This window comes from Mustela lutreola, chromosome 3 (assembly GCF_030435805.1).
Source record: "Mustela lutreola isolate mMusLut2 chromosome 3, mMusLut2.pri, whole genome shotgun sequence".
Taxonomy (NCBI): Eukaryota; Metazoa; Chordata; class Mammalia; order Carnivora; family Mustelidae; genus Mustela; species Mustela lutreola.
In genome coordinates this window covers 1,592,290-1,657,020 of record NC_081292.1, presented here as the reverse complement: position 1 = coordinate 1,657,020, position 64,731 = coordinate 1,592,290, and the positions used below count along the sequence as shown (strand labels likewise).

The 64,731-nt window shown below is 65.3% G+C and overlaps 7 protein-coding genes across 12 annotated transcripts; 3 read left to right on the top strand and 4 right to left on the bottom strand.

Annotated features, from left to right (window-relative positions):
* Positions 1-21,394: 21,394 nt before the first annotated feature.
* JRK (Jrk helix-turn-helix protein) lies at positions 21,395-27,073 on the bottom strand. Of its 3 annotated transcripts, XM_059168762.1 has the most exons (3): positions 25,559-26,518; positions 24,711-25,025; positions 21,395-24,616 (listed from the first exon to the last, which is right to left on the bottom strand). In XM_059168762.1, exon 3 carries the CDS (start codon positions 24,589-24,591, stop codon positions 22,966-22,968), a length of 1,626 nt encoding a protein of 541 aa, XP_059024745.1. In that variant the 5' UTR covers positions 24,592-24,616; positions 24,711-25,025; positions 25,559-26,518; the 3' UTR covers positions 21,395-22,965. The 3 variants fall into 3 exon arrangements, with proteins under 3 accessions (XP_059024745.1, XP_059024744.1, XP_059024742.1); XM_059168761.1 differs by lacking the exon at positions 25,559-26,518 and adding an exon at positions 26,964-27,073 and having other exon boundaries at positions 21,395-25,025; XM_059168759.1 differs by having other exon boundaries at positions 21,395-25,025.
* On the top strand, positions 26,788-29,824 carry LOC131827796 (uncharacterized). 3 transcript variants are annotated; one of them, XM_059168827.1, is made up of 4 exons: positions 27,300-27,569; positions 28,021-28,148; positions 28,534-28,719; positions 29,010-29,824. In XM_059168827.1, the coding sequence occupies exons 1-4, from the start codon at positions 27,497-27,499 to the stop codon at positions 29,400-29,402; spliced, it is 780 nt and encodes a 259-aa protein (XP_059024810.1). In that variant the 5' UTR covers positions 27,300-27,496; the 3' UTR covers positions 29,403-29,824. The 3 variants fall into 3 exon arrangements, 1 of the variants encoding a protein (XP_059024810.1); XR_009352142.1 differs by lacking the exon at positions 28,534-28,719 and having other exon boundaries at positions 26,788-27,569; XR_009352141.1 differs by lacking the exon at positions 28,534-28,719 and having other exon boundaries at positions 26,802-27,569; positions 28,720-29,824.
* A 2,817-nt stretch (positions 29,825-32,641) lies between these two features.
* Positions 32,642-35,585, top strand: PSCA (prostate stem cell antigen). The gene is made up of 3 exons (XM_059168794.1): positions 32,642-32,966; positions 34,170-34,277; positions 34,817-35,585. The coding sequence occupies exons 1-3, from the start codon at positions 32,657-32,659 to the stop codon at positions 35,029-35,031; spliced, it is 633 nt and encodes a 210-aa protein (XP_059024777.1). The 5' UTR covers positions 32,642-32,656; the 3' UTR covers positions 35,032-35,585.
* Positions 35,586-40,828: 5,243 nt separating this feature from the next.
* On the top strand, positions 40,829-45,271 carry THEM6 (thioesterase superfamily member 6). The gene is made up of 2 exons (XM_059168797.1): positions 40,829-41,446; positions 43,800-45,271. Exons 1-2 carry the CDS (start codon positions 40,934-40,936, stop codon positions 43,911-43,913), a joined length of 627 nt encoding a protein of 208 aa, XP_059024780.1. The 5' UTR covers positions 40,829-40,933; the 3' UTR covers positions 43,914-45,271.
* A 2,604-nt stretch (positions 45,272-47,875) lies between these two features.
* Positions 47,876-49,672, bottom strand: SLURP1 (secreted LY6/PLAUR domain containing 1). Its single transcript, XM_059168815.1, has 3 exons — positions 49,034-49,672; positions 48,530-48,649; positions 47,876-48,215 (listed from the first exon to the last, which is right to left on the bottom strand). Exons 1-3 carry the CDS (start codon positions 49,092-49,094, stop codon positions 47,959-47,961), a joined length of 438 nt encoding a protein of 145 aa, XP_059024798.1. The 5' UTR covers positions 49,095-49,672; the 3' UTR covers positions 47,876-47,958.
* A 2,801-nt stretch (positions 49,673-52,473) lies between these two features.
* On the bottom strand, positions 52,474-54,852 carry LYPD2 (LY6/PLAUR domain containing 2). The gene is made up of 3 exons (XM_059168823.1): positions 54,650-54,852; positions 53,492-53,611; positions 52,474-52,763 (listed from the first exon to the last, which is right to left on the bottom strand). Exons 1-3 carry the CDS (start codon positions 54,708-54,710, stop codon positions 52,558-52,560), a joined length of 387 nt encoding a protein of 128 aa, XP_059024806.1. The 5' UTR covers positions 54,711-54,852; the 3' UTR covers positions 52,474-52,557.
* A 5,176-nt stretch (positions 54,853-60,028) lies between these two features.
* On the bottom strand, positions 60,029-64,062 carry SLURP2 (secreted LY6/PLAUR domain containing 2). 2 transcript variants are annotated; one of them, XM_059168826.1, is made up of 3 exons: positions 63,876-64,062; positions 60,592-60,684; positions 60,029-60,316 (listed from the first exon to the last, which is right to left on the bottom strand). In XM_059168826.1, exons 1-3 carry the CDS (start codon positions 63,937-63,939, stop codon positions 60,180-60,182), a joined length of 294 nt encoding a protein of 97 aa, XP_059024809.1. In that variant the 5' UTR covers positions 63,940-64,062; the 3' UTR covers positions 60,029-60,179. The 2 variants fall into 2 exon arrangements, with proteins under 2 accessions (XP_059024809.1, XP_059024808.1); XM_059168825.1 differs by lacking the exon at positions 63,876-64,062 and having other exon boundaries at positions 60,592-60,984.
* Positions 64,063-64,731: the final 669 nt, after the last annotated feature.

Below are 64,731 nucleotides of genomic sequence, written 5' to 3'. Positions count from 1 at the left end.
GCGCCCACATGGGGTCTGGGTCTCAAATGTCCCCTTGGCGTGGCAGGTGCCTCGGGCTGGGTCTGAGCATTCCCAGAGCACTGGACGGGTTCTGGGGCCCTGCTTCCGGGCCCCGCTTCTCCTCGAGGTGCTGTGACCCCCTGCACATGCCACAGGCCCTCTGGCCCCAGCGCCCTCCTTGTCACACCACGGGCTGCACTGCGTGGAGCCTGATGGCAGTGGCACGTGGTGACGACGACTGGGCCGGACCTCTGGCTGCTCTGTTCACCCCACCACGAACGCCCTATATGACCCGTGCCACATCACCCCTGATTCCAATGACAAAGGCCTCTCTGGTCTTAAAATTGAAGCCCAAAAACTCAGCATGATTTTACATGTCGTCTAAATCTGAGCCCACTGACACCGCCTCCAGGAAGCCTTCCCGGCCTCTTAGCGATTTGTTAACTGGATCGTTTGTGGCCTTGCCCCTCGTACGTGCTGCCTCAGAGCCCCTGAGCACGATGTTTTCCTCTCTGTGTTGGTTTATGAGCGTGAACGTGTGTGTGTGTGCACACACGCATTTGTGGGGGGGGTGTGTGCGCGCGCATGCGCACGCGTCAGTGCCTTCCTGATCTTCTGTCCCAGCCAGGCATGCTCTCGCCCACTGGGCCTGTGCTGGGCCCGTGGGGTGGACGATACCCAGCGCTCAGCTTTCCCGGCACCCCAGGTGTTCCGGAGCCAGCGGCCAGAGGAGCCCTGACGGTGGGGAGAGCTGGTGGCCGAGCACAGGTGGGCTGGCTGCAGGGGGCCGCGCAGGGCAGGGAGGACAGGATTTCTGGGTTCTGCCCCTCACCAGGGGCAGAGCCAGGAGGGGAGGGTTACTAGAGAGGGGACAGGTCCTAAGGTGGGGACTGAGGCCACCCACCTGGGTCTTTGGCCTGGCACAGGGACAGTGGCCTGGGCGGGGACAGAGGCCGCTGGAGAGCCAAGCGGTGGGTGGGAGAAGGCCCTGTCTCTGAGAGCCTGGGGGGGTCGGGAATGAGGGGAGAGGCGGGCAGTCAGGGGTAGGAGCGCTGTGAGGAACGGCTGTGAGGACGCGGCAGGCACGGCGGGGAGCCCGCCTGTGGGGGTGGGAGCCCGTGGCCACCCCCACCTCTCTGTCCCACTGGGCCCCCGGCCAGGGTGCTCCCGCCGCCTCCCCGGACACTCAGAGCAGATGGTGCAGCAGGACCCCCCGAGCGTGGCCGCCCCTCCACCCGGATGGGGGGTGTGCTGCCAGCTGGCCCTGGCCGGACTCCCCCGGAGCTGGGGCTTCAGGACGTCCACGGAGGGGGTGGCGGCCAACTTTCCTGCTGTTCTGGGCCTCTCCATTTAGCTCGCTCCCCAGCATAGAGCGCCAGCTCCCAGGCACACTTCCGGAGCCATACAAGGAGCGGGGCTGAGAATAGCTCCCTGTGACGCAGCCAGGAGCTCCCCCACGCACACAGGCTCTGCGTTCTGCCTGCTGGTGGGGGGGCGCCCTGGAGGGACCCCTGCCCGGCCCTGCCCCCCCGCCGGAAATGGCACAGGGTCCCTTCTGCCCCTCCCACCCCTCCCCTGGGGCCAGGGCCGGGGTGGGGGGGGCCTGCCCTTCACAGCTGTCACCCCTGCCCTGGTCATCTTGTCTGGTGAGACCTCTCTCCTGGGGTCTTGACCTGGGACGGATGTCCCAGGTGTGGGACATCCTGGCCCCACCGCTGCCCCACACGGACGTTGGGCGTCTTCCCCCGCTCCTGCTTCTTGGACGTGGGGCCTCCCTGTCTGCCACAGGTCTCGGGTGCCAGACGGGAGCCGTGATAGTTCTTGGCCCTCACGGCCGCCCGGTCTCAGATGTGAGCTCGTTCTCCCCCCAGCTGCGAGGCCCACGGGGTGCCTTGATGGCATCTGTCCCTCGTCACCTGTCTCTGGGCCCAGGCCACGGTCTGCCGCAGCTGTCCTGCAGTTCATGCTAACTGTGAATGAAAGGCCCCCCGTTTCCATTTTGCCGTGGGCCCCGCCACTCACACAGCCTGTCCCGCCCACCAGGGTTCCTTCCCGTCCTGGGCGTGGGGATCTGCTGCTCTGTGACCTGTCTGAAAAGAGGGTGGACACAGAACACGTGGGAGGGGGGCCCTGCTGTGTACTGGGCATCTCCCTGAACCTCGGACTCGCTGGGCTGGGGGTTGGGGTGCCGGGACGCCGATCAGGGGGCCAGTGGTCCTGGCACTTCCATGTGCTGTTATGTGCCGTGTGCAGCGCGGGACGGACAGCTTCTGGGCCTTGGCCTCTGGAGCCGGCAGAGGTCCCTCTGTGGAGGCTCATCCAGATGGTGGGTTCACAACCCCCGTCGCTCATTCTGCGTTCTTGGTCTTATGGTCTGGGTCTGGGGCAGGTGGCTGACTGGGGCGTTTGGGAGGGACGGCAGCCAGCCCTGGTGCAGGGGGCACAGGGCAGAGGGGCCGGGGGTGCTCTGAGGTGGGAGAGGACCTCTCGGCCATCCAGCTGGCCTACTCTATGCCTCCTGCGGGTGTGGGGACACCTGTCTGTTCCCCTGCAAGCCACTGCGGATGGCGGAGCTGGGCTGGAGGTCCAGGGTGGGGCGCCTGGACTTCTCCCACCATCCCTGGACAGGACCCGGCTGCTGTCCCTTCCTCTGTCTCCCCGGCCAGGCTCCAGGCTGGTCTCCAGCACCCCGAGAGTCGGGAATGGTCCAAGGCTGGACTCCAGGGCTCTTCCCACCGCAGCCCAGCCCCCCAGACCCATGGCCGCCCTGCCCTCTGCTCTGTCTTCGGCCTCACCAGCCACTGACATCCTAGGCCTGTCCAGGGCCCCGGGCGCCACCTGCCGGCTGCGTGCCCACCCAGCACGCTCTCTGGCCTCCCCCGACCCCTGCCTCCCTTCCTGCCCCCCCCTCCCCCGCCCCTCCTCCCCCGCCGCCCTCTCTCCCTCTCTCCCTCTGCTGCACTTCAGTCCCTCTGTCTCCAGGCCTGATGCCCACTGGTCTGACCCCTCAGCCAGCCCTGCGGTGTCACCGCTGCCACCTCCAAACCTGGAGTTCTGGGGAGAGCCCAGGGCCCCCGGGGGGTGGTGTCAGCTCACCACATCCAGACACACACACACACACACACACACACGCCCCTCCAAGTGGAGAAAAGAGCCCTTTCTTCCCAGCAGGCCCCAGACCCTGCCCCCCATCAGGCTTCTGCAGGGCCCACTCCTGTAAGGGACCAGCCTACACCCCCTTCACTTCCAAAACTTCAGCTAAAGCCACAGCTTCCACAACCTGCCTCTTTGGCCTCCTCCTGCCAGGGCCAATGGGAGCCGGCACCGGACCCCACTTCTCCCTCCCAGGACCGGTGGGAGCCGGCACCGGACCCCACTTCTCCCTGCACTTGAGTGGGGGCTCACCCACCTATCCCAGAACCCTCAGGCTCCCCCCAGGGCCCCATGTGTCCCCCACAGGTGGGGCTCAGGGTCTTGGCTCCTTCAGACCTGGGTCTGGGCAGGGCCTGGGAATGCAGGAGCCTCAGGGAGGGCGTCAGACACCCCCAGCCTCAGCGGTAAAGAGCCCAAGGCAGCCACCCTGACCCGGAACAAGGCAGTCAGGGGGCTCCCTCCCTAGGCACTGCTCCCCCCAGAGCCACCCAGGCCAGAGACGGATGACTGAGGTGGCACCATCACCGGGGCAGAGGCGTCGACTGAGTGACTTACGAGGTTCTGCCCCATTTCCGCGGCAGGAGCAGCCTGCGGAGCCCCCAGCCCCCTGCATGCCCCTGCTGGAAATGAGCCCCTCACTTTGGTCTGACCACCGCACGATGAGCCCACATTCCCTGAACTGAGTGGACCCTGCTTTTTTCTACATAAAAATAAAACACCTTGACAGAAGCCCACAAGGACCTCAGTGTCAAGTTGCCAGTGAACCCGGACAGCCGTCCAGGCCCGCAGGCTCAGCTGCCTGTGGTAGGAGCAGATGTGGCCATTAACCAAGGCCAGCCTCGGTAAGGAGGCAGTCCCCTAAAGCCCACTGCCACCGGGGAGGGGCCCAGGGCCAGGCCATAGCCTCCCTGGGGACAAACTGAAGACAGTGAAAGTAACCCCCTGCCAGCCCACATCTGGGGCAGGAGGTTGGGGGGCAGGGCAAGCCTTAAATCTGTAGATAGTCGTTCGAGCCAATCGTGGAAAAAGTTTTCAGTCCTCTCAGCTTTGGAGCCTGATCTCACCATTATCATCCTTGTCACCATCCATGGCATTCGCCTGGCCAACATCCTCATCAACTCCACCACAACCAAATGCCAGTTGTCACCAGGACTAGCACGGACACCAACACCTTCAGCGTCTCCTTCACCATATCACATTGCGATCACAGTGATTATCACCATCATCAGCACCACCACCATCCCCGTCACCACCACCATCATCCTCATCACCCTCGACACCATCACCACCACCATCACCATCATCACCACCACCATCACCATCAACATCACCACCACCATCACCACCACCATCATCAACATCACCACCACCATCACCATCAACATTACCACCGCCATCACTATCATCAACATCACCACCGCCATCACCATTATCAACATCACCACCACCATCACCATCAACATCACCATCGCCATCACTATCATCAGCATCACCACTGCCATCACCATCATCAACATCACCACCACCATCACTATCACCATCAACATCACCGCCGCCATCACTATCATCAACATCACCACCACCATGACCATCAACATCACCATCGCCATCACTATCATCAACATCACCACTGCCATCACCATCATCAACATCATCACCACCATCACCATCAACATCACCACCACCATCACTATCATCAACATCACCACCGCCATCACTATCATCAACATCACCACCACCATCATCAACATCACCACCACCATCACCATCAACATCACCACCGCCATCACTATCATCAACATCACCACCGCCATCACCATCAACATCACCACCACCATCACTATCATCAACATCACCATCAACATCACCACCGCCATCACCATCATCAACATCACCACCACCATCAGCACCACCATCATCAACATCACCACCACCATCACCATCAACATCACCACTGCCATCACTATCATCAACATCACCACCGCCATCACCATCATCAACATCACCACCACCATCACCATCATCAACATCATCAACATCACCACCACCATCACCATCATCAACATCATCACTGTTGTTACTATAATAATAACATCATCATGATCACTAATAACTCCTCCACGTTATGGCCACATCCTTCTTATCATGATGATGTCATTGTCATCAGAGTTACAGTCGCCTCTCCCAAGACCGCTACTGTCAGGAACAGCATCGTCATTGTCATCACCCCCTTCCTGGCACCGTCACCACTGTGACCGTCCTCACCATCGTCGTCACCATGACCATGGTCATCACCAGCGCTCCTGAGAACCTAGTAGCGCATCTGCATTTTGGCGATCCTTGTCCTCTGTGTCACTAGGATCACCACGCACAGTTAACCCTTCTTCCATCCAGCAGGACCTTCTCCACCCAGTTTCTGCCCAGTCATCCAAGCTTCGAGGTGCAAGAGGGTGAAGACCAAACCACAGTCCCCACAGAGTCTGATATGTGCAGACCTCTGGGGCACAGCCCACGGGGGGCTCTAACACTATGCATCGGGGCTCTAGGGACCAGAGGAGGAACCACTGCTCTTCTGGGGTCCTGGGGACAGAGCCCGGAGCAGCCACTGAGGAGTGGGTGGATGGTAAATGTGGCTGAGCTGGAGCGACTGTGTGAGCCTGGGGGCCTCTGTCCCTTCACCTCCATCCAGACAAGGGTCAGGAGGCTCGGCAGGGAGCCCCAGACCTTGGAGGTCAGGTTCACAGGAACAAAAGCTCATCTGCCCTGCCCTCAGTCACAGGCTGACTCTCCACTGACTCTCCTTCATGGGTCCCATCCATCTACTCATCTGTTGCATTCAGCACCTCCGGAGTGGTGACTCGCTTTGGCCCTACAGGGTGTTGGGGTGGCACACCAGTGACTCACCACACCTGCTCTGGGGGCATCTGGCTTGTTCGCAGGTGGCTCTCACCCGTGGTGGGGATGCTGAGGGTTCAGATGGCTCAGCCCTGGGGAGGGCAGGCATGCAAGGATGGGGAGCGCAGGAAGGCTGGTCAGGAACCACCCCGGCCGCCTCACAGGGGGAAGGACTGAGGCCCAGCAGGTGCCTCCAGGTGGGCAGAGCCCCATCAGCCCAAGCATCCTTCTGCCTGGCGTGAAGCCACTCCCACAGTGCTTCCCTGCTCCCCCATACCAGCTCCAGCACCCCGAATGGTAGGCTCAGCCTGCTGGCATCTGCGTTCCCTGTGCAGGGAGGCTGCTGGCACAGGGCCGCTGGGGGTGGTTATTTGCTGAATCACCGCAGAGATGTCACTGAGCCCTGGCACCCAGCGGCAATCCAGGTTGGGAGACAGCGCTCCCGCCTCCAGCTCCCCAGGCTCGCTCTCTGGCTCTCTCTGAGCCCCCCCCCCCCAGAAAGGCCTGGCCTGACCAGCAGGAAAAGGAGGCCGAACCAGGGTCTTCGAGCATGTTGGCCAAGTTTCCTGCGTTCAGGGCCCGTCTGGATGCCCCCGGCCCCCTACTCCCCTGCGAGAGGGTGTTCTGCCAAGCTCTGGGTAGAACAGCGTGCACGGCAGGGATCGGGGCAGGAAGAGCTGTCCCTCAACTGCTGTCCCTCAACTGCACTCCAGAGGCGGGGCCCCTTTTGTCACCCCGGGCCTGGACACGAAGGGCCAACCTCTTGGAATGACTGCGGGTGGCCGTGGCCTCCAGCCAGCTTCCTAGAACCAGGACCTAATGTGGGGACATCTGTCCCACAGTTCACTGAGGGGGGTGCTCTCTGCAGAGGCAGAACGGTGGGGGCAGGGAGAGGTCAGAGCTCAGAGCGGGCTTGCACACAGCCCACCCCACCCACGGAGTTCCGAAGGGTGCGTGTGGCTCCCTGGAGCCCAGCGGTCCACCGTCCATCCCACACGGGGTCAGTGGCCTCCCCTCTGAGAGGGGGCCCCTCCCCAAGGGCAGTTCTCCAAAGGAAGGGGCCTTGTGAATTGTTCCCAGCCAGCACTTGCAGCAGCTGGGCGAGGGGGCCCCCCAAAAGAAGGGGTCCGGGTGGGCCCAGGGGATGGGGAGCACTACGTTGTCGCTGCACCGCGAGCTGCCCTGAGCTCAGCGGCTTCAAGCAGCCCTCGTTGTCATCTCTGTTGGCGTCCACGGGGCAGGACCTCGGGGGGGCCTGGGCTCCCGTAGGGCTCTGCTGAGCCCCTGCGAGGCCGGCTGCCAGCCTCATCACAGGGACGGGCCTGGGAGTATCTGCTCCTGAGTTCACCTGCGCGGCTGCGGCAGGAGACTCCGCCGCCCACTAGTTGTCGGTCAGGCTGTGCAGCTGCTGTGATGGGGAGGCAGAGAGAGACCACGTCAAAATGGATCTGGGCTTCTCCCTGATGTGGCCCCACCGCCTCCTGGACGCCGGCCCCACCCCCTCCTGGACGCCGGCCTTTCGCTGTCACAGGGCTCTTTCGCCCTCCCAGTGTCCCCTCTGGGAAGTTTTCTCAGGCTCTTTTCCGCATCCCCTCAGCCCCCAGGCTCAGCCAGCGCCCGCCTCCAGGCCTCTTCAGGTGGGAGCCGCGTCCCAGGGAGCAGGGGGCCAGGCCAGACACGTGCTGAGAGAAAGGAGTTCCCTGCCCCTGCAGGGGCCCCCCGGCTGGCTCTCTAGGCTCACCCCCACTGTGGGACCTCCCTGCCTTCTGACTTCGGCAGCAAGAGGCCACTGACTACAGCTAGTGACAGGGAAGGGCCAGAGTCCAAGGTGGGGGGAAGGGCAGGGCAGGTGTCCAGTAGGCTCCAAGTACCCAGAGACACCGAGTGTGGAAGCCAGCACAGAGGGCTCTCTGCTCTGGCGCTGGCAGGCCCCTGCTCACTGTGTGACCTGGACGTGCTCTGTTCTGCAGGAAAGCACCCCCCTGCTCACTCCCCCAGCCGCCACCTGGATAGCTGCGGTCCGAGAGCTGCGTGGGGAGCCGGGGAGCCGGCTCTGACACGGACGCCTCCCCCGGCTCTTCAGTGAGTCAGCTCCATGACCGCTCGTCTGCCCCCACACCCGGAACCGCTGCTGTCACCCAGAGGACCTGGAACCACACTCAGCTGGAGCTGTGACAGAGGAGGAGCCGGGGAGTATTGCGGCCAGGGAGAGCACTGAGTCACACGTGGGGAGGAAGCAGGAGGTCAGCACAGGCTCTTGGCTTCTAGGGGTTAACACATACACAGGGGCTCCGGGCTCCCTAGTCTTGTCCTCTTTAGGAGCTGAGAAAATGCGTGGGCCGGGGTGCGAGCTCAGCCTGTGACCACAGTCAGGGCTCAGAGTGTGACCAGGGTCAGGCCTCGTGGTGTGATCAGTATCAAAGCTCAGAGTGTGACCAGGGTCAGGGCTCAGAGTGTGACTGGGATCAGGGCTCAGTGTGACCAGGATCAGGGATCAGTATGAGATCATGTTTGGGACTCAGCCTGCGGTTGGGATCAGGACTGTGTTGCACCTGGGTTTGCGCATAATCTGGGCTCCAATCTGGGGGTGATCCACCATCCCTGCTGTTGGGAGGAAGCGTTATTGGGCACCAGGTCGCCCTGATTGGTCCCTACCTGTCCGTATGCTGGGGCACCCCCAGGTGTGCCTTCCTCGGCTCCGTGTGTTTTTTCTGGCATTTACGGAGCACACTCCTGACCCAGGCATGCAGGGTTGCCCAGAGGAATCAGCCCGGCCTCAGCCCTGAGAAGCTCTGGGACCTCATGGGGCCCAGGGCCTGGATGCCGGGGTCGCCCTGGGGTCAGAGGAGCTGGGACGTGGTGGGAGGCTGTGAGGCCGCAGTGCTCTGCGCAATGAAAAGGCCCCGGGCGGCCCCTGGGAGGAAGACAGCGGAGGAGGAAGGAAGGGGAGGTCATGGAAGGGGCGGGGGAGGGGTGGGAATGGCTTGTGGAGGAGGGTCCCCAGGGGCTGGGAGGCCTGGTTTTCAGCCCATCTCTCAGCCACCCAGACATGCACCTGCCCGCCCAGGCCGGCTCCGCGGATCCCTGACTCCCCGCTGAGTGGAACCTTCCGGCTCCTCCGGCGGCGGGAGTTACGTGTACTCCCTCTCGCGTCCAGCAGAGGGCAATGTGCTGTCCGGAGAGAGCAAAGCGAGCCCCTGGAGGGTGCGGGTCTAGGGGTGCTGAAGGTGCCAGTGTCCACACTCACACGCCTCTTGTGTCCAGGCTGGAGACTGTCCCCGGGGAGGGGATGACAATCGCACCTAAACAGCCTCGTCTCTATCTGGGGGTGCTGGGAGGAGCCTAGCAAACCCAGATGCGGGCAGCCCCACGGGCCCTCCCCGGCTGCGTCTCCGGCTTGGACCCTGGCCCAGTTCCAGGGCGTGAGCTGACCCTGCCAGGGGGCTGTGGTGACTGCCCTGCTGGCCCCAGGGGCTCCAGCCTGTCCTTAGCTGTGCCCAACAATCCCTCCCAGCCCCCGGTCCAGGGAGGCAGACACACGGGCTGGGTGTCCCACGGTGGGAGGTCGGAGGCTGGGGGCGCCTAGGGACCCCCGGGGGTGGGGCAGCGGTGGGCACAGTCCACAATCCACCTTCCTGGCCTGGCCTTCTCCACCTCCAAAGGCCCATGCACCGAGAAGTTCTGGTTGGGACCAGAGAGGGGACAGGACCCAGCCACAGTTCAGGAGGGCACAGGAGCCCGGTGACATGAACCCCAGCCAGAGGCAGGCCCAGGCCACTGTCCCCACAGCCAGCCTCGGCGCCCCCCGCACGGGCACCGAGTGGGCAGAATGGACTCTCCATGCTCCCTGGTCTCGGGCAGGCAATGTGGAGACATCTGGCTTTCTCTCAGGCTGAGAGGGCTCCTGACCCGGAGTCCTGGGCCAGAGCTGGCCGCTAGACCTGTGCACCCTCAGGCAAGGTTCTGTCCTCCTGAGGGCTGTGGAGGGAGCCGCTGTCAGGGAGGTGGCACAGGGCTGGGTCCATGCGCAGGAGGGACATGTCCGCAGGCAGCTGGGGGAGGACAGGCTGCCACGCGCATCGCACGGCCCCTCCAGGCTCTGCCTGTCCAGAGCTGGGGGCCCAGCCTCCCTCCCTCCATCCCCCTTCGGGGAGGGGACCACCCCCACCATCCCCGTGCCGGTCCCCATGCTGTCCAGAGGGACAGATGTGACCCACAAGCAGTGACCACCAGCAGTGGCTGTTGCACCCCCGGGGGCCTCCTGGGACCTCGTCTTCAGGGACAGAGACGTTCGAGCCTCCAAGGAAGGTGCGTCCAGCAGCCACATGGTAGAGCCCCTGCCGGGGTGCCAGCAGGGCACCAGGTATGAGCCGTGGACCCCTCCGTCCCAGGTGCCAGGCCTGGGTCTCTGCGGAGCAAAGGCAGGAGGCCCTGCCTGGAGGCTCTGGGCAGCGGCACAGCCCCTCCCCGGGCCCCCGGGAAAGCATCTCCCTGAGCGAACGGTGCACAGGCAGAACGGGTGAGGCCCGTGCACCCTCGTCGTCCTGTCCCTCCCAACATCCCCAGGTCCCCCTTCATTCTCCCGCTTCTCCTGGAGAATCTGGGCAAACCCCACATCCCATGTCTTTTTGCCGGTAAAGCCTTTGGTGTGGATCTGTGAACAGAAGCAGACGTCGTGTGTGACTCTGGTAACCCTCGCACCATCCCGCTCGGATGGAAGCCCGACCACGCTCAGGGCTCCCCACGGCTACAGGATGTTTGCCATTGGTCTTCCGGGTCAAGAGTGAACGCAGCCCTGCATGGCGCGGCCAAAGCCTTGCCATGGGGCCTTGAGGGTCGGCCAGGAGACAGAGCCTTCTGTGTTGATCTGGTGAAACGGGCCCCCGGGACTCACCATAGTGGGGTGGCCAGGGAGGCCTCCGCAGAGTGACTGTAATGGACTCGGGCTGAGAGGCAAGCACATGCAAAGGCCCTGGGCCCGGAGCAAGCTTGCCACGTGTGAAAGACAGAGCTCCCCGGAGCGGGAGAGGAGAGGAGGCGTGAAATGCTGGAAGGAGGCTGGGGGTCAGCAGCAAGGTCCAGCCGAGAAGGCCCAAGGGCTGGGGGTGGAGGGGACTTACTCTGGGGAGAGGGCATGTGCTCTAGCCTTTGTGGGAGAAGGGGGAGGCAGACGGAGAGCAGGCGGCCACGGGGAGGCAGGCCGGAGTCCCCCGAGCCACTCCTGGGTACCAGGCCCTGCTTCAGACCCTGCAGCCAAGACCACAGGAACATCCCGTCTCTGCGTATTTTCTGCCCGTTATCCTTCTGCTCCTGGTCCTGCTCCCTCGGGGACGCCCAGAGGCCCCTCCCCAGGGCACAGTCCCCTCCTCTCTGGTGGGCTGCTCCGGGTGGAGTGCCGAGGGGGGGCCCAGGCTGCAGGGAGGAGAAAGGGAGCTTGTGAGGCCCAGGGTCCTGCCTGCTCACTGTCTCAGGCTCCAGGTCCCATGACTAGGTGGCCTGGACCTCCAATAAGGCAGAGAAAATTGTGGCTGGCGACTGCCTGGCCTGCTGAGGAGCCCATGCCCAGGCTGAGGGCAGGAGGGGCCGTGTCCTGCTGTGTCCCCCGCCCAGGGAGCATGAGATGGCTGTCAGGCTCAGGGTGGGCAGAGGGAGACCTACACACCTGCACACACTGTTCCCGGGAATGGGTGAGTTCCCTAGAAGTGGGCGAGGTCCCTGGGAGTGGGCAGGTCCCCGGGAGTGGGCGAGGTCCCCGGGAGTGGGTGAGGTCCCTGGGAGTGGGTGAGGTCCCCGAGAGTGGGCAGGTCCCCGGGAGTGGGCGAGGTCCCCGGGAGTGGGTGAGGTCCCCGAGAGTGGGCAGGTCCCCGGGAGTGGGCGAGGTCCCCGGGAGTGGGTGAGGTCCCCGGGAGTGGGCAGGTCCCTGGGAGTGGGCAGGTCCCCGGGAGTGGGGCAGGTCCCCAGGAGTGGGCAGGTCCCCGGGAGTGGGTGAGGTCCCCGAGAGTGGGCAGGTCCCCGGGAGTGGGCAGGTCCCCGGGAGTGGGCAGGTCCCTGGGAGTGGGTGAGGTCCCCGAGAGTGGGCGAGGTCCCCGGGAGTGGGCAGGTCCCCGGGAGTGGGCAGGTCCCTGGGAGTGGGTGAGGTCCCTGAGAGTGGGCAGGTCCCCGGGAGTGGGCGAGGTCCCTGGGAGAGGACAGGTCCCCGGGAGTGGGCGAGAATGGAGACAAAAGCCTGCTGGGGCACCTGGATGGCTCAGTCAGTCAAGCGTCTGACTCAGTTTCGGCTCGGGCCATGATCTCAGGGGCCGAGAGACTGAGCCCGTCAGGCTCTGCGCTTCAGCGGGGAGCCTGCTTCTCTCTCCCCCCTGGCTCTGCCCTTCCTCCTTCTCTCTCTAATTAACAGATCTTAAAACAAAAACGGAAGTACCTGGAGCACCAGTGTCCCCAGTGTCAGGAGGTCCAACAGCCCAGCACACGGGGCAGGAGGGTGAGGCTTTAGAAGCTGTTCCAGACCGTCAACACGGGGTGGCGTTCCCCTGCTTGTGTCCCTCACACACGTGACCCTTGTCTGGGACCCCGTGTCCTCTGTTGCCTAGCCTTGAGCTGCCCACTGCCTCTGCCACTGCTGCACCGCGACCCGGACTGCGCAGCCCTCCTCGCCGCTGGCTGTGGCCCCTTTCGGAGAGCCCTCCACGCATCCCCGCACATCGCACGTGTTGGGTCCTAAAGCTGTTAAATGTTCTGGAATTGGCTGGTGACGTGTTTGTCACCCCTTCAGGTCAGGGCCCCTCAAGTGTCCCCAGTGCCCAGGAACATGGGGGTCCAGAGAGGGGCTGGGGGGACCAGAGAACCAGGCCAAGTGGGCAGTGGAGACCCCAAGAGAAGCCCCAGGGCTCACTGCGGCCCAGATTTATGTGGCGACTCTGGGCAGTAGAAGGGGGGCCCTCCCAGGGCGGCACCAGGAGCCCCATCCAGCAGCACTTCTGTGCTGCCTGCGAGGAAGCGGGCACGGGGCCACAGAGGCCAGCACCATTGGACAAGGCTGGAGCGTGGGCATCTCCGGTTGGAAGGGGGCACACTCTGCTCGCCCGCACTCGTCCCATCATGCCCCTTCTGCCCACGTGGCCATGGCCATCGGAGGCCGTGAGCTATTGACGGATGTTTTTATTTCCCATCTGGGCCCAGGGGACAAGGACCCCTAATTCAGTGAGTGAAGCCAAGTCAAGCCCCTCACTGAGGCTCAGCATGCAATCACCAGAACTTGGGCTCTGGAAATTTCTGGGCTGTCTGAGGAAGTGAACTGCTCCGTGGAAGGCAGGACTGGCTGTGTGGTGCGGGCACGAGTGGCTTCCTTACTCCAGGTCCCGCACGCACCCCAAGGCTCCCAAGCCTGCTCTCCATCCCTGAGATTTTCTGGGGCCTGGTCTCTTGGTGGCTCAGGTAACTTCCAAGGGCAGGGGGCCAGCCATGGACATGACCTAGGAGGCCGAAGGACTGTCCCTGCTCCCAGTGGATGCCTGGCTGAGTGGACGCAGGGAACCCAGCTCCTCTGGCCTCAGGCTTCCCCTGGTAAAGGGGTGAGAATACTCACTCTCATCCACGGGTGTAGCAAGACGAGGCCCAGCGCAGCCTGGTGCCCCCCGGGAGCAATGTAGCAGTCCCGGCGGAGGGCACACAGAAGGCTGAGCGCACGTTGCGAAGAAGCTCGGTGTCTCAGCTGGTCCCATCTGTAGCCCGCCAGCAACTCGCCCTTCCTCTGGGCACCTCTGCTCCCATCTCTAAGAGGAGGACACCTACACGAGGACGGTGAGCCTCGGACGTGACTGATGAGGACACGGTGTGAACTCTTGTTCTGGGTGGAGGGAAGGCGTGGCCCCAGCTGTCCCCAGGGGTACGGGAGACCACGTGCAGTAAGCTCCGGGAGGGGACAAAGTCACAGCAGGCTGCTCAGTGAGAGCGAGAGGGTGGACGGACGGACGGACGGGTGGGTGGATGGATGGACGGACGGCTGGACTGACAGACGGACAGCGGTGTGGGTAAATGGGGGGTGGGCGGGTGGAGACAGAAATCCGAGAAATCCCCTCCCTTGCTCCCCACCCCCGTTATGTGACCAGGGGATCACCCAGGGCCGCCCTGATGGCGCTCAGAGTGGGGACGGGAACCGTGACGACTAGTGGGAGAGGCCCGTGGCGCCTTCAGAGCCTGCAGACAAGCTGGAGAACACAGCCCGTGTGAGGGACACGAAGTTCAGTAAACACAAGGTGCCGTTTCATTGACCCGTCTCAGCGGCAGTGGAGTTGAGCGCACATTTAATCCTCTGTCCTTGGGAAGTGGGGGACGTGGGTCTCCGTGCCAGGCAGCGTCCCGCGTGATCGATGCGGGCAGGGGCTGTGGGCGTGCTGGGGGGGCTCTCCCGTGTCCGGACTGGGGGGATGAGGCCGGCAGCAGGGGGTGAGAGAGGGCGCAGCCGCAGTCGGAGGCAGGCCCCGCCCGGGGAGGCCCCCCCCACCCCCGCCGGGCCCCTCTCTGCTATTTTACTATCTTATCTGTTATCAACTGTGAGGCCCAGTGAGAGCCCATGACCTCCCTTTTCAAGCCACAAGCAAGAGGAGATTATGGGTGCCCTCAGAGCTGCTGGCAACGGGCACGTCCCTGAGCTCGGTGAAAGTCTTACACTCTGGGCTCACGGAAAAAAGCACTTTATTAAAATGACGGCCACATGGAAAGGGGCAAAATGCCTTATTCAGGCGGGAAGAGGAAGTGGGCTCTGATGGCCCCAGGGACCCACCACCTCCCACACCTGCCTGCGGCCAGGGCCTCCCCTACCAGCTGCACGCCTCTGCGTGTCCCCCCCGCCCCCGGTTCCGGCCAGGACCCCCCACCCTCGCCCTCTGCAGCAGCAGGGCCGCTGGGACCCGCAGGGGAAGGAGGACGTGGCTGGCAGAGAAGTGGGGGCAAGGGACAGCGCCAGCTGGTGGGGCCCCAACACCCAGGCCACAGACAGTCGCTCAGTGGAGCTCCCCCTCCTCAGGGTCCAGGCTGGCCCCGGCCCCAGGGCCCAGTGCCTTCCCTCCATGGCGTCCCGCCGCCCATCCGAGAGCGTGGACCGGCCGAGGACACACCTGTCAGTGGGCAGATGTGCAGACTGTCAGGGGTCCGGACAGCCCACTGCAGCCCGTCCTCCAGGGTCCCACTGACTGGAGTAGTAAGCCCGTCACGCCCAGGGTGTGGGTAGTGCGGAGGTCCACAGCGCAGCCTAGAGCCCCGGGAGCCATGTGCTAGCTTCTGCAGGCCCCTGGTCCACACTCGCCTCCACTCCTACTCCGCCCCTACAGGGCAGGTGCGCGCCTCCACTCCTACTCCGACCCTACAGGGCAGGTGCCCACAGCTCTCCTTCCTGTTCCTTGCTTCCCGTGGGGGAGGAGTCACCACCTTGTGTGCTTCCAAGACCCCTGGCCCAGCAAGGTCATGGCCCACATTTTAAGGTGGACCTTGGGACAAGGTCCCCGACACACGGGTCAGGCTAAGACTAGCTCCCATGGCGTCAGATGGCCCGTCCGCTTGACCAGGGCTGGGGGTATGCTGTGAAGAGTGGGCCTCAGTCGGGTGTCCCCACAAGATGCCCTGAGCAAACCCAGACCCAGAGGCAACGTTATCAAGGGCTGTACCCAGACACCAGGTACCCACCAGGGCCAGCCCAGGCCAACCAGGACATGGGGTCCCCGTTGGGTCCCCCAGCCCAGCAGGGCCCAGACAGTGTAAAGCTACAAGCCCTCGAGACTGAGAGGAGCGCCTCCAGCTGCCGGGGCTGGCCAAGGAGGCACTTACCCAGGAAAGCAGGGGTGGACACAGCCAGGCCTGCGTCAGGGCCAAGCCCATCCGGCAGCCGCCTGAAGGAACATCGCGGGTCCCTCAGCTTCTGTGGCACAGCAGGTGCTGAGGCCGCTGACCGGGCCCAGGCCATTGGCCCTACTGGGGGGCTTCTCTAGGGGTGGGTAGCCTGGTGACCTCTGTGCTCTGTGTCTGATACAGTGGGTCACAGCCACACGGGGCCCCTGCATCTGCTGGCGTGGGAACACCAGAGCCAGCCCTACGGTCATTATCCCAAGGCCCTAGCTCTCCTGCTCAGGCTCCCTCTTGTCCTTCCGAGGCTCCTCCAGTCCCTAAGACCCAGTCAACTCAGGTCCCCCCAGGCCCAGGCCATCTCCCAGATTCCACCTCCCCGAGTCCCTGCTGTAGACTGAAGGGTCTCCGTCCTGGGGTCACCAGCTAACCAGATGGAGGTGTCCCTCGTTCCCTGGACGTGGAGCTGCCGCACCCCAGGGGGTCTCCCTGACGGGGACAGGCACAGAAGGTGCCCAGGTAGATGCCAGAGCAGTGAGGGGAAGGGCTGGGTGGGAGGCAGCCCAGAGACCACCCTCTCAGGTCACCATGACCCCACCTGCTGCGTCTCAAGTGTCCTGTCTGTCCTGCTGGGCCGCCACCCTACCTGGGGGCTGCTCCTGCTGGGGCACAACCTCCCCAAGTCGTGGTCTGCCTACAAGGTCCCATTCCCAATTGCGGCCAGAGAACTCCTACGCACCCTCCCAGGCCCACTTCCAAGCTCACCACCTCCATGAAGCCTGCTCAGGTCCCCCAGGCCTTTCCCGCAACCCCAACCTTCTTCTCACTGTCTCGAGGGCCCCCCTTTCGGGCTACGTTCATGCTGGTCACCTCTGTCCCACCAGCCAGGCAGCCCCTGGGACACAACGGTTGGATAAATGAGTCAAGGCCCTGAACAGCGCTGGGAGAGCCAGCTTTCCGCACACAAGACCGTCCCGGGCTCCTGCTGGCTCCCAAGTCCACGTGGGCTCAGGCGAAAGGACACGGCCCCTGCTTCCCGGACAAGCATTCAGCTGGAGCCCTAACTTGGCTTGGCTGCTCTCCCTCCTGCCTCCCCGGGGGTCTCTGGGACTGAAGGGTCGATGCACGCATGGCCCCGAGGACGGGACGGCCAGAGCTGCACTTCCCGTGCCGTGGTCCCAGCCGCGTAAGCCAGCCCTGGGCTCTCCACCAGATCTGTCAGCTGAACTTCCCTCTGTGCCAGCCCAGTGCAGGGTCTGGAAAGGAAAAGCCTGTCCCGGCCTCCGGGAGCTCGCCAGTGTAGACGGATGGCCGCGGATGTGGACGCCAAGGGTCCTGGGAGCACACCCAGCATCAGGCTGGAGAGCGAGCACTGGGGTGGGGAGGAGGCAGCCAGCACCGCGGGGGTCTACGGCGCAGGACCAGCCCACCTGCCTGTCCCTGCTTAGATGGGGCCCCTCCCCTCGGAAGCCCCCTTCCTGGGTCCCCCCTGGGGCCTGGCAGTCTGGAGGCCGGGCCTCCCATCTTGCTCCCGCTGCCTGCCCGCCCAGGACGAGGCCCGCGCTGAGGGTGGTGCGGGGCTGGTGTCCGCAGACACCGAGGTGAAGACGGGGCGTGGGGGGCCCCGTGGGAAGAGAGCCCGGGAAGCGCGCGCCGTCCTCTGTGGGTGCTCACAAAACACGCTTCTGCGCCGCAGACAGACCAAGCTCTCCAAGGCAAGATCACTGAGGAAGGTCCATGTGAAACGAGTCCGTGAGCCTGGAAGTGCCATGCGGCCTGACAAGGCCCTGGGTGAGGGCAGGGTCCTTCCCCGCTCCTGGGCGTTTCCCAGTGGCTCGAAGCAGTGCCGGCCTCAGACCAGAAGCCCGGCCCCAGGGAGCTGCTCGGTCACTGCTGCTGCTGCCGCCGCCTCAGCTCTGCGGGAGGAGTCGAGGTCCGGGGCCGCGGTGTGACCTCGGCTGTGGCGCAAATCGGCTCAGGGCTCAACTCTTGATTTCCGCAGCGGGCACCACGCTGCGGAGCTCACTGAGGGCCAGGGAGGTGAGGCGGGTCCGCGTGCTGAGGGTCCCACGTCTTTCTGTCCTTCTGTTCGCTCGAGGCTTTTCCATGAAGCATCTTCGACCATAGCCCTTGATTTCTCTAACAGATTTGTTTCCTACTTTGGGGTTATCTCCTGCTCGGCTGCTCTCAGGGCGACTGGAACGCCCTTGGGATGTGCCCGTGCACACCTCCTGCCGGAGACCCTTCCGGTGTGCCTGCACACGGCACATCTGTCGAGGTGACGAGCCCTAGACCACCACTTCAGGGAACGGTATGCCTCCTAGAGATGTGGACGGGCGCACCTGGGGGGCCGGCTGGTTAAGCTTCTGGCTCTTGGTTTCAAACCAGGCTGTGGGCGCAGGATCATGGGAGGAAGCCCCACGTCCGCTCTGTGCTGGGCAGAGTCTGCTTGAGACGCTCTCCCCTGCCCCTCCTGCTCATGCTCTCTCTAAAATAATCAGTCTCAAAAGCAGCGCCGCTGTTGCCAGAGGAAAGGGCAGCAGGGGGCGGGCACCCATTACCCAAGGTGTCCAAGGTCAAGCGCACAGAGCGCAGACTGCCTTTACCAGGGCTTTGCTCTGAGTGGATTTGGTTTACTGTCTGGGTCACTTGCTTTGAGCCCTAAGAACTTCCTGTAGCATTTCTCCGAAGGAAAGCGGGCCCACCAGCAGCAAATTCTCTGTGTGCATCTGGAAACCTTGTGCACTCACCTTACTCTGAGAGAGCTCTAGAGGCCACCTGAGTCTTGGCCGTGGGTTTCCTCTGAGCCAGACCACACTGCCCCCTGCCCCTTCTCGGACACCAGCCCAACTGTCCCCGGGGTGGGGACAGCTTTCCCCGTGTTCCCGACTCTGTGGATCGCAGTGGTGGTCCCGCTGGAGCTCACTGGCCTGCTGGCTTGTAGACGAACGTGGGAATTTTTCAGGCACCGTTTGAGTACTTTTTCTGTTCCTTTCTGCCTCCTGGAGCTCTGGTTGGTGTAGACGTGGGTGTCCCTGCATCGCGCGGTCACCAGGACCTCCAGGTCAGTCGAGGTCACGGGTTCTTTCTCCAGCTCACGTGGCTGCTGGGTCACTCTGGAGCTCTTCACTAGTCAGCTCTGGAATCCCCACTGGGTTCTTCCGGGCGTGCTGTCATCTCCCCAGTGATGCTGTGTGACGCGCCATCGCCAGTCTCTGCCTTTGCTCCTCCCCGTTCTGTGTTGAGCCGGGCTTCCCTCCACCGTGTGCAGAATGGCCAAGTTCAAGTCGCTTCTGTTAAATGCAGCCCCCGGTGGTTCTGCGACCCACTGCGCTCTCACCGGGTCTGAGCCACACCTGTTTCTTTGCGCGTTCCGGTGGGAAGCGGGTCGCTTCAAGGAGCCGGCTGCCACAGTTCCGGGCCCTGCCACCCCACGGGGTCGCAGTACTATTAGCCCGTCGCTTACTTTGTCTGCTGGTGCTGGGCTGGGTGGGGCTGGGGGAGGTGCTTGTCCCAGTCCGCACAGCCCCTGCTCCGGCCTCCCTGGTGCCTCCCAGGGATGCAGCCCGCCACTGGCCCAGCCGCCCTGCGAGGACAGCGGCCCCGCGAAGCTGCTGGACTGTGCCCCGCGCGCACCGGCCCTCGCCGGCCGACACTGACCACTCTGGCTCTTCAAGGCCTGCCCCGGGCATAAAGGTCTGCTAATCCGAGCAAATCCAGCTCCTTCGGAAGAACAGCTCCTGAGACCAGCGCTGGGAGATTTTTCCTGCCGCACAGCCAGCCCGCAGCTCTGCGCCAAGCCAAGTCAGTCCTTCCGTGGCGGGGAGGGGCCTGGGCCGCGGCCTGCCTCTCCCCTGGAAAACACCTCTGAGCCCCAGCGCGGGGAGCGGGGACAGCGCCGCTCGTCTCCGACAGCTCCGGGGGCAGCCGTCCCGGGGTCCCGGGCTGGAGTCCGTGTGGAGCCCCCACCCCCGCGTCCGACCCCCACTGGCTGTCGGCCTCCATCTCCACACACCGGGCTCTCCCGATCAGTGTCCACCGTGGCCTCGGGGGAGGGCTGAGGCCAGAGCGTGGCTGTGGAGAGCGAGGAGGAGGCAGGCAGGGGACCTGGCCCGGCTTTCCCGAACGGCGCCCTGGTGTGCACACTCCCCTCCCCAGCCACACTGTCCAGACGCCCTGGTGGCCAGTGGGGCCTGTGAACCGGGACCCCGCGCAAAGGCCCGGAGAAGAAGTGCTGTGGGGGGCAGCGGAGGGGCCGCTCAGAGGAACTGTGCTTCCTGCGGCTGAGGCTGGATGCAGCGGACACCAGCGCGGGACCTGGAACGGCTCTGAAACACGAAATGGGTCCCAAGCAGCAGAGGAGCCTGGCTCCCTGTGTCCCGCTGCCTCCCCACCCTGGGTCACCCTCCTGGACTTGCAGGCCGGGCCTGAGGCAGGCAGGAACCGTTCTCTTTCTCGCCCTCATGAACCCGCGAACAGCCCCGCGCCACCTTCCACTCCCATCCGCGTTCGGCCGCCCCCGCAGCTTCCTGCCCTCATCGGTAAACCCGTGCTCCCCGAGGACGGGAGCCTCGTCTGATCAACCCCCAGCCTCGGGCTGCGCACAGTGCCCGGCACACGGCGGGCAGGGAACACAGGCCACGCTCCACGCTCAACGACACGTGGCGTGGAAGGGCTCCACACCACGAGAAAGCCCGCCGAAGCCCGCAGCTGTCCGCCGCCTCCCCACAGCGGCTCAGGCTGACCCTCGGAGGCCGCAGCAGTAGCGTGTCCTGTTTCCCCTGAATTCGGCTTCCCGTGTACCTGGGCTCCAGCGAAAGCACGCAGTCTGCATGGCCGCCTACCCCTGCCTCTACCCCATCCCTCCAAGGCCACATCTGACTCTGGGGCCCTGAGCTGCCTCCTGAGGCTCCACCTTCTGACCCAGGAAAGACCAGCCAAGAGCGGGGCAGGCACGTCTGCACAGGACGGCAGGGCTTCCCAGATGCCGCACCCGCGGACCCCACCGCCAGGGCTCTGGGCCAAGTGCTCCTGGGGGATGCGGAGCCCAGGCCTCCTAACGGTGCCTCTGTGGCGACCGGAGAGGAAGGGGACCCTGGTCCCACCCGGCTCTGATTTCACATCCAGCCTAGTTAGGGGAAAAAGGATTCTGAGGCAAAAGCATTCTGACCGCCCGATCCTGGGGGGCCAGAAGTGCCGAGCACGGTGGCTGGGGTCCTCTCGGCGGGGGGGGCAGGGGTCTCTGGCAGGAGCGTGGGACAGCGGGACGGGTGCAGGTGCTCCCTGGACGGCCTCGCTGGGCCCTGGGCTCTGCCAGTGCCTGCTCGTGGCTCCGCAGCCGGCCGCAGCCCAGGGCCCCATAGCCGCCAGCAGAGGCCACGTGAGCAGCTGCCCGTGGAGGGGGCACAGGAGGCCAGACCCCGCTCTGCCCCAGAGCCTCCCGAGCAGCATGGGGGCTCAAGCAGGTGCTGTGCTTTGTGGCTGCTTCTGGAAGGAGCGCAGACACCCCTCAGGCCGTCGGTGACAAGCGTTTATTCGGTGGCCACAGAACGGCCAGGATGGGGGCACGAATCCACAACCTGATGGAACAAAGCCTCCGCAGGGGATCCAGGAGCCCCCCAAGTCCTGCCCCTCCAGCTGCACCCGCCGGCAAAGTCCTGTTTAAGAAGCATGCCAGGCTGCGGGGGAGAGCTCCTCGGCGTCCGGCCACCTCTCCGGGCTGCCCCCACGGCCACCGAGGCGAGGGCAGGTGCTGCAGGGACTCCGGACACCTCACTGCAAGCACCTGCCGTTTGAGGACACGGTGGGCCACGGCAGCCAATGGCAGTGCTGCATGGATGTCACTCCAGGCACAGGAAGGAAAGGGCGTGGAGGCGGCACAGCCCTGAGGCCGTCTGGCCCGGAGATACGGGTGCTCTGAGAACAGCCTCGCTCAGTTGTGGTCTCCGCCCCGCGTGCAGAGCAGGAAGCACACTTGTCCACCGGCAGCTGCGTCGCTGGCACGCGTGAAGACGGGCACGCAGCACACGAGCGGCCTGCAAACCACACGCCGCATCCCTCGCTACTGGCGGGCGCCCCAGTAGGCGCAGGAAAGAGAACCAGCATGTGGCCAGGCAGCGAGGCCGGACCCGAGGGTGCAGCAGTGAACAGAAGGGTGCGCTGCCGTCCCGGGCCACGGGCAGTCCTGGCTCTGGGCCAGTCCGGGCCGCGGGGAGTCCGCAAACAAGCTGTGCAGCCGGCTCCTCCCTGCCGGGGTAGGGGTTCAGATGCGGCCGGAAATCCAATCAGCTCCTTCTACTCCGGGTGGCAAGCGGAGGCCTAAAACTCATTTTCAAATGCCTCGGTGAAACTCAGGGATAGGCAGGTGGTGAGCGTGACCTCCTGCGGACGGGGATAGGACCTCGGAGTGGACTTGGCACCAGGACGCTAGACATGCCCGTGGTGAGCCATGAGCTCCCTGGGGCAACGGGTGGCTGGGGGGTGGGTGGGAAGGACAGTCCTGCTTGTGTTGGGGAAGGGCCTCTGCCATGCCAATCCCGCCTGTGGCCCCCACATCCTGGAGTCCAGACCCCAGGGCTGAGGCCTCCTGGCAACACTGAGGAACTTCCAAGAAGAGGCTGGCATGGTTAAGTGAGTTCACGGCTGACGGGACAACTGCCACCTGTAAGCCACAAGCAGCTGCAACGGAGCCCCAAGGGGAGGATGGGGCGGGCCCAGGGCAACGCCAGCCTCACGCAAGGGGCTGCAGGTCCTGGCATCAGCTGGCCCGAGGCCTGGCTTTCCTCGTCCTGGACAGACAGACAGCTCCACCCACTCATACAGCAGGGCTCAGCCGGCGAACACGAGCCCAGACTCTGCCCGGCTGGGCCCCGGCTTCCATTCACAGGACGCTGGGTCGGCTTCAGGTGTGGGTGACCCAGCCAGAGTGGCCGCTCACACTCGCGGGCCAGGAGAGAAAACACCGCAAGCCCCGATGAAGCAGATGCGTGGGGACTGGCCGCCCCGAGCGGCCGAGAGCGCACCCCGGCCGCCGCAACCTCCTAGACAAGCTCTGGCCCGCAGGCGAGGGCCGCACGGACATCAGTGCTCAGCGGCTGCAGAGGAGCAGGGCAGAGTGGAGGCCTCCTGGGGGGCCTCCAGTTTGACCACGGCCCTGAGGGCGCCGCGCCGCCACTTCACCTGCCTCTGCCTGGCGAACACGGAGCGCAGCGCGCGCAGCTGCCCCACCTCCTGCGCCGTGAAGCAGGGCTGCCCCTCGGCGAAGCGGACCACGGCATCGAAGGACAAGGCTGCCTGCTCCCAGGCCGCCTCGTCGCTGTCCTTCTTGGCGAGCTCCAGGCTCCCAGAGCCCAGGGCTGGGCCTTCTCCGACCGCATGTCCCGGCCTGCCCCGCTCGGCCGCCGCGGCCTGGGGAAGCCGGCTGCCAGGGCGGGCCGGGGCCTCCGTCCCCAGCTCCAGAATGTGCGCGAAAGTCTGGTCGTGAGGCTTCAAGCGGAGGCGCTCCGGCTCCTCCTCTGAAGACGAGCCCTCGGCGAACATGACCGCCGGCCACAGCTTCCTCCAGGCCCGGCTGAAGACGTCGCCGGGCACGGCGCTCCAGGCGCAGGCCACGTTGAAGACGGCGTCGTTCATGCCGTAGCGGGGGTGGCAGGCCTGCAGCGGGACGGGGGGGTTAACGAAGTGCCTCATGAAGTCCCTCCGGATGCCCTGGTCCATGGGCTGTAGCAGCGACGTGACGCTGGCGGGCAGGAAGACGGTGAAGATGTTGCCGGAGGCCAGCTCGGCCTCCCGCGGGCGGGCGCGGGCGTTGTCCAACAGCAGAATGGCTTTGCCATCCTCGGGCAGACCGGCAGCCCGGAAGTGCTCCTTCACTGACGGGACGAAGATGTGATGGAACCAGTCGGAAAAAATCTCCTTGTCCACCCACGCGTTCCCTTGGGCCTTGTAGGCGACGGGCAGCTGCTGGATGCCCCCGAAAGCCCGGGGACCGCCGCCCTTGCCGACCACCAGGGGCTTGATCTTGTGGGAGCCGGTGGCATTGGCACACATGAGGACGGTCAGCCTGTCTTTGCTCTGCCTGACGCCAGGCACCGCCCCACCTTCCAGGCTGGGACTGGGCAGGCACCGCCAGAAAAGGCCGGTCTCGTCGGCGTTGTACACCTGCTCGGGGGACAGGCCGTGCTCGGCCGTCAGGCTCCGGAAGAAGCCACAGAACTGCTCGGCGGCTCGGTGGTCGGCCGCCTGTTTCTCGACGGACGCGTCCAGCTTCTTGATGCCGTGTCTGGCCTTAAAACGCCAGAGCCACCCGCCCGAGAACACGCAGGGCTCCGTTAGCTGCATCTGCTCGTAGAAATCCTTGGCCTTCTCGATGAGCATGGGGCCCGACACGGGCACGCCCTCAGCCCGCTTGCCCAGGAACCACTGGTACAGGGCGCGGTCCAGGTGCTCAAGCTTGGGCGTGTGCAGGGTGCGCCGCTGCTCCGCCGCCGCGCTGGACGCCGAGTTGGCAAAGAAGCGCAGCAGCTGCGCCTTGTGGGCCTTGATGTCATACAGGGTGGACATGCCCACGTTGTACTCCTGCATCAGCACCTTCCTGCTCTCCCCCTTCTCCAGGCGTGCGCAAATGTCGATCTTCTCCTTCAGGGTCAGCACCACCCTCTTGCGCTTCTCCCCTGGGCTCCGCCCCGCAGCCTGCTTAGAGGCCATGGTGGGGGGTGGCTCGTCCCGGGAGCTGGGGAGGAGGGAGGACACGCGTGGCAGGGGGGAGGGATGGGGAGTCCTGGCAGACTCCTTGCCTCACCTCCCCCCGTCCTCCACTCCCTCACCTGCCCGTCCCGTTCCACGGACCCCGGGCCACCGTGAGCCCCGGTTCCTCCTGTGGTCTGCCCTCCAGTGCTAGCGACGTGGCCACCTCCCGGCCCCTCTGCAGGAGAGACGACTAGTGCCACACCGCCCCGGATGTGTCCACACGGTTGGAACCTCTGGTCTTCGAGGGGGACGGTGACTGCTCCCACCTTCAAATGTGGACCTTAGAGAGTACAGGGGTCCCGGGAGCGTGGTTCTGATGAATCGAGGTAGCACTGTCTGTGCTGCGGCTGCCTCTCCGGCGCATGGCGCTGTCTCCCGCCGTGCTCTAGGAACTGGAAAGCAGAACGGGGAAGAAAGAACGTTACGGGCCGCGGGCCTGGGCCCCCGCCAGCGTCTGCTCACTATTTCAGGCTGCAGCAGAAACCACCACGTCGTGAGGGCGACCGACCCCAGAGCTGGCCCGAGGGATGCAGCATCTAGGAGGCTACCCAGCTGGGCACACAGGCTCTTTCCAGTGACCTCTCAGTCACCACGGCTCCCTCAGGCCACACAACTCCATTCCCTCCTGACCCTTTACCGAACACCCCGCCTCTCCCTGTGCCGCTGGGCAGACTCGGAGGGCAGACAACAGGCATCCGTGCTGGATCCTTCCGGAATCACACCCTTGCCGCGCTTCTCCTGCTAAGACCCCACCTCCTCCATCCTGGGAGAAGCCAAGGGCTGCTGCCCTGACAGTGCCCAGCCCTGCAGGCCTAGTCCGGGCAGGGTCTGCTGGGCTGGTCCTGTCTTCTCCCCCCCAGCCTGCGTCCCCTCACTGCCTTCATGACTCAGCGCCCCCCCCCCCCCCCCCCCCCCCGTTCCTCACCCCTCCGCCCAGGAGACAGCAGATCCCCGGGGCGACAGCGACAGCCAGCTCGCAGCCGGGCACCCGTCCCGCCAGGAGAGGCATGCAGCACTCACAGGTGGGCTTCGAGCAACTCCCCACCTGCCGGCCACCCAAGCCCTCATTCTGGCAGTGCCGCCCCGCACAGATGCTGAGGCCGCAGCCCTGCTCATGGGCGCCGCGTGGAAACGGAGCTCCGTGAGAACACGACTCAAGACGAACGCCGTTCACTCAAACCCGGCGAGAGCTCCACGGACCGACTCTGGGCCCGTCGCCTGCCAGCGCCGGGCACAGTCTCCCCTGCGGGCCAGCCTCCGCGTGTGCAGGGCGCGGGTGCCGCTCCCTCGGGGCCTGCCTTCGTCCCACCGAGTGAGTGGACTGCGTGGCCACGGGCAGCAGAGGGAAGTAAAGGCCACCGCGCGCCCAGCAGCGAGGGGGAGGAGGGCGCCCCGGGAAGGCCTCGCGCAGGCTCTGCCCCCGAAACCCGAGGTGCCCGACGCTTCCGTCCCCGACGAGCAGGTGTCCCCGAGGTGCGTGCGGAGCGACATCCGCCAGCTGGAAGCGCGGGGCCCCGCGGGGTGCAACCACTGCGAAAACCGAGCCTCAGAGGCCCTGACGCTCTGAAGCGCGTTCTCAAGCCGAAAGGGCACCGGCGCGGCACTCGGGGCTCCTCGCCGCGACTTCGACGGAAGCACCAGGCGGAGGCCTCGGGAACGCGGCCGGACACACACACCCTCCGGGGCCGAGGGACGGACGAAACAGGGGGGTGGCGGGCGGGGAGGGGCACCTGCTCCCGGTCCCTGCGAGGGGAAGCCCCGACCTGAGAAGAGCCCGACGGGCTCGGGCCGGGGAGGCGGACCCCGGGGGCGCGGGGGCCACGAGAGGAAAATCCAAAGAAAACGAGTCATTTGGAGACGGAGGCAGACGCGGGAGGACTCCAGGGGCAGGGCAGGCGCGGGCACCGGGCGGGGGCGCGGCCCGCTGCGGGGGGGGGGGGGGCGCCGGGGCGGGGGGCGGGGCCGGGGCGGGGCGTCAGCGGGCGCGGGCCCGCCCACAGCGCCGGGGCGGGGCCTCCGCGGGACCCCGGGGCGCGCAGACGGGGCGGGCCGTCGCCCCCGGGGCCCCCGTCGGGGGCAGCAGCTCGGCCCGGGGCGCAGCACACACCGCAAAGGGAAGGAGGAAAACCGGCAAGTCCCCGTCCGGCAGGTCCCGGGGCGGGGACCCGCGGGGACCCCGGGACCCACCCCCTCCGCCGGCGGGCCCCCAGCGTCTGCGAGCGGCGGCACGGCCAGGCCCGGCGGCGGCGGGGCTGGGACGGGAGGAGCCTCCGCCCGGGGAGCACACACTGCGCGGCGCCCGCCCCCCGGCCTGCCCGGCCCCCACTCACCTGCGGACCCGGGCCGCCGCCGCTGCCGCCGCCGGAAGTGCCGCCGGTCCGCGCCTGGCCGCCTTCCCCGGGCCACTTCCGGGACGCTCTAGGCAGCCCGGAGGACTGACTCGGCCTCTCGGTAGTGCGGGCAGCCGGGCGCCGCGGCGCCGGGGGGCGGGGCCCCTGCGCGCGCACCTGCCGACGGGGCGCACCGGCCCGCGGGGCGCACCGGCCCGGGAGTCGCGGGTCTTGTGCGAGTGGAGCCCCGAGCTGAAGGGCGCGGGCGGGACTCCTGCGGTCCCGGGCCAGGGCTGGCAGGAGCGCGGTGATGCGGCCCCTCGCGTTAGTGAGATGCGGTGGCCCGAGCGGTTTCCTTCCCGCTGAGAGAAAACGCACTCCCCGGAGAGGGAAAAAGGAAAACCGTCGGGTCCCTGTCCGGCAGGGGCCGGGGCCTTGCTCGCTGCACATCTGATGTGCGGGCTTCGGATGCGGACGCGGGGCCCCTGCTCGGACCTGGGCCGTCCTGGGCTGAGCTCGTCGGGGACCTGGGGATGCGATGGATGTGGTCTGCGTGCGGGGCGGGCGGGAGTCTTTGGAGCCCGGAGTCCAGCCCCGGCGCGGAAGGTGCCCGCACGTCCACACCCCTCTCCCCAGCAAGCTAGGAGGCGGGGGTGCGGAGCGGCTGTGTGATCACGCGTCGGGTAGGAGGGAGGGAGGAGGGCCCGTCGGGGAAGGCGACGTGAGGGGCAGAGGGAGGAGAGGAGATGGGACAAGGGACGCGGGTCGCAGTGCTGCTCGGTAGCGAGCCCAGGGACGCGCACCTGCCTGGAGCCTCTGCGCCCTGCGCGTTATGGCTCTGCTGCCGAGTGGCTCCTTGTTGCAGCCGGGGACAGGGAGGAAGACAGTTCCACAGCCTCCTCCACTCCACTCCCTTTCTTCCCGGACTCCCCCAGAGGCTGCGGCCCCAGACCCTCCTTCCAGCGCTCCGCAGAGGGTTCCTGCGGCCTGGGCTCCCCCCTTGGCTCTCCCCTCTCTAGCACACCCACTCCCCGGGTGACCACCCCTCTCTGCGCAGAAGGAGCGCCGGGCGCCGCTCTGGAGAACCTTCCCAGCATGTCCTGGGCCAGCAGCTCACGCCCAGCCTTTCCAGACCTGAGCTCGGAACACGGCCCAGCGTCGACCCGTCAGCGCACCCCCACCCCGGTGAGTGGCACTGTCCTCTTCACCTTCACTCGGCCAAAAATTCAGTCATGCTTAACCCATGCTTAGCCCTGATTGACCAGGAGCTCCGCCCAGCTCTGCCCTCCCCATCCGCGCCCCATCTGACCTCCTGGCACCCCCAGCTGCTCTCTCCCTGGTCTTGGTCCCCACCCCACCCCCCGGCCTCCTGGCTTCTGTCTCTGCCCCACATCAGCCATCTGCTGCTGTGTGATGGAACACCCCAGACTCAGCGGCTTGAAATGAATCATCTTGCTGCACCTGGTTCTGTGGGTCAGGAATCTGGAGGTGCTAGGAGCAGCTGTGCTTGCCCGAGGAGAAAACTGGGGGCACTGAGCACCCTCTCCTGGGGCACTCGGTGGCCCCACAGGAAGGCTGGCTCTGTCCCCGTGGGAGACTCTCTGCTGCCACCTCATGGACACGGGATTACATGCACCTCCCAGAACCTACATGCAGCAGCAGAGGCGGCCTGGGGTTTGACCCGCCCCCCCAAGATGCACCGAGTTCCCCCAGAGGCTCCCATCATCACTCTGGGATTCTTGGGCCACATCTCCAGGTCTGAGCCCACGCTGGCAGAGAAGAGAGGGTCAGAAAGAGGATGAGAAGGAAGAACTTGGGTCTCCTGGGAATGGCCACTGATGACTCCACCGCCTCACCCCCCATTGCACAGGACCCAGGCCACAGCCGCTCCCCACCGCAGCTCCCCATCCCTGTTCACAACCAGAGTGGCCTTGAGGGTGTCAGTCTGAGCCGATTAATGCCCCACTCATCCCTGGAATCCCAGTGGGCTCCGCAGAACGGTCCCCAGCAGACCACACCACATCTGGCTCGAGCTGTCCCCTCCAGGCCCCACACAGGAGCCCCTTCCGGATGTGCTGTCCCTCAGCCCGCAGACCTCCACTTGAAGGCAAGACCGGAAGCAGCAGAACCACTCACCCAGATCCTGGAGGCCTCAGGTGGGGAGATGTCACCAGCCAGTCCCCAGAACAGGGGGGGTTTGGCTCCAGCCTGGGGATGCTTGTGAATTCCACAGCCTCTGGCAGAAGGGCCGCATTGCCCATGTGGACCAGGTGTCCTGGGCTCCCTGACCTCACTCCAGGACAGAGGAGAGGCGGCTGGAGATGGGGGACAGCTCTAAGAGGCACCAGCACCGGAAGGGGGCTGGAATGCAAGGCCAGAGACAGGAGGAGGGATGGGTTTGGGGCAGAGACACTGATGGCACGTAGGATACCTTTGTGAGAACCAGGACGAGGGCCCTTCTCTGGGGTGCAAGGCCCTTCCCAGAATTCGAGGTGGACAGGCACCCAGGCTGGCAGTAGGCCGAGGGAGCTCGGCCCTGGGGAACCGGGGGTGAGAAGCAGGCTCCCAGGCCCCGGCGTGGAACTCAGTGCCCGCAGGACCCACACACGTGCACACACTCACAGAGCTTACTTGACGCCTGAATTTCAAGAGCCCAGAATGGGAGGCCGGGCCCTGAGCATGCGCTCCCCAGGGGTCCGTGGTCTTGCAGCGTGCAGTTGACCCTCTCGATTTTACCAAGGCATTTTTCTCAAGAAGAAGGTCTACAGAAGTAGAAGGTGAAATCAGCTGTGGTTTTGTAATTAACTCACCATCTTTATTTTTTAAATTAATTCTGCCCCAAATATGAGATTCATCCAGCACTGGTGTCCATTCATGTGGCAGCTCTGGGCGGTCGCGGTCTGCTGCAAAGACCCTGCACAAGGTGGGGTCAGTGATCCCTCTTCCTTCCGGCTTTCTGTCCCGACAAGAAGGGGCAGGTGAGCAGGCAGGAGCTCCAGGGTACCCAGCAGGCGGGGCAGGCAGGTGAAGAGGCAAGAAAACAGGAAAATCTGGAGCCCCGAGAGGTGACCGCAGAGCCAAGAAGAGGAAGAAAGCTCAGGGTGAGTCACAGCGAAGGCCCACCCTGACCCCGTCCGCTGCAGGGAGGGACTCTTAGCGGCACACCTTCCCAGAAAGTGGGACAGCCAGGGAGTCCAGGCTCAGCCGAGGCCGAGGGGCTTATTCAGTGTGTCCCCAAAGCATGGGTGATGGGACAGAATGCAATCTGACCAGAGGAAGGTCGTCCACGTGAACGGGGTCAGCGTCAGTCTGTGACCCTAGTGAGGACTTAGTTGTAGACTAGGACAGAGGTCAGCCCGTGCCGGGGCGGGGGCTGTTCATAACCGTGGCTACGGCAGCATAGCCATGGGCTTCAATATTGGAGCTGTGGCTCTTAGGCTGTCCGCTCAGTCAACTCGGGCCCCGTCACACAACCCTGCGGGCTGGGCAGCCCACGCAGCCCACGGGTTTCTCGCAGCCCTGGAGGCTGGACGTCCGAGATCAGGGTGCCGGCAGGGCTGGGTTCTGCGAGGACCCACTTCCTGGCCTGCACCCGGCCCCCTCCTCGCTGTGTTCTTGAACCTGGCGGTGCGGGGAGCTCTGCCGTCCGATCTTACCGGGGCCCGAAAGCCTCCATGGGGGCCCGCCCTCATGACCTCATCGGGCCCGATCACCTGCCCACGGCCCCACCTTCAAGCACACCACACCGGGGCTGGCTTCAACGTAGGAATCTGGGGGGACACAATTCAGACCATAGCATTTTGGCCCCTGGGTCCCCAAAATTCATGTCCTTCTCACATGCAAGGTACACTCATTCCTTCCCTGTTCCGTCTAACCCCCTGCCTTCTACCCTCAGTGGGACGGCAGCTTCGTCTCCGTGGCTCTGGGCGGGCCTTCTCTCCCGGCGGTTCTGCCCGTATCAGGCTGGATGTGTCCCTGGGGTGGGGAGGTGCCCCGTCCACGATGGTGAGCAGCTTTCTTGGCCCGCACCCCTGGAAGGCAGTAGCACTCGCCTGCTGGGCCAACCACAGCGTCCTCAGACACTGCCAAGCCTCCCCTGGGGCCCGGAAGCCCCCTGCTTGAGAGCCACAGCCCTAGAGCAGTCACGTCGTAGTGAGTCAGGTGAACAAACGCGCGTGCACCTGTCAATATTTGCGGAATGAATGTTCCAGGCTGTGCTAGGTGCTGGGTGCCCGGAGCACGAAGGCAGATAAGAAAGGCTCCGGGCCAGGGCACCTCCAGTCCCGGGGGCTGGGCCGACAGGCAGACAGGGAGGTCACAAACATTTTACCGCACGAACCACCTGAGCTGACGGGGCTGTGGGCTGGAGTGGGGGTGTTCAGGGAGAAAGTTCTGAGCGGCCAGAGGAGACCAGGAAGGCAGCTGGTGGAGGAACCACACTCACCGCCACCTTTCCCACCACTGTGGGACCTTGGGCAGCGTCATGCCCCTCCCTGGCCCCAGGCTCCTCATCTGCTGAAGCAGAGATGCCATCTGCGGGAAAGGGCCCAAACTGGTGGGTGTCAGGGAGCCATGCAGGAAAGACCCCAATGCCAGGCAGTTCTGGGACTCAGCCCTGGCCCACGTCACTGTGTTGTCTTGATCGAGGTCTCAGGGTGAGAGGGTGGAAGCTGCTCCCCCCAGGGGCGTCGTTCTGCTCCCCCCGCCCCCCGCCCAGGAGAGCTGGGAGCTGGAGCTCACTGCCCCAGCGAGGGCCTTGCCGGCAGCACGCACTCGGCCCTGCCCTGTCCCAGGGGTGAGCCCAGCGGGGATGAGGTCAGATGCCAAAGCGAGGACAGACATGTCACCTCAGGGCCAGGCAAGCAGCAGGAAGCCAAACGTGCTCTCTCCACCCCTGGGAGGGGCCTGTCACCTCCCCAGACATGGGGTCAGCAGGCAGTGGGCATGGCCTGTACCTGCCCACACCCACCTGGACACCCCAAGGGGTCATGGGGAGACTGTTTACAAATGGAGGGTCACGTTTAGAGTGACCACTAACAGGGACCACTAATGGGCCCCTAGGCCAAGAGCAGAAGGAAGCCACTGGGCCCTGAGCTGGAGGGGTGAGGGATGGTCTGGGTCCCCCAGGCCGGCCAGGTCGGTGGGAAGGGGGGAGGCTGGTCCCCAGGGACACGGCCACCTCGCCGTCGGGGCACGGAGGAGGACACGGCCCGGCCTCCGCACCTCCACACTCAGGTCCCCAGCCATTGGAAGCCCTTTGGGGGCCTTCTGGTATCCTAGCACACAGACAGGGTGGAGAGCGGGTCTGGGGCACAGCCTGTGTCCAGCCCGGTGCCCCCTTCCATGGCCTCCTCAAGAGGCAGCTAATGCTCCATTTCCCAGACTCCCTTGCAGCTAGAGTTCCGTGTCCTGGGGGGGATTCAGGAAGGTGGTGAGGGTTAAGCCTGCAGCCCAGCGTGCACACATTTCCATGCACCACGCCGGTGCCCTTGGGCTGTGCCAGCCCCCCCTCCAGCCTCAGGGCCCTTCCCAGAACGGTCTCCCCCTTCCCTGTGCCCCTCTTGGGTGTGGCCATTCAAGGCCCGTAGTCCCTGGGGGACCAGGAGCCCTGGGAGCAGAGCAGGGCCTGAGGGAGGCTGGGCCTCAACCTTGGCCTTCCACACTTACCCCACCCTGGCCTCACTGTGAGCCCCATGCCTCGCCCTGGGGGTGCTGAGAGACGGCAGACAGTGGGGAGGGCAGGCCTGTCCCGGACAGGCCCCACCTTCCGGCAGCAGAGGGAGAGGACAAGGGGCGTGGTGGGGCGGCCAGAGATTGGGATCTACCTGCGCTGGGGTACTTGCTGGCTGGGGAGCCCGTCCGTGTTGACCGTGGGCGGTGGAGCCTCCCCCTTGCCAGGCAAAGCCTATAAAGCCACCCGGAGCCCAGCCCTGGGCCGCCCGTTGGTGACCATGAAGGCTGTCCTCCTAGCCCTGCTGGCTGTCGGCTTGGCCCTGCAGCCAGGTGAGACCTCTGCCCCCATGGGCCAGAGCGACGGAACGGCGCTGGGGGAGAGGGGACAATCAGGGGAGACCAGAGGGGCACTCAGCGAGGGCACCCACCCAGAAGGACAGAGAGAGGAGGCAGAGGCGGGGAGAGGGGGAGGGCGGTCAGGTGGAAGATAGGGAGGCAGCGGCAGGAGGAGGGGGCTTTGGTCCTTGCCCGTGTCCCCCTCTGGGGCGGCTCTGAGTACAGCCAGGGGGCAGCAGGGACTCACCCAGAGGCGGGAGGGCATGGGGGGGCCTGGCTTTCAGAGGACCAGCAGCCAGAGGGATGCACGGGGAACATGCAGTGTTGGGGGAGGCACAGGGGCAGAAGAACCTCAAGGCAACAAGTGCCTCAGAGGCAAGGAAGGGCCAAATGAACGGAGGGGGTGCTGGGGGGTGTCCCGACAGCATCGGGGGCCCCTCCCCCGGCCCTGCCCTGGGGTCCACTGTGGGCACCAAGGACCGCAGCCACCCAGGCCGAGGAGTGGGCCTCGGCTGCTCTGGTCTGCACTCCAGGCCCTGCGAGGTCCTGCCCATCGTGGGTCGTCACGAAGTCTCTTAGGGCCCCAGCTTCCTCTTCGGGAAACTGGGGCTCATGACGATGGCCCCCATGGCTGCTGGGGGGTCAGCTGGGGTGTGGGGTGACTGAGCACGGGACCGGCAGCTCGGGGCCTCCTTGCCTTGGGTGACTCCCTCGCACCATTGTTTGGACTGGAAGGGGCCTTACTGAGCCAGCTGGGGCCACTGCCCCCAGGGACAGAGCAGGGCCGGGCCGGGGGCCCACGCAGGGTCTCCCGGCCCTGGCGAGACCTGGGCAGGGCTGGGAGGCTGGGTCGAACTGGCACAGGTTATTGAGACAGTGACGTCCGGTGGCAGGAGCAGTTCTGGGGTCCGGCCCGCCCTGCCCTCCCCTGCTCACCGTGGAGCGTGTCACTCCCTTCCTTCTCAGACCGGGGCATTCGGCAGAGGGGCGGGCTGGGGCGCTCACGGTGGGTTCCAGGTGCCAGGGCAGCCAGGAGGCAGAGCAGCATTCCTGGTGGACTCTGATGAGCGGGTTCCCTCCCTGGGGGCCCCCAGTCTGCAGTGGGCTCTTGCGCTCCCACACACTGCCAGCGGCCTGGAAGCTATGACATGACAAGAGGAGGCTCCGTCCCCTCTCTGAGCTGCCCCTGCCCCCCAGGCTCCGCTCTGCGCTGCTACTCCTGCAAGGCCCAGGCGAGCAACCACGACTGTCAGCATGTGCAGAACTGCACCAGCTCCGAGACGTACTGCTGGACCGAGCGCATCCGTGAGTGGCCCTGTCCTTCCCGCGCCTCCCCGGGACCCTGCCCCGGGGCCCTGCCCAGACTCCCCCAGGGCCGGGTGGGGCTTGGCCCTCCCTTTTGCCATTCCCTTGGACTCCCTGCACCTTCCCACCCCCTGGTAGGGACTCGAAGACCTGTCCATCTGCCCACTTGTTCACCCACCCACAGATACAGGTGCTCAGCTTCCCGCCCACTCATCCCTCCACCCATCCCTTGTCTGGCTGTCCATCCGTCCCCCTCCGTTACTCCTCCACCCTCCCCCTCTGTCACCCACCCACCCACCATCCACCCACCACCCACCACCCATCCCTGTGGTCACCCATCAGGCATTTTCAGTTGCAGCAGAAGGTCGGGGTGCCTTGGGCATGTGGATATGGATGAGCCCAGGCACCTGCCCTGACGCTGCTGGCAGTCTTGAGGTAGTCACCCGGGGTGACTCTAAAGTGTTAGAGTGGGGACAGGAAGAGGGCCATGGGATCGAGGACAGGGCCAGGTAGGTGAGCTGAGCAGCCCCTACCCCCAGGTGTTGTTGACATCGTGACCAGGATTAGCAAGGGCTGCATGTCGCACTGCATGGACGACGCCCAGAACTACTACGTGGGCAAGAAGAACATCACGTGCTGCTCCACTGACCTGTGCAACGCCAGCGGGGCCCATGCCCTGCGGCCAGCGGCTGTCACCCTGGCGCTGCTCACCACTCTCGGTGGCCTGCTGCTGTGGGGTCCCAGCCCGCTGTAGGATCCGGGAGGGCCCCACTGTGTCCCACACTGGCTATCAGTGCCCAGGGGTCCTGGAGCGCTCTTCACACCCACTGGCCCAGTCGAGACCCCTCCGAGACCCCAGCTCATGTTGGGCCATGCCCCTCTGCCCCCTCCAGCCTTCTGTGGCTCCCTCCAGAAGCCCTGCCCAGCTCCCCCTGCTCAGCAGGCTGGGTCCCGTTGATGTGGCACCGTTCCAAATCCCTAGAACCCAGCCTGCACGTGGTCTGCGCAACACCCATGTCGCAGCCCCCTCCTCAACCCCTGCTTGGGCATTTCTTCCTCCGGCAAGACTTCTCTGCCCCACCCCCCATCGGCAGAGCCATTCCCACCCATGATTTCCCCCGCAACCAGCAAGGAGCAGGCACTTGGGAGGCCCCACAAAGGCTGAATAGAATTAGGGGCAGGGAGTGAGAGGTCCCATGAGCCCCAAGAGATGAGGTGTGGAGGGGGGTCCAGCTCCCCATGGCCATGGGAGTCCTGGGGCAGTAAGCCCAACCCACAGGAAGCCCTTAATAAAATCCCCCGACCTAGTGTCAGAGAGCTGTGTCCTTATGTGCCCTGGGTTGGGGTCCAGCGCTGTGTGGGATGGCCACCCGGCCCCGTGACCATGGGCTGTGGCCACAGCACTGACCAGCCACATGGGGTGGAGGTCCAGCCTGGGCAGGAGCCAATGACCTGGGCATTGCTGCAGAAGGTGGTGGCTTCCCTAGGGGCTCCTGGCTCTTGCGGTGAGACTCACTTGTGTCTTTCGACCTCTCTGAGCCTTGGATACTTATCTGTGACCCCTGTGCCATGAGGACTGAGCATTCACAGGACACAGAAGCTTCTGGGGGGAGGGGCTGCTACTGTGTGAGGTCCCCACAGTGTCCCTTCCCTGGCCTTCCCTTTTGTTCGAGGAGAGCCCTTCTGTCTCTTTCTTGAATTTTTTATTTTGTCTGTTATAAGGGAGGGCAGCCTATGTGGGTGGGGCAGGCCGTTGGGGATGTGAGCAGGGTGGTGGCCGTGAGCAGGGGGTGTCCTCGGAGCGGGAGCCAGGACAGGGACCTGCACGGGATGGTGCTTCCAAGACACATACCAAGCCTTGGGTGAGGCAGCATTAGAACCCAGGGTCTGGAGAGCTGGGCTGGGGGTGGGGCAGGATTACACTGACCAACAAGGTTGACCCAGAAGCTCAGTCTCCCTGTGTGTGTCCTCAGGCAGGCCACTGGGTCTCAGGGTCACCACCTCAAGAGGGTGGAAATCCCTCCCCGTGTTGAGTGGCGATTCTCTTGGCACCCTTCCCAGCCCTGGTGCCCGGCCCCTGGGGAGCAGCTGTGGGCTCTGGCCTCTCCCACGATGCTCCGCTAGGACCCAGCACACAGACCTGGCTTGGCTCCAGTCCAGGGTCCTGGATTCAAGGCTGGGCCTTTGCTTCCTGGGAGAACACCCCAGAACTGGGGGGACCCTGGGCAGAGCATTAGGCCCATCAGAGTCTGAGCTGTGCTGGAGCTTGGAGACTTAGGACTGGTGGGCACTCAGGACTAGGCTTCTTTGTGCCCTGAAATTGTGGGGCCCAGGCTCATTGACCCTGCCCAGGACACAGCAGACACCTCTGTAGTTACAGAGCACCTGCTAGTTCTAGGCGCTGTTCCAGACACACCAAAAACAGCAGTCGCCTGGGTTTGACTGGATTTTCCCGGACTCTCTTGATGCCCTGGGACCACCCCAGGTCATGGAGCTTACAGGACAACGGGCTTAGGTGAACAGGATCAATACAGAAATATGTAACATGTCAGCAGGAGAAGCTAGGAAAGGAGTAAAACACAGAGAGAAAATCACAAATACCGGTGGGGCCTGGAAGTCCAGAGGGATGGGCCACAGTCCACTGAACAAGGTGGGGACCCCTTGGGCAGGGGTCCTCCTCCCTGGGGCTGAGGCTCAGGGTGGTGAGGCGGTGCCTGGACCACCATATCCTGTCCCAGGCTCCTGGGTTTGAAACATCTGGGCCAGGGGCAGGGGAGAGGGCAGGTAGTCCCCTGTGACGTGGGAGACCTGGCAGGGTTCTTCATGTCCCAGAGCCAGGGGCTCTCCTCCGGCCTCCTGAGTGGTCTCCAAGTTCATGCAAACTACAGCACAACAGAAGGTGGGGCAGGAGCCCCTCCCGACACACAGCGCGCTGGGGCTCCTCCTCTCGGGGTGGGGAAAGCAGGGGGCCCCTGCAGGGGCAGCCCACTGGCCCAGGGCCCCTCAGCAGTGGGCCCTCATTCCCCCGTCCCCTCACCATCTAGTCCTCATGGACTACAGAAAAGCAAGGAATAAGAGAGCGCAGGGCTCAGATCCCCACACGCTGGGCTGGCGTGCGTCTCCGTCTGCACTGGCTCCGGGTGCTTCCTGTGTGAGAACGCGCAGGTGCACGCCGCGAGCCACACACCTGGCTCACCAGACACACGCTCCCCAGCAAACTGCTTTCTGAACCTAGATCTTTCCATAGCGAGGAATACAGACCCTCTCGGTTCCGTCCGGAGGCGGAGGCGTTCCCCTGGACAGATGGACTTGGGCTTGTCTTTACGATGCCGCTCCCGAGCACTTTCCGTGCTGGAGACATTGTCTGAGCCTTTCACCTCTGACCTGATAGGTGACAACAGGGGCTCAGGGGCTCGCCCATGGGTCTCCGTGCAATCCGTCATCAACTCCCCGCCACCCAGCGAAGCCAGCCATACAGGGAAAGAGCCAGGGCACAGAGAGGTGAAGGAACTGCCCCGAGGTCACACAGCTGGCTCGTCACCCTCCTCCCCTGTGTGCTTGTTCACCTTGAGCCAGACCTCCAGCGGCATCCCTAAGTGGGCACCTCTGGCCCTGGCATCGCGCCCAGTCTCAGGCTGGAGGCAGTCTGGTGCTGTCCTCCCCGCTGGGGACTCTGGCTCAGCCCGCCCCTCAATCCCAGGGCCTGTCTGCCTGGCCCCTCCAGGGCTGGGATCGCTGTGCCCCCGCCCCTGCCCCCGCCAACCCCATCCAGGTTGGTGAGTTCTCCATGTGTGGCCACTTGGGTGTTTGTGGAGTGCCCTGCCCACGTGACCCAGGACTGGACGAGCAAATCCCCGTGTCAGTCAGCAGCCTGGGCCCCGCTCTGTGAAGGGCTGCTCCTGCCTGGCTGGACTCGGGGTGCAGTAGGGAGGGAGCTGGAGTGGGGGCAGGGTGGTTGCCTGAGGGAGCCAGGTCAGACCCTCTGGAGGCAGCAAAGTCGGGGGGCGGGCGATGTCCATCTTCCTCTGTTTCTCGAAGCTCCACCTTTGTCACGTGACCCCCAGCCCCTTCTCCCTCTTTGCCTGTCTCTCTGTCTCCCTCATCTCTCTCTGCCCCCAGACTCCTCCCTGCAGTGGGGGTCCACCCACCTCCTCGGGGCTTCTCTCCTTCTTCTCCTGAGCCCATGAACAGGGACTCAGCTGCTTGCCTCACTGGGGCAAGCGAGACAGGAAGGAGTTCTGTCTTGAGGGCAGGGGTGGGGCGGGGCAGGCCCTATGGGAGCCTTAGGGCCTGGAGTGGCTTAGCGCCCCTGCCCAAGTGCCCACAGCTGCAGGGCACAGAGCGGGGACCCCATCTGCCCACTCCACAAAGGTTATGGGTGCAAGGGCTGTCCCTGGGGAGTGGCCCTTCTGGGCCAGGCCCTGCTCTGCACTGCACACGAACGTCACCCAAACGTCACCATGTGCCCACGGACACACGGCCTGCCTCACTGTGGAGCACTCGTGCCCGCGGTCTAGATGAGGGCACACAGCAGGCCGGCGACCCCTCTGGGAGCAAGAGTGCATCTGGGGAAACTGAGGCACAGCATTGCAGCAGAGCCGCCACCAGCTACAGCAAACACTCTTTTATGGACCCAAGGTTCCAGAGGGCTACGGGCTGGCTGCCCCACAGACAGATGGGTCCAAGCCCTCTCAACCCTCCCGAAGGGGCCCAGGGTGGGGTGGGGGTCCTCCAGTTGCTGGCTCCGAGGCTCCTGTTCCGCGCACTCCTCTCCCCCGGAGCCCTGTACCAGGCGGCGGCCACTAGAACTTGGGCCGTGGGGCCGCCCGTGTTGGTGACGCCAGGCACTACCCAGACAGGACAACTCTTGTGCAATCACGAGGACCCAGGAGTAGCCCTTCCGAAACTCGCCCACCCTGCCCAGCACCTGGGGCACAGACACTTCAGGCCAGGGCAAGGGAGGGGGTTCCAGGTCCAAGAGTCCCGGTCCTGACTGGGACCCCTCACCGTCTGCCGATGACCCCGCCATGCCCCGCGCCTGCTGTGGAAGACGGTCGCAGGAGGACGGCGGGCAGCTAAGAAGGAGTTTGCTCCTGCAGTGGTGTGCGGGTCCGCATGGATGGCTGGGCAGGGGGAGCCTCCTGGGGCCCCCACCCCCATTTTATCATTTACCAACCTTCACTGACGCCTCCAGAGCAACCTCTAGAGGCGGCCCCTCCCCTGTGGGGATGCGACAAAGTGTGTTCCCAGACCAGCTGCCCGGGGGGCTCAAGGGACATTGTCATCCTGAGAAGCTGCCCCACCCCATGGACAGGCGAGCACGACAGGGACAACGGTGAGCAGCGGGGAGAAGGCTTCTTACCTCCAGGGGCTCCTAGGGCAGCGGGATCAGCCCTGATAGAGAGCGAACTGCCTGTCCCTGGGAGCATCCAAGCAGATCCCCCGACCCAGGAAAACCCGGACCCCGTTCTGCCCAACTACGGGCCCCAGAAGAGCAGCCAGAAAGAGCGAAGACGGAGTCCAGAGAAGGGCCGGGACGCCGGACAGCGGGCTCCAGGCTGCGGGGGCCACAGCCCGTGCTGGCGACGCCTGCGGGGCCTTCGCGCTGCCCCCGCCCGGCGACCTGCCGCTGTCCGAAAGGCGGAGGCCGGGAGCTGGGGATGGAGGCTGAGACGCCCGGGCCTGGCGGTGCGGAACGAGGTCACAGGCTGGGACTGAGAAAGCCCCGGAAGGGCCCGACGGGGACGCGCCCCGAGTGGCCGCGGCGGCCCCGGGGGCGGTCGCCCTGCCGAGGGGGGTGCCCTGGGCGTTCCGGAGCCTCGAGGGTCGCTTTCCGGCGGAGTCCTGAAGCAGCGCCGCCGGGGCCGGGAAGGGCTGGAGCCCCTGCCCCTGCTCCGCTCCGTGTCCTCCTCTCCGGGGCTCGGCGGAGTGGCTTCAAGGGCCGGGGAGAGAGGCCGGAGAGGCGAGCTCGAGCCCCCAGCCAGGCCCGAGGAGACGCGGCGGAGCAGCACGGCTGCCTCTGCGCCTGCAGCGCGGGGCGCTCCCGCCAGATGGCGCTGTGGCGCGGCGCCCGGCGCGAGCGAAAGTGTGAGGGGCCGCGGGCGGAGGTGGGGGGGGGGGCGGGGCGGACCACTGAGGAAGCTGGGGGGAGGGGCGCCGGCGCGGGGGGGTGGCGGACCACTGAGAAAGCGGGGGGGGGGGGGAGGAGCGCGGGGCGGGGCGGACCACTGAGGGAGCGGTGGGGCGGGGCGGACCAGTAGGGCGCGGGGGGGGCCTCCGGCGCGGGGGTCGGGGCGGACCACTGAGGAAGCTGGGGGGAGGGGCGCCGGTGCGGGGGGGGGCGGGGCGGACCACTGAGGGCGCGGGGGGGGCCTCTGGCGCGGGGGGGGCGGGGCGGGGCGGACCAGTAAGGGCGCGGTGGGGCGGGGCGGACCACTGAGGACGCGGGGGGTGGGCACCGGCGCGCGGGGCCCGGGCCCGGGCCTGCGGCACCTGCGGCCTCCGGCGCGTCCCCCCCGGCCGGCCGCGCGAGGTGGTTCGCTCCGGCAGCGCGGCGCTCCCGGCAGGCGGGGCGCGGGCACCGTTGCCGCCGACACCAGGGCCGTGGCCTCCGCCGCCGCCGCCGCCTCCCCCCGCGCCCCGCGGCCGCCGCCACGATGCTGGGGCTGCTCGTGGCGGCGCTGCTCGTGGCGCTCGCCTACTTCGCGCTGCTGGACGGGTGGTACCTGGTGCGCGTGCCGTGCGCCGTGCTGCGCGCGCGCCTGCTGCAGCCGCGCGTCCGGGACCTGCTGGCCGAGCAGCGCTACGCGGGCCGCGTGCTGCCCTCGGACCTGGACCTGCTGCTGCACATGAACAACGCGCGCTACTTGCGGGAGGCCGACGTGGCGCGCGCCGCGCACCTGGCCCGCTGCGGGGTCTTGGAGGCGCTGCGCGCGCTCGGGGCCCGTGCGGTGCTGGCCGCCTCGTGCACGCGCTATCGCCGCTCGCTGCGCCTCTTCGAGCCCTTCGAGGTGCGCACCCGCCTGCTGGGCTGGGACGACCGCGCCTTTTACCTGGAGGCGCGCTTCATCAGCCTGCGCGACGGCTTCGTGTGCGCGCTGCTGCGCTCCCGCCAGCACGTGCTGGGCACCTCGCCGGAGTGCGTCGTGCAGCGCCTGTGCAAGCGCCGGGTGAGCACCCTCTACCCCGCCCCGGGTGCATGCCCCCCGCAGGGACCAAAGGGCTCCTGGTCTCTGAGCCCGCTCCGGCTGCTAGTGCCTCCTTAGGGGTGCTCCTGTCCCTCCGAGTGTCACCCCAGCCCTTGCCGTTGGATGCAGGACCTCGTGCTGGTTCTTAGCAGGGTCCCCCCCCCCCACCCTGCCACGGCTCCGCCTTGCGCCTCCGGACTCCATGCCATAACCTCCACCTTTCCCAGGGCAAGGAACCCTGGACCAGGCCTCTCCCAGGCGTCTGAGTCCTGGTGGTGCTGGGTGCTTGGAGTGTGCAGCCGCCGTCTCGAGTCCTTGGTTCTGAACGTGAGGGATGGTGTCGGTGAGGGGAGGTGACTGGGAATTCCCGAGGACCTGAGGACACCCCACCCCTCCCCCTGCCCTTTTCACACGGCTTGGACAGAGCCCCTGGGTTTGGGGTGGGGGGATTGAGCCCCCGAGAGCCCCAGGTTGTTCTGCGTTTACCGGTTGGAGTGAGTACCCGAGTGCGTGCGTGGGGCTGAAGGGCTCTCCCCAGGGCCTGCTCCTTCCAGCACAGCCGCTACTGCAGCGTGGCGACAGGGGCCCTGGGGACAAGCTAGGGCACCACTACGGTGATGGTTTCCAGGGCACGCTCCTGCCTGAGGCGGGTTCCCAAAAGCTTCTCTGTAGCCTCCATGCCAAAGCCAGGGCCCACCCCAACCTCTAGGTGCCCTAAACCAGGGCGCTGCCCTCTCTGGCTTTGGGCAGGGGCCTCCTGAGCCAGGAGGGACACAAGTGCACCTTTTTTTTTTTTTTTTTTTTTTTTTTTTTTTTTTTTTAAAGATTTTATTTATTTATTTGACAGAGAGAAATCACAAGTAGGCAGAGAGGCAGACAGAGAGAGAGAGAGGAGGAAGCAGGCTCCCTGCTGAGCAGAGAGCCCGATGCGGGACTCGATCCCAGGACCCTGAGATCATGACCTGAGCCGAAGGCAGCGGCTTAACCACTGAGCCACCCAGGCGCCCACAAGTGCACCTTAATTGTGAAAGGCCAGCCTTTCCCCGGTATCAGAGGTGGGGAAACTGAGGCTGAGAGGCAGCGGGAACCACCCAAGGCTATACTGTGGGCCATAGGCACAGCTCCCCAGTTTTCTATCTCTGTCTCTGAACACCCCTAAAGGTCCTGGATGTCCCCCACGCCATAGGGACAGAGATGCTCCAAGTGTCCTTTTATGTGTAGGGACTGAGCTGGAACTGAAAGGCAGAGGGGAGCCTTTCCTGCAAGAGAGGGTGCCAGGCGGCTGGCGGGGGCTGGAAGGGACTTCGCGGAGAGCTGGTGGCAAAGCTTAGCGGACATACCCCGAGGATGCCCAGCCAGGGACAGGAGGGCCAGTGTGGGGCCTGCAGGGGCCCGGGAGCCTGGCCTAGCCCATGGGTCAGGGAGTGCCCTAGACAGTCTCGGGTTTAGTGTGGGGCAGTCTGAGTCTGGTGCCCAGAGATCCTGCGTGCTGCAACTAGGGGGGCCGTGGGCCGATAGCTGGCCTACAGCCCAGCCACCGCAGCTGGACCCCACAGCTGGCTGGGTAGGCAGTTCTCCTGGAAGCCTGGCCTGGATGCTGAACAGAGCACCCCTGTCTGCAGGGGAGGCTGGGGCTGCACATCTCTGAGCCCTTCTGCCCCGGCTTCTCCCCTTGCCCCTGGGAACGCCCACAGCCCATCTGCAACCTGTGACCTCTCAGGCCTGAGCCTGCACCTTGCCTGCCTCCCCAGCACAGAATGGTGGCCGGGTGTGCCGCAGGGCCGCGGTGTGGCCGGGTGTGCAGGCTGGGGACGCATTAGCCAGGCCCAGAGCTGCAGGTTCAGCTTCTCCTGATGCACTCGGGAAGGACAGGGGCTTCAGGCAAGCCCCTGTCTGGCACTTTCCCAGCAGAGGGGCTCTGACCGTGGCCCCTCCGCCCCTCCCCCTTCTGCTACCTGCCCCTGCTCTTCCCTCCCTCCCCTGCTTCCACCCCTCCGCCCCTCCACCCCCAGCTTTAGACTCCTGACGCCCCCTGAGCTCCTCTCTCCTCCGCTTTCCAACCAGCTGGCCTCAGAGGTTCTCGCCTGGGTTCTGGGGACACACAGAAGGCTCAGATGTAGCCCCGTTGGGGAGACAGGCCTGGTGACGGAGGATAGGGTCGTGAGCGCCGGCCAGGGGGAAATGCAGACATTGAGGGCCTCGGGGAGGGGCACCTGGAAGAGGGAACAGCATGCGCAGAGGCGCAGAGGTGTGAAGGCAGCACCCCAGCGGGGGCCCCTCCTGGCAGCCCGGCGGCTGCTGCTGCTGGTAGGAACCTCACCGTCTCCCCCTGCAGGTGGAGCCCCCTGAGCTACCCGAAGACCTGCGGCACTGGGTCGCCTACAACGAGGCCAGCAGCCAGCTGCTCAGGGCGGAGAGTGGACTCAGTGACATCACCAAGGACCAGTGACCGCTGCGCCCTGCCGACCGGCCTCACTCTGGGGGCGGTTGCCCTCCCCTCGGTGCCTGCCAGGGGTGGAGAGTGCAGGATGGACTGGCTGTCCCGGCTGCTGAAGTCCGTCTCAGCCCCGCCCTCTCCCCACGCTCAGGCCCTCCCTCCCCCAGCCAGTAGTCGCCGCCCCCTCCCCTGCGCCATGCCGGGCACTGGACCCGGGGACAGAGACCCTGACCCAGCTCTGCCCTTGGGGTGGAGGTGATGAGGGAAGCGGGAGGCCCAGGGCCCTCAACGCCCTCATCCCAGGGGATGGAGGTTGGGCCCCACCTGGCAGGTGAAGCCAGTTTCTGTGGACTCCAGTCGGGAGAGGGACCAGCTAAAGCCACCCTGAGCACTGGAGCCTGGATTTTGAGCAGGCTGCAGGGGTGAGGCCTGATTCTGGCCTGGTGAGGATCTGCAAAGGGTCCGAACCGCATTTGAGGCAGAGCCCTGTGGCTGCGGGTGGGGGAGGGGCGGGCCCAGCGTGGAGTCTGGGCAATCAGGGCCCAGGCCGGCTGACCAGAGGGCAGAGGGGCTCCCCCAGAGTGCGGGTAGGGCCTGCGGCCGGACGCTGTGCCAGAGCCCGTCAGGTCAGATGGCACAGGGGTGCTGGTGGTGAGCTTCCCGTCCTGGCTGGGGCCTGCTGGAGGAGGGAGCCGTCTTCTGCCCAGGTGCCCTCTGCACCTTGCCCTTGCTCGTCTGCACCCCTGGGTCCTCACAGGGCTGCTCTGGGGCTGTGGGTCGGACCCCACCCTCTTCAGGCCTACAGCACCTCACACGTCTGCTCTCCTCCTGGGGTCGTCCTCAATAGACATCTTGCTGGCGACTTTTGCCTCCCTTTGCCGCTCCGTGGGCTGGGGCTGAGGAAGGGTCTTCCAGGGTTGGCCTGTGTGGCTCCCTGGTAGGTCCTGGGGCTGTGGGACACCAGCACAGCTACCTCCTCCTGCCTAATCACTTGCCCTCCAGTCCGGAAGGCCTGGAGAGAAGCAGACGGTGGCCCAGAGCACTGACAGCAAGGCAGGGGTGCGCAGAGCTGGCTGGGGAGTCGGGTCAGGGCCCCGGGGGAGGATGGGCGCGGGCTCATGGGTGTGCTCAGGTCGAGGGGCCACCTCGCTGTGTTCCCCTGTGGCGTAGGCCGGAGCCATGGAGCCCCTGGACCGCTGCTCTCGCCCTGTCCGGGCAGCCCGCTGCCCGCTGGAGCGGAGACCGCAGCAGCGCCCCAGCCCCTGCCTGCCCCTCCCCCACGCTGACCTCTGCCTTACAGCTGCAATGGGAAAGCTGCAATGTTTCTGATTTATTTAAAGAAAACCCAAGATTAAAGGGTTTGATGTCCATGTGCTGGGGAAAGTCGTTCGTCCAGTCCTGCCCCCGCCCCCCCTGGGAAGCAGGGGGCCGCTCGCGGCGGTGTCTTTCTGCGGGGGGTTTGTCTAGGCTTCTTGGGCCCCCCGTCTTGGGCCGAGCAAGATGTGCTCCCATCTCACAGAACACGGGACCGAGGCCACGAAGGATGGCCCCAAACCCTTGTAAGCCGTGCTGCTTCCCTCGTCCCCAGCCCCTGGACCTGGCTGTCCCAGTCTGTGGGTGGCAGTGCTCCTTTCTGATTTGGTCCCAGATCCCCCGAGGTGTCTGGGAGGTCCGGCCTTGGAGCCTGGGGTTACCGAGGTGAGGCTGTGGGGTGGCAGGTGGGCAGAGTTCAGCGGACCGTGGTGGGTAGAGGGTGCGGCCGGCATAGGGCTCATTCTGCCAGCCCCTCAACGAGGGTAAGAAGTGGGGCTGCCGGAACACAAGGTGGCCGGGGGAGGGGAAGACGGCAGGGGCCACGTCAGGCTCTGACCACCTGCTCAGGAGGGCCCGGCTGTGCGGGCCTGGGAGATACTGGGTGATTGGGAAAGTTGGGTTAGCAGCCAGCGTTCGGTGATGGGGGAAGCGATGCGGGCTGGCAGGCCAGTGGTCTGTGGCCGAGGAGGTCACCTGATGCCTCACTCTTCCCACCTCCCAGGCAGGCCAGGGCGCCCTGGGCTGGCCACGCTGGGCCTCGCCCCTGCCCTGGGCAGCAGCCTCCGGCCCACGGGGGCCCTCGGGCATCCCCTTGGATATCCGCGTCTCCTTGTCTAACAGGTGTTTGGGCAGGTCCTGTGGGGCATGTGCGGGGAGTGGGGAGCTTGGGGATCGCCGCAGCTGTCAGACAGGGACACATTCCCCAGTGCGAGTGGGGACAGGGGAGGGTGTGCACACAGTGGGTCTGGGTCCCTGTGGGTCCACATGGTGCGGGCAGCCATGCGGCACCCTGGAGGGGGCAGGGGCTGGGGGGCAGGATGGGTCTGTGCATCTGCAGGAGGCATTCGGGATGGTCGGGCATCTGGGCTGAACGTCACTGTGTCCCACAGGCCACTGCAGTTTCTCTGTCCTCTCAAGGGAGACACGCCCCAGCGGGTGGGGGCAGGGGGAGGAGAGGCTCGCTCTCGCCCTTGCTGTGTGGAGGAGGTCCAGCCACGGAGTTTGGGAGGGGCTTGCTGACCAGGGCACAGGCCTGGCCCCAGTGGGGTTTAAGCGTCCCGCGTGTGGATGACCTCCCGTCCTTCTGCATTCTCTGTGACCGCACGTGCCCCCTCCTCCAAGGCCCCAAGTGTCCCCTGCCAGTGTGAGCAGCTCCAGGCAGCACCGCGGCCACCCCAGGGCCGGTCCGCCCAGGGCCCCGTGTGCGGCTTCCCCAGCTCCTGAGGCACACCGGGCTCTGCAGGGCTGGGAGCTGTTCTCAGGCCTACAGACCTCAGGGGCTCTCCTCAGGTCAACTTGGCTGAGTTGGCGGGGTGGGGGGGTGGGGCGGGGAAGTGCGCAGCTCTGGAGGGGGAGGGCCCCGCAGCCTGGCGCTCAGGCGGTGATGGGCAGGGGCGCCCTCTGCTGGTCGTGCCGCTGCAGTGCGGAGGCCCCGCAGGTCCCTGGGGCCACCTGCCTGCTTCCCCCAGGACTAGGGTGGCTGCTGAGCCTCCCACCGGCCCACCCTCCTCATCCTGAAGAAGGATCCTTGTCGACCCCTGGAAGCGGAAGCCAAGAGCTGCGGTGTCCCCATGGGGAGGCCGTGGCCTTGGCCCCTCGCCTCCAAACCCGGGGCCGCTAGAGGCTCTCAGGAACACTGGCCATAATGCAGAACCTGGAAAGGGCCCCGCCCAGAGCGCTGGTGGGCATTTGGGCCTGGAGAGGGGAAGCCGCAGGCTCTGAGGCTGCTGTGTGCGAGACGTGGCTCCTGCCCCCACCTCCCTCCAGGGCTGCCGAGCCTGGTCATGACCAGGGCCAGCTGGGGGTCATCGTGAGGGGAAGGCAGGAGTCTGAGGCCGGACCCACAGGGCACAGAGCCGAGCGCTGGCCCTTGGGGTCTGGGACAAGCTGGCAGGCTCCATGCACACTGTTCTTTCTCATTGCAGCTGTGCCCGCGGCAAGGACATGGTGGGTCCCTTGTCAGGGGAGGTGACCGAAGCCCGTGGAGGTGTGTGGGTGTCCGCTGGCCCAGAGGCACCCCACCCCACACACTCCTGGGACGCCCAGGCTGGGCAGGCAGGCTCCCCACTCTCTTCCCAGCTTCCCTGTGCTGGCCCCGTAGAGCCGGGCATGCCCACCCTTGACTCCAGCTTCTTTCCCACCCCGGGAATGGGGTGGGGGGGGCTTGATGCCTCTGGGGCTGAGGGGAGACTCTGGGAGTAGGGGCAGACTCCCCTTGGGTTAAGGCACTGGTCCTGCTCTGAGGTGCCGTAGGACTGGTTTGCAGGAAGGCCAGCCTGGGATGCCTGTCTCCCCCGGAGCCTCCGGTTCCCGTTCTGTGAAATGAGTCCAAATGGCCCTGGGTGAGAAGGAAGGCCCGGGGCCCGGAATGTGCCTGACTCAGCCCGTCTCTCCTGAAAGCTGACTCCGTGCGCTGTCGGCGCCCAGGAAGGAGAAGTGGCCTCTGCCTCGTCTTTATTTATCCTCTGCAAGGGTGGGCGACAGAGGGCCCCTGGCAAAACTCGTAGCCCTTGGGGCCCGCGATTCACCTGAGGCTCGGGGAGCTCAAGGAAGCACGTGGGTAGAGGCGATCTCCAGTGGCGCTGGGCCCTTCAGGGAAGGAGGTGGCCGAGGACCGGGGCCCCCGGCGGCTGGCCCCCAGCCTGGTGCCCTGCATGGAGTTGCACAAGTCATAGAAGCAGCAGTAGACGGGGTGGGCGATTCCTATGCTGTCGGGGTCGGTGGCTATGCAGGAGTTGGCGCAGGAACGGGTCACCTTGGGGCTCTGGTTGAAGGGGTACTCTGCCGGGGGTGGACAGGCATCAGAGCCCGCTCCTCCGCTGCCTAGTGCCCTCTCCACCTGCCCCAAATTTCAGACACCTGCTCCAGCCCTTTTCAACTCTGCCAGGGACACCCCGTGACCCCCCCTCCCCAGGCTGGGCCATGCTGCTCCCTCCAGGCGTCTGTTGGGGCATGCCGTGCAGCCTTGGGGGGGCCTGGAGCCCCCAGGCTGATGCAGCCCTTGTGCACCCCAGAGCCAATCTGTGGGACCTCCACCGCTGTCCCCCAACCCTGAGGACCGTTTGGGGAAGGTGACCACTGTGGGCCGGACTCACCCGACTCCACCTGCACCAGCACCGTCTGGCAGGCCGTGGCCTCCGGCTTGCAGCGAGTGACGTTCTTACACAGCGAAATGGTTGTGGGCTGCTCGCATGTGAAGCATTTGAAGGCCTCACCTGGGCGGGGGAGGGGGCAGACCTCATCACCCGGCCTCGGGGGCCATCTGGGACGCAGGAGCAGAGGCCAAGTGCGGTCTAGCCCCTGGGCATACCCCTCGGATCCACCCCTGCTTGACTGAGACCCTTTGAGGCCCAGGGCTCCGGCCAGCGGACCGAACGCCGCATTCCTCCACTGAGCCTTGGTTTTCCTGCCTAGAAAATGGGGACTTGAAGTCTGACCCGAGCAAAGGCTCTTGGGCCCAGGAGGCTGATGTAGGGCCAGGGAGGTGAGCCTCGGGGGTGCCTATGGAGGCCTGCCCCAGGGCCTGAAGGGCCTCCTGCCCGCTGAGGAGGTGGGCTGAGTGAGGCCAATGACAGGTCCCTCCCAGCCGTCCCGCTCACCGCCACGCACGCTGGACGCTGCGATAAGCAGCAGTGGGAGGGCAGCCCTGCACCAGGCCATCTGCCACGCTCAGAAGCCGGGACAGGCAGCACCAGGGCCGCCTCCGTGGACACTTATACCCTGCCCGCCCTGCAGGGCCTGCCAGGGTGGTGGCGGAAGAAACATGTGAGTCAGCCGGGCGGCACAGGGTAGGAGTGGGAGGGAGCGGGCGGGACGGTGGGCAGGCGGGCAGCGTCACGCCCAGGCCCTCAAGGAGGGGGACCCCCATGGCTGGAGCCTGTCTGGTGCCGGCCCGCGAGGACGCCTCCCAGGCACCAAACGGGGGCCTGGCTCCTTCACACCCAGATGTCCTCCTCCTGACACAGGAGCCCCCCAGAGCACAGGCCCAGGGGCAGGGAATCGGGCCAGGTGCAGAGGAGGGTGGGCGCCCGGTGGGGTGGTGTCACGGGGGCTGGGATGGGCCCCCCAGGGTTCTCTCGGGCTGACGGGTGTGGGCTCCAGGCAGACCCCACAGTCACTGCCAGCCCCTTCCCTACAAATGATCAAGCCTGAGCTTCCCGATTTTAGGCCCCAGACAACAGGGCTCTGCCCAACCCCTGCCTCTTGACCTAACGGCCTTCTCCGGCTGTTCACGGCCCGCCTCTGCCTCTTGGTGGGAGCCCTCCCGGGCCTCCCATCCTGGCCTCAACTCTTCCCCGTGCTGGAAGGTCCAGGCCAGGCGCCCCTCATCCAGGGGTCTTCCTGGTGTTCCAGACCCTCTCGTTTCTCTGTCCCCGGACAGCCTAATGGGGGGTGGACGGGTGAGTGGGTGAGGAGATGGGGGGGGCGGGGGGCGGGGGGGCGATGTTTGAGGACGTGGCTGGGTAGAAGGCGGAGGGTGTGGCTGGGCCCAGCGTGCAGGGGGAAGGAAAGGAGGGGGCGGCGGTAGACGGAGACGAGCGGCTGGCCGGCCAGGTGGCTGAGGACAGATTGTGAGTGTGCTGCAGGCTGCGTGTGTGGACGGCGCCCGCTGTCGGGTGTGGAGTCGTCCCCCAGCCTCCCGGCGGGATGAGTGCGGGGAGGAGCGGAGACCGGCGCTCAGGAGATCCTGGTTTGGGTCTTGGTTTCGGTCTTGGCTTTGCTGCTGGCTGCACGTGTGGCCTTGAGGTGACTCCTTTGCCCTCTAGACCGTACTCCTGGGGGAGGATGAGACTAGGGACCCAGGGCGGTTTTGAGGGCAGGTGTGATGGGGCCTCGTGGACTGAGGGAACAAAGGGAGGCCCTGCTTGCAAAGGGAGAGACTGTGCTTGCTGCCAAGCCAACAGCCTCACATGGCAGGTGCGGGCGCGGACAGCAGCCGGGTGGCCCTTCCCCAGGGCCTGGTCCCGCGACTGCGCCCCGGATGTTGCAAGAGCAACTGGGGAGTGTCTAGTGTGGAGTCTGACAGATTGAGTGGGCCCTGGCCCCACCTGACCTCCTGTGGGACCAGTCTGCTCACGAACCCTCGTGACCCCCTTTCTTTCACCTGCGAACCAGGCAGAACGTCCTGTGCCTCCGAGGGCAGCTGGGAAGGCAAGGGGCGGACGGGAACCGGGAGCAGTGGTGGGGCGAGTGTGCCAGGAAGGCGGCTGGGGTGGGCAGGAAGGGGAGAGGCCCCGTGTGCTGTCAGGGGCTGCCTGGAAGGGCCCTGGCTCTGGCTTCGGAGGGGAGGAAGGCCAGGCAGGAGCAGCGACCAGGAGGGACGGGGGGCACACAGTGTTCCCATGCTTCCCTGGAGGGCTGTGTGTGTGTGTGTGTGTGTGTGTGTGTGTGTGTGTACTGGGTCCCAAACCAGGCTCTAGAGCTCTAGTGACCCTGCCATTCTCTTCACTTTTGTGAGACACACAGGAACACCAGAAGAAAGGTGTGCTGCATTACTGGACGGGGCCTCTTCTGTGGTCAAGTCAGAGTTCAGAGCTACAACCCCAAACGAAGGCATCTTGCCAGCACTTGGCCGTGCCTGGCTTCCCAGTTTCCCTGCCATTCCCGGAGTCAGGGGTCTCTGGCAGGTGGTGGCCAGGCTGTGCAACCAGTCTGTGCTAGACACACAGTACAGGGCTCGCTGGGCTGCGGGGGTGTTCTGCCCCCCAGGATCTGGCTCAGGACCACAGAGCCCCTGAGATGGACAGGAGGCAGAGATGTCGGGTTCCTGGGGTCCCAGGGATAGCGGGCCTTCTGGCCATGGGTCTCCTCTCTCAGAGGCATGGGGTGTCCCTTGCCCCAGGAGAGACCTGCTTCAGGTCCTGACTGCTGCTCTCTACCATCCAAGGGAAGGAAACCCCAGAAGAGGGGCGAGGGCTGACTGTGAGGGCTCTGGACTCAGAGGCCAGTGGGGATGAGCCAGAAAGAGGGCTTCCCAGCCCCAACTCAGGCTGGACCCCAGTGCTGTGCCCCCTTCCCAGGGCCGGGCCAACTCACCCAGGGGTCCAGGAGGAGCTGCTGGAGCAGGAGGACAGGGAGGAGGCGCAGGTCCCAGGGTGACTGGAGGCTCTCTCCTCCCCTCCCCCTCTTGCCTCCCTCAGGTGGTCCTGGGGAGGGGGCAGCACTGGGTGGGAGAGCCGGGGCCTGTCTTCCTCAAGTCCATGGCCTGCACTGTGTGTTTCCAGGACCACGTGTGTACGCACATACATGTATATGCATGTGTGTGTGAGCATCGAGTCTCAACCCAGATGCAGAGCTGGGAGCCCTCCGGGCAAGAGGCCTCCGGGGTAGGTGACTCCTGGGAGGGTGATCTGGAGGATTTGGTGCTGGCCAAGGTGAAGATGGAGCTCTGCATTGGAGCTTGGGCTGCCCTAGGCCCCCAGGGAGTGGGGCTTGGTGAGCCTGGAGAGGGCAGGTGGTGGGTATGCCCAGCAGCAAGCCCCGCCAACCAACAGAAGGGGACCATGTCACCAGGGCCAGGTGAGCAAGCAGTAGGCACTTCACGGGTCTATCCTGGATCCCGGGCCACTCTGAGCCCGCCTGATCTTCCTTCCACCTGACTTGGCCTGACCTCCTCTTCCCAGTCCTTCAAAGCCTGGCCTTAATGGCCCCCTCCTCTGAGAAGCCACCTGTGATCCGACCCTGGCAGGTGCAGTGCTGCCCTTGCCTGTGGGGTCCCGCTTTCTGTCCCACCACAATCAGCCCCCCCCCCCCCGCGGGGCCCAGAGAGCAGAGCCCTGCCTAGTTTCCTGCCCTACTGCCCATCCCTGCTTAGCACATCTTGGTAGTGCAGAGGAGACAGGTGGGGGCAGCCGTGTGGCTGAAGAGAGCCCCAGAGAGAACCCAGAGGCCAGGAGGGGCAGGAAAGGACCAGGAGAGGAGGGGCTGAGAAGGGGTGGAAGGGGGACACAGGGTCGGGTGGAGGGAGCTGGACTTGAGGCTCAAAGCCCTCCCGCCCTGGTGGGACAGGGCTGCCAAAAAGGAGATTCAGGAGGCCTGGTGCAGGAACAATGCTTCTTCCGGGACACTCAGGACTGGCTTGCACGGGGTGGGGGTAGGGGTGGGGACAGAGGTGGCGCGGGCTCTAGAGGCTGAGGCTGCCCAGCAGGAGGAGCGCCAGCGCCAAGGCCAGGCCGCAGCTGCAGGCCAGTGCAGGGGCCCCGTCTATGTTGCAGAGGTCCGTGTTGCAGCAGGACACGGGCCGGGTCTGGCCGATGCCGTCCACGTCTGAGGGCACACACTTGACGGCGCAGGACTTGGTCACCGTGGAGTCCCCCACGAAGGGGTACACTGTGGGCCATGTTGGGTGTCCGGTCAGCTCGCGAGCTTCAGGGCCCCCACGTCCAGCCCATGACCCCAGGGTGGCGTGACCCGCTCCCCGCTCCTCTTTCCTTCCGCCTCTGTGAGCTGAGTGCGGGCTCCCAGCTGGCTGCGGGAGGCCATCCCTTTCCAGGGAATCCCCGGGCAAGGGGAGGCTTCCTCTCCGTTTAAGGAAAGAAAGGAGGAGGGAGGGAGGCCTAACTGCTGGGAACCAAAATCCCTTTTGCAAACAAATGGCTAAGGTGGTGGAGGCGCACTGTGCAGGGCCGGCCGGGGTGAGGGTCCTGGAGGCGCTCTGACCCTGGGACCCCGGCCCCGCCACCGCAGCTCCCGCGGACCTATCGCCCCGCCCTCCAACTCCCGCGGACCTATCGCCCCGCCCACCAGCTCCCGCGGACCCATCGTCCCGCCCACCAGCTCCCGCGGACCTATCGCCCCGCCCACCAACTCCCGCGGACCCATCGTCCCGCCCACCAGCTCCCGCGGACCTATCGCCCCGCCCCCCAGCTCCCGCGGACCCATCGTCCCGCCCTCCAACTCCCGCGGACCCATCGTCCCGCCCACCAGCTCCCGCGGACCTATCGCCCCGCCCACCAGCTCCCGCTGACCTATCGCCCCGCCCACCAGCTCCCGCGGACCCATCGTCCCGCCCACCAGCTCCCGCGGACCTATCGCCCCGCCCCCCAGCTCCCGCGGACCTATCTCCAGGGAGTAGAGGGTGGTCTTGCACATGGTCTCGTTGGCATTGCAGGTGACGACGGTGACGCAGCTGGACACACCTGTAGGCTCATGACAGGTGTAGCATCGCAGGGCCTCCCCTGGGTAAGAAGGGACAAAGGACACATCAGGCTTGCCCTGCCCCTCCCTGAGCCCCCGTCCTGGAGGCCCAGGTTTGAGGGGGCCGCACGGTCCAGGCTGCTGTTGCCCAGCGGCCCAGATTCTGGGAGGTGTCAGGAGGTTTGAGCTGTGGTCCTTAGAGACAGAGCGTGCCCCTGATAGGCTCAGCCTGCAGGGCCAAGGGGTGGAGGGGACAGCTCTGGAAGCATCGAGGAGGGGCCTGTAGGGAGCCAGGCGTCCTTGCAGGGTCAGGGAGGGCCTCAGTGTGGCCGGACACCCCCTCGGAATCCTGACCAGCAAAGAGCAGCGCGCAATGAGTAACAGTGGGCACCGGGAACAGATAAGGAGGTGTGTGGGGTGCAGGGTGGGTCGGGCTGGGCCTGGGGCACCCACTGGTGCCAGATTAACAAAGGAGGGAAGAGCCACAGCTCGGGGACAGGGGCAGGTTGGGGTGCGGGCCGGCAGGGGCGGGGCCCCAGGGTGTGCTGTTCTGCCCCACCCACCGCTGGACCAGCACAGCCGAGGCCACAGGCTCCTCTACCCCCACTGCGTGTCACTGTGCCTCTGGTTGATCTGTTTCCCTTCTGGCTGGGGCCCCCACTGCCTAGCTCCTTTTCTGGCTGAATGTGGGGGCCCTGTGGGGCTGGGGCATCTCCCCCAGGTGTTCTCTCAGACCGCCGTGTCAGCCCCAGTTCCCAGAGCCTTCCTGGTCTCCCCAAGACGCCCCTGAGCCCTGCCTTCACATGGCCCCAGAATTGGGGAATCTGGTTCTGCCCACGACCTCTCCAGCTACAGCCTCTCCGGGGCGCCCAGGGCCCCTAGTGACATGCAGCTCCCCAGCTGGCTCCCAGAGCCTCTGCAGCCTCCCCAGCCCTGGGCGGGCAGCCCTTGGGGCTATGCCCTCCTCCCCCTCAGACACCTGCGCCCTTCCCTGCGGCTCATCCTTGCTCCCCACCCCGCCTCTCCTCGGTCTCCCCGCCTTCCTCCACTCCCTGGGCCCCCTGCCCCGTGCCTCTCACCGAGCTCGTGGCCGCAGGTCACCAGCCCCAGCATCAGGAGCGCCAGCCGTGGCCCCCTCATGGTCTAGTCCTCACCCTGCTCTGCAGCACGCTCGCCTTCGGCCTGCCCGCAGGGACAGTGGACACCCAGTGCAGCCACCCGACCGGTCAGCCAAGCAGATTAGTGGGATTGGGTTTCTTGTGGGCGGCAGAGGTGCAGAGACCCGCCCCCTCCACCCACTGGGGCCCCTCCCGCCTGCACCGGAAGCCCAATCGCTCTGTGGGGGCTCCTCCTGCCTCCATGTCCTTTTCCTCTTTCCTCTCCCTCCTCACAGCCTGGGGTCCCTTCCTGGCCCTGACGGCCCCTCTCTGTGATTCGGCGCCCCCACCTCCCTCTAGGACTCCCTTCCCCAGGCTCCACGCCGTCTCCTTCCTCCTCCACCCCTACCCCCACCCTGGTTTCTGCCTCTGCCAGGCACCCTTCCCACAGGGGTCCCCAGGCCTGCCTCCAGGGCAGAGTCTGAGTCTAGTAATTCTGGGTTTGAATGCTACCAAGGGGGCCTGCAACCCCACCCCCACCCCCACCCCAGCTCCCTTGAGGGAATCTCACGGGGCTCGGAGAGACGGGAACGACCACTGCCGGGACAACCAGCCGAAGTGTACAGAGAGGCTTATGGGCACAAAGACAGGAAAAGAGCTGGGTCAACAGGAAGGTCCTGGGTGGAGGGTGGAGCTGGGGAGGGGCCAGGGTCACTTTGGGGACACTAGCCCCAGTGCCCACTGGAGGGGCAGGTACACCTTGGTCTCTAAAGAAACCACAGGGGCTGCCCCTTGGGCAGGGCTCTCCTGGACCGTTGTAGGTCAGGCCATCGACAGCAAGGCCCTTGCCCAAGGCCCAGACAGCACCGAAGTGTGGCTTCAGCCGCGGCTGCCCCCCAACACACAGGCGCACACACATCCCCCCCAGAGTGCTTGCACTTCAGCCGCCCCAGGATGTCCCCTACCCGTGACCCAGTCACACCCTCTAGCAAGCCCACAGCTGCCAGGGTGAACCCCAGGGTAGGGTGGGGAGGGCTGTTGGCAGGTCCCAGGGCCTCTTGCTGGGAAGTCAAGGCCATGGCGTCCAGACTCACTTGGGGCCACACGGCAACCCCACCCAACTCCTCCGTCTTCTCCCAGAGGGTCCAAATCTTACTCCCCTCCAAGACTTGGCTCCTGCTTTTCCTGTCACCAGGGATGCCCGTTCCTCCCCCACCCTCCTGTGGTTGACATTCTGTCTGGGGACTCCCCCCTCCCCACCCCACAGCGTTTATGCGGTCCTTGGCTTTCCTTTGAGATCAGCTCCATGTGGGAGCTGACAGGTCCTGTGCCCGTCTAGACACTGGGTGGGGGCTGTGGGCTGGGTGCGTGGCTTCCCGGAGCGCCCAGCCTGGGGGAGCCACCTGCCCTGCTGGATCATGCTTTCCTCACCACAGCTCTGGAGACACGACACTAGCACACAACACTAACCACTGACTCTGCTTCGGGCATAGGATCGGACGCTCCTGGCAGCTGCTGACTTGAGCAGGTCACCTTGCGCGGGCTGGGGAAACGCAAGCAGCAGCCGGGCTTGTCTGATTTCACACTTGAGCAAGCCGCCACGCTGCCGTCGGCGCTGACGCGGATGCCGTTAACAGGATTAGACACCCACCACACACACCCTAGCTTCCTCCTTCCGTCCAGCCCAATTCCATTGCTGCAGCCCGGACCAAGCCCAGCTCCTTGTGCTCAGACCCAAAGGCCCCACCTGTGCTTTCCATGCAGAGCACACCCCTGGCCCCTGGGCGTTCACCGCTCCTATAGTTTCTGCCTGATCCCTGGGCAGCCAGGCTGAAACTTAACTGCAAATTTGCACCTGTCTACTCAGGTCGGGGAGGGATGCGGCTCAGAGTTTGGGTGGGCTCTGTCTAGTGCCTCCATGCTGAGAAGCCAGCCATCCCCAGTCCTACTAGGAGCCTCGAAGGCAGGGCTCAAGAGTGTGACCAGGGTCCAGACTCAGAGTGCAACAAAATCAGGGCCCATCATGTGACCAGAGTCAGGGCTCAGAGTGTGAGTAGGTCAAGGGTCAGAGTATGAGTAGGATCATGGCTCAGAGTGTGACCAGGGTGGGGGTCTCGAGGGTGATCAGGGTTAGGACTCAGAGTATGACCAGAATAAGGGCTCAGAGAGTGACCAGGGTCAGGGTTCAGTGTGTGACCAGGGTCAGGGTTCATCATGTGAACAGGGTCAGGGCTCAGCATGTGACCAGGGTCAGGGCTCAGAGTGTGACAAAGATCAGGACTTGCAGTGTGACCGGGGTTGAGATATAGCATGTGACCAGGGTCAGGACTTAGAATGCCAGGATCAGGGTTCAGGATGTGACCAGGAATCAGGGCTCAGAGTGTGACCAGGATCAGGGATCAGTATATGACCAGGAATCAGGGCTCAGAGTGTGACCAGGGTCAGGGCTCATGACCAGGGTCAGGGCTCAGGTTGTGACCAGGATCAGGGCTCAGAGTGTGACCAGGATCAAGGCTCAGAGTGTGACCAGGAATCAGGGCTCAGAGTGTGACCAGGGTCAGGGCTCATGACCAGGATCAGGGCTCAGAGTATGACCAGGATCAGGGATCAGTATGTGACCAGGAATCAGGGCTCAGAGTGTGACCAGGATCAGGGATCAGTATATGACCAGGAATCAGGGCTCAGAGTGTGACCAGGGTCAGGGCTCATGACCAGGGTCAGGGCTCAGGTTGTGACCAGGATCAGGGCTCAGAGTGTGACCAGGATCAAGGCTCAGAGTGTGACCAGGAATCAGGGCTCAGAGTGTGACCAGGGTCAGGGCTCATGACCAGGATCAGGGCTCAGAGTATAACCAGGATCAGGGATCAGTATGTGACCAGGAATCAGGGCTCAGAGTGTGACCAGGGTCAGGGTTCAGTATATGACCAGGAATCAGGGCTCAGAGTGTGACCAGGGTCAGGGTTCATGACCAGGGTCAGGGCTCAGAGTGTGACCAGGATCAGGGATCAGTATGTGACCAGGAATCAGGGCTCAGAGTGTGACCAGGATCAGGGATCAGAGTGTGGCGAGGGTCAGGGTTTAGAGTGTGACCGGATTAGGGCTCTCTGCTGCTACTCCATCTCCGGACTAGGCTTCCTCCCCAGCCGTCTGTGAGTGGCCTCCTCTGGGCAGTGCCTGCAGGCCCCCAGGAAGGTAGTGGGGTGTCTGGCTCCTGCTCACCCGTTCCCCTGTGCGGAGCATCGACAGAGTAGCCTGAATGCTCCATGTTTCTACACAGTGAAGAAAATGCGGGGAGGGACCTTATCCCCGAGGCAGCCCTTTCGGCGGCACCCTTCTTGAAGGACCCCGATGTGGATGTGCCCTAATATACAGTCACCTGTGTGCCGGCAGACCTGAGGCTGCTCCCCTCTGTGCTGGGACACCTGGGAACCCTCGCTGCCCCCCACCCCAACACTGCGCACTCCTTGTCACGTGATAGCGCTTCCCGTCCCTGCGCGCCACAGCCTGACCCTCCCAGGGGGTTTGCAGGAACCCTGTGAAAGACCCATCCGCTCTTGACTCAGCACCCCTGCCTCAAGACCCATCATGCCTCAAGACTCAGCACCCCTGCCTCGGGGCCTAAGTTGCTTCCCCCTGTGCTTACCCAGGCCTCACCAGGCCTTCACATCGGGAGCCCTGCCTTTCACCAGATTCTCAAGCCTGGAGCAGGGGGGTTGCGGCCGTGTGGGTAGGCACTCCCTGCCGCAGGTGTCTGGTGACGTTTGGGGGCAGGCGGCGGACCTGCCGGACCTGCCGGTGAGGGCTGCAGCGCCCCACCCTGGGGCACAGAGGGGTGGCTTCCTGCCTGCCCTGAACCCCTCTTCTCTGTGTGCTTGCTCCTAGATGTGAAGGCTACTTTTTGGCTCCGCGTGGGGCTGACGTTCTCCTCGGGGGAACCTGCCGGTGGGACCGGGCAGCACTCTTCACTGCGCCCAGGAGTGGCACGCCGTGGGGGCTGCCTGCGCGGTCACCTGCGCAGTCGCCTGCGCTCTGGTTTTGCGCAGCGCATCCTTTCCTGCGCTACTGCGGTCGCGAACCTTTCTCAGTCTGGATGTGCGGTCCTGTTTTTCTTGCAAACAACTTTTTCTTTTTTTTCTCTTTGAAATTTGTATCAGATTTATTGGACACGCGTCCCCGTCCGTACAGTTCGCGCACGGAGAGCTGGTGCACTCACAGGTCCTGAAGCCCTCCCCAGTCAGGCTCAGGAAGGAGCCCTCCCCGCGCCCCAGTGCCTCCGCGACCCCGCACCCCCGCGGGCTGCCAGCCCCCCACACCAGGGCTCTCCCAGCCTGCCCTGGCCGCCTGCCCGCCCCCCCGATTGGCCTGTGCTGGGCGCTTCGCAGAAACGGGAGCGGAGCGCAGTTTGCGGTTCTCCGCATGTGGCCTCTCGCTCTCGACGTCTCACTCAGGTCTCAGCTTCGTGCCGCCGCCATTAGCAGCGCGGGGTGCGCGGGTGGTGGGGACGCACCCTGCGGTCTGGACAGACCGGGCTGTCTATCCACGCTGTCGCTGTTACGAGGGAGGCTGGTGTGAGCGGTCACCGAGAGGCTTCGTGTGAACTTGGGTTCGTCCGGCGCAGGTATGGGATTGCTGGGGGTCTCGGTTTCCTATGCCAAACACTTTAACACACTCTCTCTCTCTTTTTAACACTTAAATCTGTGATTCAGTGGCAATGCCTTTCGAGTGAGTGGGAGTGAAGGCCCAGAGCCGGTTTGGTTTTCTTCTCGGGGTGGTCAGCTACCCGCAGCCTGTGCCGGGTCCCCCCCCCGCCCCCCCCCCCGCCCCTGCACCTGCCACGCGCCACATTGTCTCCTGCGCAGTCCTGTCCTTCCCGCGTGCCGCCCTCACCCCGCTAGCCGTAAGCCCTGCTTGTGCCTCTCTGTGGGGTCACTCTCTGCTGGGACACTGCCCCCCACACTGGGTGGCTGCACCACCGCACTGGCTTTTCCACGTTTTCTTTCATGGGACCGTGGTCAGGGTACGGACGAGGCAAGGGCTGGGCGCTGTGCTGGGGGTCATGTGGTGGGGAGGAGCCACGTCCCTGGCCGGTAGGGTCTTGGACCACTCCGCAGCTGGAGGCCGGCTGGAACCCTGATTAAAAGTTTCTCAGCGTGTGGGGGCGGTGTGTGGGGACGTGCGTGGTTGTGGGTGTGGGTGCGGGGATGCGATTGCACCCGTGCGTGGGTGGGGGCCAGCTGCCTCCGGCCCCCCCCTCACCTGTCTGCTCTGTTCCCTCCAGCTTCCCCTTTCCAGTTCCCCCAAAGGTCCCTTCCTCTGCCGGGGGCCCTCCCCCTTCCTCTGGACCACCCAGTGCCACCTCTAGTTCTTAGGACCTCCCGCTCTGAGCCCTGGGATGCTCGAGCAGCCCCCCCAGCCAGTGCCCCCTCTCAGCTGCCTGAGCAGCCTCAGCCTGGGGCTCTGGGCGTCTCTTAGCCCTGGGCCGGGGGGGGGGGTGCTGAGGGTGGGGGGGCTGTCAGTCCGTGTTGCAGAGGCTGAACTGGCAGCAGACGATGGACACGTGGGGGCCAAGGCCAAGGGTAGAGATGTCCGGGCAGCCACTGTAGCACGATTTGGTCACCAGAGGCAGGTCAGCGACACTGAAGGGGACTCCTGGGGTGGACAGAAGGTAAACAGTGCAAGCTCCCTGAGGCCCTGAGCTGCCTGTGCCCCCGCCCCACTTGCCACCAAGCCAAGAGTCAGCGCCCAAACTGGGTGTAACCGGCCCCCTCCCTCGAGTCCTCTCCTGCACTGAGGTCAGTGGGTGCCCCTCCCATCCTGTTCCAGCCTCGTTGGGAGCCTGGACCAGTTCTGCCCCCTCTGAGCCTGGGTCTCCTCTCCTGGGCAGGGAGAGCACAGCTGGGCTACCCCACGCATCCCTTACTCACGAGTGGCGATGCTGACGCAGTAGTTGGAGCCCCATGGGCATCTGGACGCATGGGTGCACCCTCCAAAGCCCTTGCACTGGTGACAGTTCAAGCCTTGCGCTGCAGCCATGAGCAGAGGAGGGACAAGCCGGTCAGCCGTGGGCAGAGGGACAGGCGGATGGACGCACAGATCGAGAGGGACACAGGTGTGGGCAGTGCTGGCCTGACAGCACCCTCTCTTCCCACCCAGGACCCCCCTCATTCTCAGGACCCCAGGCTCTCATCTTGGCGTGCACAGCCCCTTAAGACCTTCTAGATAAGGGGGTGGGAAGGCCACCCTGTCCCAAGCCTCAGCCCAGGGCTGGCGCTCTGCCCTTCCATCCTGCGGGACCGCTCTTCCCAGGGTGCAGGTGGCCAGGCCCGGGGCCACAGCGGGGTCGGCTGCAGCTGGAGGTGGCTCTGCTGAGTCCCCTGGCCCAGGACAGCATTGGGCTGGGGGGCAGGATGGAGTCTTTGCGGACTCTCTGTACGACCCCCCCCCCAGTGGATGGCGTGAGCAGTAGCTTCACACAGAACGAGCTGGGGGTTGGGAAGCGCCGGAGATGGGGGGAAGGTGGTGAGGGCTCCCCATGATGTGGCCGTGCCCATTTCCACGTCAGCAGAACCCTGAGACCCACAGGCTCCTTCGTTCTGGTGGCTGTGGTGGGGGGGGCCTCACTGACCTCCGTGGGGAGTGGGAAGCCATGGGGACAGGAGCGCCGGATGACGAAAGGGACTGGAGGGCGGCCGGCGCAGTTTTGTTCAATGTTTCTTCTCTGAGGACAACCCGGAGACTTTTGAAATACTAAGTTCATTCCATAAATGTCTGGCCGATCTGCCCATCAGCCTTGTCCTCGCACCGGGGCACGGCGGGGGCCTCTCTGTCCTTCGGCACCCCCTCCCCACCATGCTCCTTGCCTTGAATTTCCTCCCTCCCTGGCTGCCCCTCCTTCTCTGGTTCCTGCGCTCAGTGCCTCTGTCCGGGGTGAGCGCAGTGCACACCTGCAGGGGTCACTCCAGCTGAGGGCAGGCTCTGAGCCTCAGGGCATCACAGTTCGGGGCGGGCTCCTCCCACCCCATCCATGCCCCAGTCCATCCTTTGGGCCTCTGCTGGCTGCCCCAGCCCTGCCATCACTGTCGCCCTGGATATGCCCCGGATCACCACACTTTCCGACCTGGGCCAGGGGGCACCGTGAGGCGCTGCACACTTTCACCAAACCCCAGTGTGCACGAGCACACACACGCACACCTGGCCAAGGCACACACACCTCCTGGCCAGCCCTGAGCCCTCTGCTCAGCCCCTGGGGTTGTGGGCAGCCTCCTCCCAGAGCCCCAGAGCAGTGATGGAGACACAAAGTCCCCACCATGGGAGTGTGCCCAGTTGGCCCTGACTCATCGGCCAGCCCTGCAGAGCGATCTGAGACCGCGTGACCAGGAAAGGTGACAGCTCCTGTCACAAAGCTCATCACGGCTGCCTGAAGCCACCGACACATCATGCCCGAGGACGGTATAGTAAGCTACGTGTGCCACCTAATGGACAGACAGGGGACTGTCACCTGGGAAACTGGGGTGTCTCTGCCCCAAGGGAGCCCCTTGAGAAGTGCAGTTCCCGCCGCCCGCTCGCCTCTGCTTTCCTCTCTCATTCGCCCAGACGCCTCCCTGCCTCGCCCATGCTCTTCCCTCTGCCTTCCTGGCAAGACAGGCCCCCCTCAAATGCCACCTCCTCTAAGAAGGCCTTCTGGATTTCCAGGCAGAGTTGATGGCTCTCCTTTGACATGCCCCCCATGTGGCTGGTACCTCTGCCCCAGCCTGGTGGCAGCGTCCCTGCCTCCGTGTGACCTTGCTCAGGGCTCCCTCCCCACCCCACCCTCTCCGACCTGAAGGACATGGGTGGGGTGTTTCACCCACTCTTCTGCGGCCCCAGAGCATCCCCCGCTGTACCTAGTGGAGGCCAGGAGAGCTTCGTGGAAGGAAGGGAGGAAGGGGGGAGGGGGAGGGCGGGAGGGGGGAGGGGGAAGGGGAAGGAAGGGCCGTCTGGGGGCAGGGCTGTGGGAGCAGCCGGCCAGGCTTGCGCCCTGTCCTGGCTCACTGTGCAGCAGATGGGACCTCTCCCACTCTGCACCCCGTGCGTTCCCTCTGACAGGGCAGGCGTGGGACTGGGCGGGAGCAGGGAGAGGACACCAGCAATGCTGTGGCAGGTGCAGTGTCCCTGATCCGCTGGACCCCGGCGGAGCCAGAGGGAGGAGGGGCCTGTGACTTAGCGCTGGGGGTGACGAAGGCTTTCCCCACCCCTGTCCATCCACACTGACGACCCTGGGGCAGTTCTTAGGGTTCGCTGGTGAGACCCTCCCCACCGAACAGAGAGCCCGCAAGTGCCTGGGCCTAGGGTGGGGGGTTCCTGCAGGGGGACAGCAGTGGATCCCAGACGGCCCTGGGTGGAGCCGAGGCCCAGGAGCAGTCCAGACAGTCCCCGTGCCCATCTCATTTAGGGCCACAGGCCGTGAGGAAGATGCCTTCCCAGGCATGGAGGCAGGGGCCTTGTCAGGTGAGGGCTGGGCAAGTGGGGCCGCTGCGGTTGGATCGGGCGTCTGGCTGGTTTCTTTTGGGGCTGTGGGTGGGTGGGCGGAGACGCCGTCCCCCATCGGGTGCTCTAGGAAGATGAGGCCAGGTGGGGCAGCCCCATTTGAGGCAGAGTTCCCCGAGAAGCCCTTAGACAGGCATTCGGTCCGCCGGGCCTGGAGCTGGACCAGACCTGGCCAGCAAGGGCAGACGTGGGCACAGCCAAACACGGAAATAAATGGCGGGAGTGGGGAACTGGCGCCGAAGGAAGCCCGAGCAAAAGGAGGAGAGGCCCATGTCCCAGTCAGAAGAGAACCACTAGGGTCCAGAAGAGGGTGTCCTAGGAAACGGGCAGACCACGGAGAGCTGGAAGAGGCCCTCACTCAGTGTGGGGGTCACTGTTGCGCGGAGAAGCCTGTGGGGGGCGGGCTGTCAAGCTCGGGGCAGGGCGCCGGGAGGCTGGCGGCCCTCGCAGGAGCAAGGACAGCACGGTGGGCTCCGCGGATGGGCCTGCGGGTCCGGCGGGGGGGAGCGCTGCGCGCTATCCACACGCGGAAGGTAGGAGATGGCAGGTGGGGAGGGTCTAGAGCTCAGAAAAGGGGGTGGGGGACAGGAATCGGGCTTCCCTGAGGTGACAAGCCCCAGCCCAGGGCTCGGTAGTGGCTGGGGTTGGGGGACTGGCTTAGAGCAGTGGGGACGGAGGTGGCCCTTGGACTCACCCAGCTCCAGGCTCAAGGCAGCGGCCAGCAAGAGCCCAGGGAGCAGCCGCATGGTTTCCTGGGTCAAGGCTGGCTTGCAGGTACCAGGCCACCGTCTTATATTGGCTGCTCCCGCCAGCTCTGACTCACCTGGCCGCTGACTCAGCGGAGGGGCCAGGCTGGGACCTGCCCAGCCCCCAGGCCCCAGGCTCAGCCCCGTTTATCTCACAGACCTCTTTGTCCATCAGATGGCAGCATGGGGACCAGGTAAGACCCCCTGGCACAGGGGGGACCCTCAGCTCAGTGTCTGGTTTTCCTGTGAGGAACTGGATCGAGGGTCCAGCACGGGCCTGAGCTCGCCCTTCCCGCTCAACACGCCTGCGAAGCTTAGGGGTAGCCAGAAGTGCCCCCCAAGGTGTCCGATGACCAGCTCCCCTCCTCAGAGCCGGAACAGGTGCGTCCTCCGCGGTCCTGGCGGTGGAGAGCTGCCGGCCTTGCTAGGAGTGAGGAGGGCTAGTGGCCGTCGCCGAGCTCACACGGCAGGGCCCAAGACCTGCGGCAGTGTGCCCGTGTGCCCTGTGGCTGGGGGGCGGGGGGAGGTGCGGGGAGCAGAGAGATATTTCAAGGGGTCCCGTGATGGGTGAGAGCCCAAAAGGGTGCATGTGAGAGCAGAAGCCGGACGTGCAGAGCGACCTGCCAGCCCCACCGTTCTGCCAAAAGCCATGGGGGCAGCGCAGAAGCTTATCCCCGCACGGATCCTTGTGTCTGCTCTGGACGCCGAGTGGCTTCGGTCCACTGCTCTATCGGGTGGGCTCCTTCCGGCTGGGAGCTGGGTGGATTCAGACCCTGCTCCCAGGGGAAGAGC

Coding starts and splice junctions, on each gene's coding strand:
- SLURP2 (XM_059168825.1), bottom strand. CDS start 60,832: ATGAGGGGGGTCCTGGGTGGGAAGAGAGGGTGCTGTCAGGCCAGCACT. Junction 60,317..60,591: donor CTGCGTCAGCATCGCCACTC/GTGAGTAAGGGA, acceptor TGTCCACCCCAG/GAGTCCCCTTCAGTGTCGCT.
- LOC131827796 (XM_059168827.1), top strand. CDS start 27,497: ATGCGATGGATGTGGTCTGCGTGCGGGGCGGGCGGGAGTCTTTGGAGC. Junction 28,149..28,533: donor GTCAGCGCACCCCCACCCCG/GTGAGTGGCACT, acceptor GTGGCCCCACAG/GAAGGCTGGCTCTGTCCCCG. Junction 28,720..29,009: donor TTCTTGGGCCACATCTCCAG/GTCTGAGCCCAC, acceptor TGTCCCCTCCAG/GCCCCACACAGGAGCCCCTT.
- LYPD2 (XM_059168823.1), bottom strand. CDS start 54,710: ATGAGGGGGCCACGGCTGGCGCTCCTGATGCTGGGGCTGGTGACCTGC. Junction 53,612..54,649: donor GACCTGCGGCCACGAGCTCG/GTGAGAGGCACG, acceptor CTTCTTACCCAG/GGGAGGCCCTGCGATGCTAC. Junction 52,764..53,491: donor CCTCTACTCCCTGGAGATAG/GTCCGCGGGAGC, acceptor CATGGCCCACAG/TGTACCCCTTCGTGGGGGAC.
- JRK (XM_059168761.1), bottom strand. CDS start 24,591: ATGGCCTCTAAGCAGGCTGCGGGGCGGAGCCCAGGGGAGAAGCGCAAG.
- THEM6 (XM_059168797.1), top strand. CDS start 40,934: ATGCTGGGGCTGCTCGTGGCGGCGCTGCTCGTGGCGCTCGCCTACTTC. Junction 41,447..43,799: donor AGCGCCTGTGCAAGCGCCGG/GTGAGCACCCTC, acceptor CTCCCCCTGCAG/GTGGAGCCCCCTGAGCTACC.
- PSCA (XM_059168794.1), top strand. CDS start 32,657: ATGCCTCGCCCTGGGGGTGCTGAGAGACGGCAGACAGTGGGGAGGGCA. Junction 32,967..34,169: donor CGGCTTGGCCCTGCAGCCAG/GTGAGACCTCTG, acceptor CCTGCCCCCCAG/GCTCCGCTCTGCGCTGCTAC. Junction 34,278..34,816: donor CTGCTGGACCGAGCGCATCC/GTGAGTGGCCCT, acceptor CCCTACCCCCAG/GTGTTGTTGACATCGTGACC.
- SLURP1 (XM_059168815.1), bottom strand. CDS start 49,094: ATGGCCTGGTGCAGGGCTGCCCTCCCACTGCTGCTTATCGCAGCGTCC. Junction 48,650..49,033: donor AGCGTCCAGCGTGCGTGGCG/GTGAGCGGGACG, acceptor TCCCCCGCCCAG/GTGAGGCCTTCAAATGCTTC. Junction 48,216..48,529: donor GCTGGTGCAGGTGGAGTCGG/GTGAGTCCGGCC, acceptor CACCCCCGGCAG/AGTACCCCTTCAACCAGAGC.